The 71,858-nt window shown below is 41.4% G+C and overlaps 1 protein-coding gene and 2 pseudogenes across 3 annotated transcripts; all 3 read right to left on the bottom strand.

Annotated features, from left to right (window-relative positions):
• Positions 1-11,725: 11,725 nt before the first annotated feature.
• LOC147457429 (uncharacterized) lies at positions 11,726-52,868 on the bottom strand. 3 transcript variants are annotated; one of them, XM_086512324.1, is made up of 5 exons: positions 50,207-52,868; positions 50,092-50,136; positions 49,088-49,684; positions 12,800-12,979; positions 11,726-12,691 (listed from the first exon to the last, which is right to left on the bottom strand). In XM_086512324.1, exon 1 carries the CDS (start codon positions 52,811-52,813, stop codon positions 50,396-50,398), a length of 2,418 nt encoding a protein of 805 aa, XP_086368450.1. In that variant the 5' UTR covers positions 52,814-52,868; the 3' UTR covers positions 11,726-12,691; positions 12,800-12,979; positions 49,088-49,684; positions 50,092-50,136; positions 50,207-50,395. The 3 variants fall into 3 exon arrangements, with proteins under 3 accessions (XP_086368450.1, XP_086368451.1, XP_086368448.1); XM_086512325.1 differs by lacking the exon at positions 49,088-49,684 and adding an exon at positions 13,150-13,366 and having other exon boundaries at positions 11,728-12,691; XM_086512322.1 differs by lacking the exon at positions 49,088-49,684 and having other exon boundaries at positions 11,730-12,691.
• Positions 52,869-53,552: 684 nt separating this feature from the next.
• On the bottom strand, positions 53,553-54,451 carry LOC147457428 (uncharacterized; annotated as a pseudogene).
• Positions 54,452-55,353: 902 nt separating this feature from the next.
• Positions 55,354-56,046, bottom strand: LOC147457427 (heat shock 70 kDa protein 15 pseudogene; annotated as a pseudogene).
• Positions 56,047-71,858: the final 15,812 nt, after the last annotated feature.

The following is a 71,858-nucleotide window of genomic DNA, read 5'->3' as shown; positions in this document are numbered from 1 at the left end:
GTATTGTCACCATTCTGTTACCCTTTTCCCACACACCATTGAGTCAAGCGTATACACACTTTTAAATGCAATGGACATTTTCTTGTACTAATCATTTTTATCTCTTCATGGTCAACTATGGATGTCAACTATGGATGTCTTTTGGGGTGGGGGGAGAGAGAGAGAGAGAGAGAGAGAGAGAGAGAGAAAGAGTAGTGCCATCCCTTGTCTAATAGTAGAGCATAAAGTTTTAGTAAAAATTTTCTTCTTTCATTTGTTCAAGGTCTTGAATATACATGGGACATATTTTTGAGAGGAGCGAGTATTGTGGTCATACTTTTCCTTAATATTGCTTAATTTTTCTATGATGGAAAAGAAATAACAAGGCATGAAGACGGTGGTTCCCATTCCAAACCATCAACATTTTTTTTGACCTGTGGGTCAACTTTGGGATGGCCTCTACTTGTGTGTCCAACTCATATGATAGTGGGATGCCCCAAGGATCTACAGCTTGTCAATCCAAAGGTATAGGTTCCTTTCCATGAATGCTCTCCATAATCTGGCTAGTACAATTTGTCATAAATAGATGAAAGTAGATCCTCAATGTGGTCATTATTTGTATATATTGTGAGATTTTGCAATGGCGTACACAAGGCAGTGCAGGGAAGGAGATGCTCATATGCCACTGTGTGAGCATCCACCTAGATGGAGGAGATATGGGTATCTACTGTGCAACCAACAGTATTACTTACATTTTTCACATTGATGTGCACTAGGTCACAAGAAATTTCCTTCTCTAGAACTCGAGGATGGAACTCCCTTGATAGTAAACACAAGGGCATCAACGATCAACATGTCTTGGGCCTCATGATTGGATATCACGTGCGATGTTGGTTTCTCTTGTGTTAATTGGATCTCCTCAATGTTCTCTGTTCTACGCATCTTCATTCACTAGCATATATTTGATGCCATGGAAACTTGATTTTGTGATTTGATTAGCTCGTTTACTTGCTTTCTTTCTCGCATGTGAGTGTACTTGCATTTGTGTGTGTGTGTGTGTGTGTGTGTGTGTGTGTGTGTGTGTGTGTGTGTGTGTGCATGCACGAGCACGTACGTGTGTGTGTGTGTGTGTGCACACGCACGTGCACGCATGTGCACACGTGAGTGCTTGCAAGATCGTATTTGTTGGTGTTTGTGCACTTGAAAGGGTACATTTGTGCGTTGCTCTATTAAAGATATACACAAAAGTAGACTATGTTCAACAAGAAGGTCTTTGTGCATAAGCTTTTTCAAATCACTTATGTGCAGTATGGTGAAAATGAAGAAACATTTCAATTATCCTAAACATATGGACAAACACTAAATCTATAGATGATTTGTCTTCGTCTTCAATGTCCAAAAATAGCAAACCTAGTCCTCTTTAAGCAATTAAATCTATAGATGCAATCTTTCTTCATTTTCAAGGTCAAACAACAAGAGCAAACCTTATCCTATTTAAGCAAAGATAGAACTTTGACATGCATTTATATAAGCAAGACAACAAATTCATTAGCCTTGATACATTTTACTTGTGTCAAAGAACCTATCAATTGTGATCCATGTCATAATTTAAAAAAATAAGATTAACTAATTTCTTAAAATAAAAGAAGTTTAAAAGTAAACGAAGTTTTCTACCAAAAGATTGTTTTGTGCTCCCATGAGAATGTCATCACCCCTCTCAAATAGGAATGATTTAACTTAGGTCACCTACTTTCTATTTTGAACAAAAAAACATTTTTTAAGTCATAAAAATCATGTTTTTTTGACACTTTTTATATGATGTGCCTACCATCAAAACAATATCTTTTTATAAATGGCAGTCCTTGTTTCTAGAGTGAATCTATTTCAGATTTCAAACCTGATCCATGAATTAGAATCCCATGCCATTGATCCAAATTCCCAAAGTAGTATAAGGCAATCAAATGAGGCTTCAATTTACCTTTCATTCACCATAGGATCCAAGAAACTAGAGTAACAAAAGAAGTAATCCATCCAAACATAAAAATGACTTAGCAATATACTGTTACAAAAGTACTCCAAAAATGCAGATTTGTTCATTCATCCAAGAAGTGCCAAACATGAAATGAAGAGTTTCTTTGTAAGCCTTTACGAAAATAGAATTTACCAATACTGATCCCTCTAAGGGCCTAATCTAGTAAACCTACTTCATATATAGCGTTATATACATCTAGTATTCAATTAAAGGCTATCAAACAAGACCAACCCTATGCTACACAGACCCAACCAACAAAACTTATAGCAACTTTATGATATAAGATCTTTTCCCTAGGAACCATCAATTCCATAAGCAACATAAGGTGCTTTCTTAGACAACCAAGCAAATAAAATAAAAAATAGTTAGTGGCCAAAATCAATTAAAAAGTTTAAGGTTGTAGCTTCCTTACGGTGTAAATGAGCCATAGCGATCAACAATATATAAAGACCACATTAAGTACAATCCAAGCCAAACCGAATACTGAAGAAATTTAGACAACACCAATATCAACAGCAATTCCAAGTACAAAATCTTGAAAGAAGCATTAATTTGGAGACTTTTAATGAGATAATCAATAGAAAAAATGAAAAAAAAATAGATATGGTCATGCATCAAAATCAATAGAAGCCTTATGTATCATTTTTTGCTATCCAATTCAAGCATAGGTATCAGCTAGAAGTAACAATAAAAAGAGCCAGTAAATGATAATTTTTCTCTTGCCAACTAATTCCTTCTATCATAAACAGGAGGCAAAGAGGAAGAGAAGGCCCAAATCTCTCATCAATTTGTTTTTTTAAAAATCCTAAAATAGCCTACTCCATTGAGTGATTCGCAATACCTGAAGCATTTAAGGGTTCAAAGCCAATCAAAGCAAAAGAATGCATCACAATTTTGGTAATGTGTATCATTTTAAGTAAGTCCAAAATTTAAATCAAAGTAACTATTTAGAGTTTAAACTGATCCATAAGTTTTCAAGCAATTAAGAACAAGTAAAATTTTAGTAACCTGTGAAGAAGATGCACTCTTCACAATCTCCTTAGAGAAGGGAAGCAAAGGAGTCCACACTTGCAAGATAGTATCAAACACCAATAGAAGCCATACCTTGGTTTTAGTCTCTCATACTTTCTCTCTTTCCCTCTTTCTTATAAGAAAGATGGCACAATGAAAAATTATTACTCGGTTTTTCCCTCTCAAATGTAAGACAAATCTACCAAGGCTAAGTGAGGGATAGGTAACCCTCACCTTTGTAGTAGCAAGGAGCAAAGCAAGCTCACAACCATATTCTCAGCATCATTACTCCAAGTTATCAATAGATAGGGTTGATACCTTCAAGTGAGTGGGAGAGCTTCTTCAATCAACTAGAGACAAGAAGCAGGGCAACAGGAAGTCAAACCATTTTCCAAATGTGTGCAGCATGACAAGGCAGGTAGTCCTATATGTTCATAAAATTAAGTGCAAGGATTTAAAAGGGGAAAACTCCCATACCCCCAATGTGATAGTGTGTCAAAGCAAGCTTTTGTTTGGGATTTCTTGCATAGATGAAATAGTATAAAAGCAGATTGACTTGTAAAAGTAGTACTTACGTTAGGAAAGAGAGCTAGTCAATGGATCCAAGGAGAGAGAGTAGGGTCAAGTACAAAGCGAGTAGCCTTGTAGTACCGACATGGCAGAGAGAAAACCACGCGGTGATTAAGGCCATGCAGTGAAGAGGTTCTACCATCAGCCTTACATCATCTCCTAAAACCCTATCGGGACTCTTAAGAAGAGTAACTATGATTGCTTTAATCCATCTTAAACCTAATGAAGTGTTTTTTAATTCTTGATTTTGAAGAGCCAATTGTGTAAGGCAATCAAACATTGCCCTCGTCTATGAGTGGTAAGACCTTTCCAAATTAGTACACGCACATGCACTTCAAGAAGGGCATGAATATTCAACTTCTATCGAGCACAATTACAAGTAGTTAGAAATTGTGAAGAGGAAGGCACATCAAAGCCATCAATCACACTAACTCCTACAAAGGAACCAAGAATTTATAAAACTGCTAGAAAAACTCTATGCCCTACATGTGAGAGTTGGTATGTCAAACCACAACACCCTAAACAAATTTTTACAAGAAGCATTTGCCAACAAAAATTTTTATAAAAAATTGTATGGTGTTTAGACACTGGTAGAGTAGTACTCGACTAGAGTACTCTACTAAGACCGTTCTGGTCATGGAAACCAATGAAAAATTCAATGGCACAAACTTTTTTACATGGCAAACACGAGCAAATTCTAGGCTTATGAAAAAGGGGCTTTGGGACATTGTACAAAGAGAATGTACGAGAGACGCAACTAGGGAAACTTCTTTGATATTCAACAAAGAAACATAAAGGCATTAGGCATGATAGGGGAAGGGTTGCAAGATGTGTTTATACATCACATTGGATCTTGCAATACTACACAAAAGTATGGAATTTACTCAAAAAAGTGTTTGGTACGACTTCCAAGACATCCAAAATCATGCTCTTTATAGAGTTTTTTTCACTCACTAAAGCTACAGACACTACTATGTTAGCTCATTCGAGAAAATTCAAGAGCTTACAATCATAGCTAGTAGGAAGCAACAGGTATGTGGAAGATGATACCAAAATAATTGTCCTCATCAAAAGCATTTCAACTCTTGATGAGTACTCTAGTCTAGTCACTACCCTGACTAATCTTCCTACACCAATTTTAGCTAAATTTAAAGGATCTCTCTCAGAAGAAGAGAGAATATATTAAAAAATTGAACATTTTGAAATACAAGAAGCTTACCTTACTCAACTTAGGAAAGCAACAAAAAAGCAACAACCAATTTTCAAAGGAAGCAGCTCCAAAGAACCCACATGCACGCATCATTTAAGGATTCTAAGAAATTCACGTATGCACATTTTGTGGCAAAGGCAATCACACGGAGGAATCATGTTTTCTTAAACAATAGATAAGAGTAATGTACATTCAAGACTCAAATTTGAAGGATGCTGATAAAGAGAAGATTGCCTCAAATGAGGAAAACCTAGTGCATATGGATGAAGAATGGGTCTTTTAAGGTCTATACAAGCTAGGCAAAAGTCATTTTTTTGTTTCTCAAACATCTTCTTTTAGTCTACCTAGTATCACTCTAAGTTGGATAAACTCTCATGTTCTATCCACCTAAGTGAGCCACACATTTATAAGAGCGTTATATCCTTGGGGTGAACCTTGAGCATTTGTATCACAAGGCTTTCCTCTTGAAGGAGGGTTTGTTGGAGATCAAGATTATGACCTAGCCTAGGGAAACCTTAGTCCTAGTTAATTAGTTGCATTTCAAGCCTTCAATAATGCTAAAGGGTTTTTTAGTCTTTGTAATCTTTTTAGCTTTAGCACCCTCATTCTCTCCCTAAATGACTCCAAGCTTAGCCGTAGCCTTCAGACCTATTTTATTTCATCGATAGCCACCTTATCTCTCTCTCTTATTGGTTCACCCCTAAGATAGGCCTAGATCAACTCCTAAAATCTAGTCATCTCCTAAACCGTCTCCTTTTCACTTTATAAGAAGAACTCTTGTATATACTTTAGTGCACATAATAATGTTAGTTCTCTTAGATTCTCTGTGTGTTATATTAAGTGATTAATTCTCAAATGAATCTCCTCTACTGTAGATCATTAGTGGCTCATGGTACTAGAAATCAAGAGCATACTCACACTTGGTTAATCTCAAAAATCATTAGAGAGAGTGATTATCACTAATTCTAATTGAGGCTAAGTGGATTAGCAATTAGTACCCTCTTGTGGCTTTGATGCAACTTATTGGTTAGGAAGGATTAATTATAGAGATTATGATAAGTAATGACACAATATATCATCAAACAAACAATTTAGAATTGTACCTTTTGTAGGAGTAGCAAGCACATTTAGAGGTTGGTACAAAGAGGTGGTACAAGCATGTGTGGCCATAAGGAGACTCCCAAATAAGCCTCTAGAAAGGGGGTTCACCCATGAAGCTAGGGAACACCTTTGACAACATTTAGTGTAAATCAATTGGCTCCACACATGACCAATATCACGTGGATGTCCCATGACTAGCTTCCACATTGAATTTGATTGGATAAGAGGCAATACACATGAAGACTCTCACAAGATGCACGGTAGGGCTCTCACAAAGATTAGTTGGTGACATGGGAAAAATCCCACCCACCCAACCCTCATTCAATATCACTAACATTGAGGATTTGTGGGTCTCTCCTAGCAAAACTACAATAAACAAGAACATTGTATAGGAAAGGTCATGTTGATCGATGTTACATCTCAACTCCATTTCTCTCACTCTTCTCCCACCAAAGCCAATAAATCCAACTGCATTTGTTAGCAAATGATCCCCTAATCATAAAGATGGAAGCCTCAAGGCAAGCAATGGAGAAAATGCCTAAGGCAACATGGTTCCATGCAAACCTCTCTATGCTAAAGCTTCCATATCTTGAAGAATAGATTGAACATCAAGGTGTCTGCTAGAGGTGTCACACTCAACACATATGTAAACATAGCACGTGAGTTCAATAGCACGGGTTATTAAGCCCATCTTTATATAAATTTGTAACATAAAAAGGGGTGCCCAAAAAAGGAGGGCATACATAGGTTGAGCTAGGAAAGGGTGCATTATATTCATGAATATAGTGATTGTGGGTTTTAAATTTAGGCCTTATCTACTGAACCCCCCAAGGGTGTCATTCCTCTTCAAAGAGCATGAGCCAAAGCAATAAAAGAAAGCCACATCATGTTCATTACTAACATCAAAGTAGTTTGGGTATGGAGAATGAGCAAAATCAAACTAGGTATTTGAGAAAAGAATTGGAAAATGTATCCAACAAGAGAGATTTACAAGACACTAAAGAGACTCACAGTCTTAGATTTGAGATTGCTCAAATTGCACTACAAAAGAAAGAAGTTTTTTATCCCTCAGCTTTATGGATATACAAGACAAATTTCCCAATTTTATGGATAGACAAGACAGATCTCCCAACTTTATGGATAGATAAGATAGGTCTCCCAAATCTTGAGATGGTTCAAATTCTCTAGAGCAAAGATCAATTCTTTTGGGAGCAAGTGAAAAAGAAAGTAGATCCCAAGAGGATAATCTAGGAGCTGTACACAACCACTTTAGAAGCATCTTCCACACCCCTAGAGCTAAGGCGATAGAGGTGAAGTTAGCACTAGGAAAAATATATAGATGCCAAGGATCCCAAGTCAACCCGTCATTTGCCATGAGCTAGCCACATATATAGATTCCCCCTTCTCTCCTTTAGGAGTTTCAAATGTAATCGGCTCCATTAAGAATAACAAGGGTCCTGGATACATTGGTCTATCACCATAATTCTTTCAACAGTTTATTGGGTCTTTGGCCCCTGAGCTCCTTTGGGTATGGGAAGAATCAATTCACTTCAAATATTTACCCATCTCTCCTAACACGGGGATTAACAAGCTTATTTGTAATCAAGGAGAAAGGGATGAGCTCAACACACCTAGAACCTTATCACCCTTGTCCCTATAGATTTTTGCCAAGTATGGGCTTTACGTCTAAGTACAACCTTCAAAAGTGGGTTTGAGAGGAATAAAAAGGTTTCATAAAGGGCCAAACTATGTATTGGTGGTACCAAAAAGTGTTGCTCGGACAGTCCTTTGATATTACTTTTACAAATTTTATTTTCACATCTTACATATAAGATAAACTAGCATATTATATATTAATGGATAGATTTATTCAAATAGAATCTAGAAGTTTAAGGTCCAACAAGCTTTAAGATTATTTCTAAAAATTATATCATTCCCCACTTTCTCTAAAGGGTACCACCAAAAGTGCAAAGGTACCACCAATTATATACGTTTTTACCTTCAAAGGTGATTCATCATAGATGTAATAGATGATATCGTGGAATGGGATTTCCTCCATCAATCTCTTCAAGATATGGAGATAGGTCCCAACTCCTATATGTATGTGCATACTCTAATTAATAATGCAAGAGCAACGGTGATGTTGAACTTTAACCTTTTCTCCCCTATCTATAAAAATTGATCAATACAATAAGGTTGTCCTCTAGCTCCATTACATTTGTAGTCATTGATTATCTTGGATGGCTTGTTCAAGATAAGGCATGAATTCGTCATAATTCTTGAGTGTAACATACCATGTGCATTCAACACTCTTAAGACAAGACCCTGTGTACATTTTATGGCTTTTATTTGGATGGCCTATTGCATATTTATGTGTCTTTTAAATAGATTTCACATGTATGTACACTTTTTATTGAAAAGATCAAAATTTTTCTAATGGATTTGTACACATTATAGCACAAATGGATCACAATCTAGCCAAAAAGATAGGAATGTCTATACAAACGACTTATGTGTAGGTAGAATATGCCAATGTTGTAATTGATGTAATGAGCATTTTTGAACTTGTAGGTCCTACAATCAGGCTCACAATGGTCAAAAATAGTCTTGGTCTTGAGCTTTAATTATAATTATCGAGATCAAATTATATAATCAGTAGAGGATATGAAAAATCCTACCAAAACTTTAGTTGTTTGTGTATTCTTACAAAGTTCCTTTTATAAAATACCTTAGTATGTAAACATATGTAAGTAAAAATATTTTAAAATACCTTGTAATTAATTCATGTGATAGCATATGTATCGATTTTCCCAACAAGAAACATTATTCATTGATGACACCAAATGACCACTGCAATTATTATCCTCCTTTGTTGTGGATGAGAAGATGATAGAGTAAGGTCCAATAGCAAAGGTTTCTCTAATGTTTCACCATGTGATTAAAGAGCATGTCTCATAGAGGCTCCTCGGTGAATATACCATTTTTGTGAATGTGTTTGATGTAACAAATACTTTTCTTTCAAAAGGATTGATACTTGCACCACATATAAGGATGTACCATTTTGTTATCCATAAAATTTGAGGGATTAATTTTACAGATAAACATGAGCATTAGTACCCATTATTGCAAAGTAGATCATACCACTGGGACTCTGTGTTTCTACAACACAATCTACTTGTCACGTTTTCTATCTAATATGTATCTCTATATTTTATCATAGAGAGAGAGGGTCCATGGAGGTTAGAGTGGTAGATCATGAGAGGTTTAGAGACTTAGAAGTAATAACCTATCTTTGTACTACATTTATTTACTCTCTCTCTCTCTCTCTCTCTCTCTCTCTCTCTCTCTCTCTCTCCCCCCCCCCCCCCCCCCCCCCCCCCCCGCCCCCACCTATATCTACCTCTTTACATTTGTCTCAGTATGTATATAATTTTCTCCATCTAATTATTTGCCTCTATATACTATCTATTCTATTTATTCACTATCTACTCTATGTATTTACTATCTGTTCCCATCTCTATATCTATCCGTTTATATTTCTCTATTTAGTATCCACTCTATCTACTACTATTTATCTATATATTTATGAATACTTAGCTACTCTATATATCTACTATGTATCTCATGTACTTACTATGTACAATGTACTTTAGGTATGTATTATCTATCTCTATCAACTTTCCAGTCTTTCCAGTTTTATCTACTACCTACTATTTTCTCTCTCTCTCTCTCTCTCTCTCTCTCTCTCTCTCTCTCTCTCTCTGTGTGTGTGTGTGTGTGTGTGTGTGTGTGTGTGTGTGTGTGTGTGTGTGTGTGTGTGTGTGTGTGTGTGTGTGTGTGCGTGCGCGCGCGCACATCCCCCAATCCCGCAGCACCCCCTTCACAGTCTCATGGGAATTTAGCACATAGCCCTTGTGGGTTGTTTTTTAAGCATGGGTCTTCAATAGAACATGCTAGTGTTTTTATAGAGTAGGAGCAGTCCCCAACCACACAAGAAGCCCCCCAAGGGGAAAGGGGGGCTTTGTACACAATTGACACGCCTTTGTTTTTTGAGCTATGCCACCTCCATCTTTAAACTAGTTTAGACAAAATCATTGTAATTGGATGTCATGTAATCAAGCATAACCATCCATCAACTAGGGCTAATCAAGACCATTAACTCCATCCGTTGGAGCCAAGCAAGGCCATTGACTCGTTCTTTCATGCAAGCATCATTTTGCATCACATTTGAACTAAGAAGAGAAGTAGCAATGCTACACGTAGAAGCTATACATAAGATCAACATCACCACATCGAGTGGTGATAGTGCTACACACAAAGCTTATACATAGGACACCACAAGGGTGACATGTACACATGTGTAGCTAGTACCATGTGAAGCACAATTGAGGAATGGACTTTAGCAATAAATATGACATGCCTATCACTCATTACTTTTAAGACATCTCATCAACTCCACCTATGATAATTGTTTGGCATTAATTATAGAGTGATTATTGCACTCATTTCTCCAACCAAGAAAATGAACATGTCACAAGACATTGGTTGGAGGTCTTCAAAAATAATTATTGAGAACATATGATTGCGTGCTAGCAAGGATATAGGAGCATATTGGTGGGATTTTTTAGCAAAACTCCTAACTATGCAATGTACAAAATGTATAGTAGATTTTTCCATGTTTGAGCAGACAAGCAATAGGCACCTAGTCTAGCAACATGCAACAACTATATAGTTACTTGTAGTTGTAAAGAGGCCATCATGTATAGCAATTGTTTAGAACTCCAGAAATACAAGGTCTTCATATTTATAAACAAATGAGATCAAAGAGAAGTTGCAAAGTGAAAATTCAAGGAAATAATATCTTTGATTTTATTCATTTAAGAATTAATCCAAATTGGGTGTTTTTGTGTGGAGGCATTCCATGTGGATAACCAAGTGTTATAGAGAACACTCATCATGTTGAAGGCTAGCACGCACCTAAAAAGGAAGAGTTAGATGTGCATGGAATGTTCTTACAAAACCATATTTAGATTTAGCAAAAAACCTAAGATGATTGAATTAGGAAATGTCATGCTAACATGAGATTATGGTGGCTAAACCCTAAATGTTGGACCATGCAAGGGCAAGCACCAGCATATAGCTTCAAAGACTAGTCATATGGAACTACTTAATACACTTACAACCGTCGAGAAACAAAAGACTTGTAGTAGAAACAACCAATATGAAACATGCACTTCACAATCCTTGTAGGAGTTAGATAGTACCTTTTACATGACACCATCATTCTAGCTAGCCTTATCTTCGCATTAGCACTTACTACTACAACTTCTTAGGTTGTGCACCCTTCAACATCTCCTCCTCCACCTTTGTTGGCAAAAACCTATAACCCTATTCCTAGCCATTGGTATTGTAAGATGATTAGGCATCCCTTGCAACGCATCGCCAGCACGCTTCTCTTGGGCACTCCACTATATTAGGGCTCTTAGAAATCACCAACACCTTCCATTTATAACAAGGTTAACCAAATACACACATCACCCCTTCCATCAATATGCGTTGGTAAAACAAGAGATACGGATAAGACATACCTTTCTTTTTTAAAGAAAAACATGTACCCCCCTGTTTGTTTATGTTATATTATTTTGAGCAACAATACCGGTCTTAATTTCCTTCCCCAATACAAAGACATTTCCAAACTTGAACCACAATAATGAGTTCTTGACTGGCTTCATGTGTATGAGCAAGTATGATAAATTTATATGAAAGAAGCAAAAGACAAAATGAGTTCCAAGTTTGTCCAAAGCAAGAGCATGGGCTACTAAATGCGACGAAGTATGAGAACCAAACAATAGGCACCAAATTCCTTACAAAACTTTGATATCTTTACATCAAGGTGAAAACTTGGGATAATGCTTCACATATTGCTGCAAGAGTCGTACTTCCAATTGATCCTAACCAATTGGATCCACCTAAATATAGCAATGCTACAACACCAAAATAAGCACACAACACACACACACACACACACACACACACACACACACAGAGAGTAGATTAAAGAGGAAGAAAAATAAAATGTACCTATAAAAACTTAAGGGCACACGGTACACAAGCTAAAATTCCCTCGGCATACACCCTCCCTTTCTACCAAAAGGCAATGCCACCACACATGCACTGACACCTCCAAAATGTGTAAAACACCACTTGCTTCTATGGATATGGCATTTTAATTGCCTCGGCCCTGCTCAAACCAGTTACTCCAACCTTATGAGCGGCCAGTCAACTTGATGCTAAAAGCCCTTGCCCCTTCTCATAGACAAAGCAGAACACCCCTTTTTGGCTTCTCGGACTAGCAACATTATCCACCGAATGCTTTGCACCCATCCCCACCATCACGCACATACATAGGTTGCTTTTGTATGCCAAGAAATTACATGTCAAACTTTCAATCTACAGTGTGTGTACACTAGTGTATTGGACGCTACACTTGTATTTTGAAGGAACACAAGCTCGGGCTTTCTGAAAGAAGTGGTCATACTAATAGATGTTCTAAAGCTCTTGCCTACCATATAAAACCTGAATGACTCCATCATATGAAAAAAAAAGATCCTTTCAACTTTATTGGTCTTGAGAAGCATCTTCACCACCATGGCTATGAGCACACATCAAGTGGCTAAGATTGACATCACACAATACGGCTCTTGACTTCTGAGGATATGCATTCTTATTTCATTTGAGGTGCGTCATTTGGATAAGCAAACAATGGGTTGACCTTGAGCATTGCAAAACTGCAAAACAAGAAAATTGAAAAACCAAAATCAGACGTCGAAACCTCTGACACGCGTGCAGAGTCTTGATGACAATATGAAACTCTGCACATGATTGAAAAAACTAACCTTCAGCAAATTTTGCTCGTACTATCAAGCACTGAAACACACTTGATTTGAATCTGCTCCAAATGAAGCTGCCATAATGTGCCAAACTTCTTCAGTCAAGAAATAAAAACTCGCTGATGAAGCCTATGCTTAAGAGTTTCCCGCACATCCCCCACCCGGTTCCAGATTTCTCTCCACTGACTGCAATTGTCATAGAGTACCCTTGGTTAAACAACAACGAGCCAACGAACAAAACCAGCTTTTCATAACACGCAAGAACAAAGTACACGAAAACAACGTAGGAAAGAAATCAGAGGTAGAGATTCGAGAAAGCGCAGCAAAAGAGAAGCTAAAAGAAGAAAACATGCTACCTAAGGTCCCACGAGTTTATATATGAATATGCTTGCTTAGCAATAAGAAAGAAACACTGAAGATTGTCTGAAATGTCAGTCCATCGGTCTGCTTTCGAGTAACAATCCAATATATTAAAAGCACATCATAATGGCAGCAATTGATGGGCAGTTCAATGCTATAGAGCAAGAGTTCAAGGTACAAGCTCGACAACATGGTACAAGAAAAGAACCTAGCCTGCAAAAGGAAATTGAGAAATTCTCAAGGGAAATACAGATCAGGGAAGAGTATATCAAATGCCACCAGAATCTTTAATGGTGTAGAACCAAAACAAGTGCTCTAGCTGTCTCTGGGCTGGAGAGAATGTTTATTTCACCCTCTATCACATCTTTGCTAGAATCCTATTGTAAAACAGTAGCCTGACGAGATCGATGCACCAAAGCTCAGTGAATACCACACTCCACGGAATAAAAGAAAGTTCCTTTCCCTGTCTACCACATCATTTATCAGTTTTGCCTCCTTTGGGAAAGGAAATAAGCCTGGACAGGATATTGCAAAATTTCAAAACTCTAAAGTGGACTCAACTTGCAAGGTGATGTGAAACGTTTTGTGGTTTCGGCCATTTCAGGGTTTCAATGTTTTGAAACATTTTGTTTCAGGGCATTAAAAAATTGTAACTTTTTTGTATTTTGATATTTAAAATTATATATATTTGAAATTTCAGCATTTTTAGACAGAAACCAAAAGAAATTCCAGTTTTTTTATATTCTAGCATCAAATCAGTATTCCCAAATAGCCTCAGCTTCTTTCACATATTGAATTACAGAATTTGTTTTTCTGAGCATAACAAACCCTTTGCAGCAAAAAAAACACAAAACCAGAGTCAGTTGTCACGTGACACATCCAACCCTACGTGTCCGTGGACAAGCTACAGCATGACCAGGGTTCAGTTCAGTCAAGTCAATCTAGAATAGGCACTTTTGTGAGTCTGTTCACAGATCGTGCATGCCCAGACACTTCGAGTAGATGCATATCCTCTGGTTGCACACAGCATGATCATCAGATTACAATCAGAACCCATCAGTAGCATTTTTACAGTGCATAAAACCTACTTTTGACATTTTTCACTTATTTATTAAGTGACTTTTGTTGGGAACTAGGTAGGGCAATTTTGCTAAGATAATATATAAGCAAACCAGAGCTAGCACTTTCTGGCAGAAGAAGCAGCAGGAGCATTGCTCAGCAGGCTAATTCTCAAGCAAGACCAACACAAGAACCAGAAAGCCTAACGTTTTTCCAGCAAGAAGCGAGCGTTTTCAGCCCCTAAGACCAGCATTTTTGGAGCCAGCCAGTCGGCGATTTCAGCAGTGGTCCACAAGTGATTTCAGCCATGCATGTGGCACTTCCAGTAGCATGTGATTGCAGTAGCAATTACAGCCTCAGCCAGCATTTTTGGGACAGCAACCTCAGCGTTTTTGACAGCCCTAATCAGAGTTTTTCACCAGCATTTCAGCACCGACAGCATAGAGTTTTGGAGCAGCATTTCAGAGCAGCAAATCCAGCCTATACCAAGTGTTTTTTTCAGCCAACAAGTTGCGGATCTGCCCCCGACTTGGTGCAACAGTTACCGATTTGAAGCACTCAGTTTTCAGCTTTAGACGCGTCCTCGTCGTCCACACCGTCGACCTCGACATAGCAAGCATTTAGACTCATTGCATCAGCCATTGTACCAGATTGTGCAATCAATAGTAGACCACTCTCGCCATCGAGAGTGGGGCCCTTGGAGGAGGGTTTGACAACTTCCCGGTGTCGTATTCTCTTCTCTCTTTATCTCTCAATCTCAACACCTTCACTCACAGTGTCCATTCACTTTGTTTGCGATCACTTGCAATCTCTCATTAAAGGAAAGGAAGGCTCTCCCTTCCGTAAGTAAATTTATAAATTTTTTTTTTTGAAAGTAAGGCTTTGACCCTTGCATTATATAAAAATCGGCTATCGGCCCATATACAAGAAATATGGGAAAAACCCTAATGAATGTACAATGAGAACATGGAAAAAAATCCCATAACAAACTACAAGAACATCTAGGGATAAAGATACTTTAACCAGGTGGTGAAGGGCCAAGAAGAATGTGACATGTTCTTGATAACTGCACGAAAACCATATCGACGCATAGTGGTCCAGTCCTCGAAGAAACATCTGGAGATCTCCATGGCCACCCGTGAAGAACCGAGCTGGCAAGATCTCAAAAAGTGGAACATCTGTTGGAGATGCAAAGCAAGCTCAATAGTCAAAATTCTTAACAAAATGCGAAGAGTCACTACCTTCTTGCTTCCCCTGACTAGGGCCTACTATGAGAGCACCCACGATCAAATTCAAAGTACAGATTTTACTCGATGACTCCTTCTGGTCGAGAGAGGCTGTCTACAATACCTTACAGGAGTAGACAATGGTAAAGGCCAATTACTTCATGGATATTAGACAGTTTGGAAATTTGTTTGAGAGCCAGTTTAGAGAGGCCTTAGGAAAGCTTGTTTGGTCAGAAAGATGGGCATCTTGGTACCTTCCCTTGTCCTTTGAGGTCGATAGTGAGTGGGTCCCCCCTGCCTCTCTTACAATTTGGTTGTGTCGTAGATCCGCATCCTTTTTTGGAGAACATCATTGGGAACGTTAGAATGGATGCAAACGATTTTAGAGGCACGGCCCAAGGGTTTCACAGCCCCTAGGCTTTTGTGAGCTGCTACAAGAGGTTTATACAACAGATGCTTTATATCAGTCAGATAAACAACACCGGACTCAATGGTTTTCGCTAGATCACCCAAGGTGTCTCTCTCTCTCATGTCTGCTACTACAAGTGTCTTGCATCTATGCTTCTGCATTGTGCTATTCTGACATGCTATCATGGTCTTTACGAAGAATTCAGTGCCCATACGGGATCTAGACTCCCGCAAGGAGGTCAGAGGGGGTGTCACGTTTGTGACTTAACTACATTACAATACTTACTCATTGATACAGATACGCGAAGTGCCATGCCAAGGAGGACCCCTGCGCTTGGATGGTCACACCCCTTCGCCCAAGAGACATGCCTCTTGTCACCAGGAGGTGTATTTTTCCTGTTGCCTTCCGTAAATAAGTATTAGATATATTTATTTTATTTTTTCACTTGTTTGTCCCGGAACCCTTGAAAAGGTGCAAGTGGACATTGCATGGCCAGTGTGAAACGGCTGCAGCCAAATGGGTTTCTCACATCGGGGATCTAGGCCGGTCAGACAGGGACTGCACGGGCCAGTTAGCACTGAATTCTGATGAGTATGGAAGCTCGTGTGCGCCAAACTGGAATTTGGGTCACTCGTCAAGTCACTGCAACTTTATAAGTTGAAAGGGGCCAGTAAATTAACCCACATTGTAGGTGTTGGTCGAATGGTAGTCTTCAATGATGGTCAGGAGACCGATAGGGACGCCATGGAAGCATCTCCTAAAATTTAGGGAACTGCTATTTTTGATCGGAAAATGTGTTCGCGTCATTAGCTCTGGAATGACAAGGGGAACATTTTATTGCTCTGCTGCCAAGTCAACTGACGCACCAGTTGAGATATTTTTAGCAGGGAAAGCCCAAAGTCGGAAACTGGGCGACGTGTCAGCCTGTGAGCGATTCTGCCACTCTGGGAGGCAAAAACGAGCTGCATATCAACAAAGGGGGCGCCATTTTCAGCCTGAGGTGGATTGTAGTTGGTACAGAAGCTATGGAATGCTTACCTTGCCCTCTATGCACAGTATGGTGACGGGAGTGATGCCCCGCACGCTACATACTACTCTCTTTCTCCCCTACGTATAGTATGTTATGCCCCACTAGTGGGCTTCTCATTTGACCTATGTACAGCTGTGGGGAAATATGCTTTCATGCCGAGGCAAGAGCCTCTTTGCACAGGAACCCGTGTAGCTAGCTGCTGCACCAAAGCAGGTCCACAAGAGGGTGATAACCTCTCGATTGCCCAGTAAATTCAGCACTGTTTGCTTGCTGTTTTTTACTCTGTTTTGAGACTGTTTTGTGCCCGGGATGCTTCTAGAATCAAGGGGCACCAAGCCCAAGGTGCAGGGAACGGTGTAGGGACCCTCGTGTGCCCAAATCAGGTCAAAAACAGGACTGAACCAGAAATTACAGCGACCTGGAATTTACTGTTTTGTGCTCCCGACTGAGAGATAACACCAGTGGGGTAGAGTCCTGAGCTTGGAAACTGATTCGGGTTAATTTCGGTATCGTTATGCTGCCAAAATTTTGCCGAATCTGGAGCGTACTAGCTGGATGCAGGTGTTATCTTCCAAGGACTCTCTTTTTTGTAATTCCCTCTCTCTAAATTAAAGAAATACCGAAAGGGGCGCCAATCTTTGGGGCCTATAGGGTGTCGGTCTCGTGTGCGCAGTGACATTCTAGTCGCTGGACGCAACTGTGTTCTCTTCCCTTCTCAGTGCTCTGTGTAAAGTTAACAGGTAATTGAAATAGTACCGCCCTCTACGTTGTATAGGCCGGTTATACCTCTTCGCCAAAAGCCACACTCCTTCGATGACTAGTCAGACCCCTTCGCTCTACGGATGCGACTCTTCGCCCAATGGTTGCAGCTCTTCGCCGAAAGGATGTGTCTTTACGTCTAAAGTCACGTGTCTTCACCATGAGCTGTGTCTTTTCATTTATGTCTCTTCGTCTCCTATATAAAGAGCCCTTGTATCACACTTTTAATCAATCAAACACAGAGTCTTCTGAGTCTTTCTTTGAGTTCAGTTCAGTTTCTTAAGTCTTAATCATGAGTTTAAGTACTTAATAGAGGATTAGTACCTAGAATCCTCACAGTGGTATCAAAGCAAAATTTTTCCCAGGACCCTACGGTTGTGAGCCTCTCACCCTTGACGCTACACTCTACCCCTTTCCCGGCGTTGTATGGAATCTGAAGAACGGTGGCCTACCCACACATCTCGACATGAAGTAACATAAATTACTTCTGTTCTCGTATAAAAACATAATACAATCAACCAGAGACAGCAGCATGGCTATGTGCATACGTGATTCTCATGCTGCTGCATGGGTAAGAGAGGAAGTGTGTGCCTTTTCAAATTACAAGGTGTACTTGTGAGCATTGAGTACCCCTTCGTGTGAGCACCCTTTGGCGGACTTCTTGCCTCGACGGTGTGGCTAATTGGACTATTTTCTTATTTTTAATGATTAATCTCTTTTTATGATATTTTATTATGTGCACTAAGAACTGTTAAAAGATTGTAGCTACACGAACTGCCATCAGGAACGAACAACTCTGATGTGTCATTTGATGGGTGACGGTAAACATCGCGAACGAGTTTCCGTAAGTTCGATGGAAAGGGCCGGGTTACGAGTGCCTCTGATGCGTCACACGATGGGTGACGGGTGCATCAGTAAGGGGGCATCCCGTAGGCTAAGGAGGAAATCCGAACTGAGTAAGAAAGTACGCGTAAGAACGCAAGCACAAGAATAAAGATGGGTTCAATGAAGCTTTTTACGAAAAGCAGGAACAGTCGCGGGAGGGCAGATGCTTTCCCGCGAGGAGTCTGTGTCTGCATTGCATCTGTGTCTTGTCCTGCACACGGGGACGCCTGGAATGTATCCGTGTAGCATTGTTTTCACTAACGGAGTGAGTTTTTAAAGTTTGAACAGATTCACACTCTATTTTATAAAGTGACCGGTCACTTTTAAGTGACCGGTCTCTTTATTAATAAAATAAAGCAGCCACTTAGAAGATAAAGCAACAAAACCAGCCAGCGAATTCTCTCTCCCTATTTCGGGTAGAACAACGCCAGAATACGCGAGCAGTTATTTGTGCCGTGGCCAGGGAGCTATAAAAGCACCACATGCCCTCACTCACGGGAGGTACCAACATCAGCAAGAGAAGACTCTGCCGCAAGAGATCGCGAGACTACGAAGCACGGAAGTCGCTTTTCCCGCGCAAGAGTGACAGGTATTTATTGTGGATTCGTCATACGAATTGTTGTCATGTGTTTGTGTGGTTTGTTTTGCAGGAATCTCCCGTCTTACGAGAAGGCCCTTTACGGGAAAGCACGGCTTCGCGCCTAAGTCCCTTACGGGAAGGAACGGCCTTGTGCCCAAGCCCCTTTACGGGAAAGCACGACCTTCGGGTCTAAGATTACAGAACGGAGGGGTTTCCTCGGGTTCTCGTGCTTGTGTAAGAATTCTCCCTGAATAAAAGAATACTCTTTACCGGGGGGAACCAGCCCATCTTCTGGTCCCCAATACTGTGTCGATCTTCTCCCTTCTCTCATGTTCTCAAAGAATTATAATTTTCAGATTTTCTAAGTGCTCGTGTACGCTCCCGTTTTGTGACAGACGGGCTGAATTACATGTGGGCAGCTTTGCACCCCTTCGCCGGTGTCTCTTCGTTGGTGCCCCTTTGCATGGTACAACCAACCCAAGCGGCATCCTTAGCGCTGCAAGCCCACGATGGCAGCCTTTCGGCAATTTTCTGCGCCAGGCAATAAGACAGCGTAGCGTTTTTTCACTGTCCAACCAACGGTTTTTTTATGCCCAGCTCTGAAGTTTATTAAGTGGCCGCCCATTAATAAATTAAAGCCAACTTTGGCCGGCCGCCCAATAAGTGAAAGTGGGCACCCTTTTGGTTCCCTCAACATTTAAAAAATAAATAAACCAAAAGGCCAGCAGCGTAAGAAACAGATGGCGCAAGTAACGAATCCAACCTCTCCTCTCTCTCCCGCGTGGTGGAATTCCTCTTCCAACGCTTGCAATTTGCTCACATCGGCTTCACGCACGCGATGGATGGCGATCAATCTGGATTCCCGTGCCTTATCTCTCATACATAGACGAGATTCCCGACGCAAATTTACCGGTGCACCCGGTCCCAGCACCCGAGATAATTCTTATTTCCGATACTTTAGAGCCCGAACAATTGGCCGCACCCGCACCAGAGGTCTTTATTACTCCGGATTCTCCAGAACCCGTTCCAGAACCCGTCCCTGCACCTGTTCCCGCGCCACAGGCCGTGCTGGTCCAACAGGAATATTTACTTTACGTCACCCACCGCCACGAGACACAGTTCCAGACTTGGGTGGTGTGGCATATTTTTCTCACCTGCGACTCTCAGTACCTTCAACATTACGAGTTTATCCTTGGGCGCTACCCCCATCTTGCCTACTCACTGGCAGAGTGCAGAGTGCAGAGTGGACGTTGTCAACAATATTATATCCCTCCAACCCCTGGTACGTGTTCACAACGAGTTACACATTCCGGAGTTACACCTTTGTCACCCGCTCCAGCAGAGACACCTGCAGTGGAAGAGATCGAGGATCTCGAGGATTCGGACTTCAATTCCGACTTTCTAGCAGAGCTTGGCAAATCGTTAGAACCAGCTTCTCTTGTCTACATGCCTCATACTTCTCCAGCGTCTCCTCGATACTCTCTCTGAGGCAGAACCATGTCCCAAGCAGAAGAAGATGGCCAGCAAGCACAGATGCTTGCTCTCCTCAAGGAACAAATGAAAGCTTTACAACAGACTTTTACAAGTAGTCTTGCTTCCCTCAACACTCATTTCGAGCAGATGCAACAGACACGCACTTCTTCTCGAGCAAACCCTTCTGCTACTACACCCTCTTCTTCAGAAGCTTCAGTGGATGCACACGAAGACGAACCAGATCCTTCAGCAGAGGTAGACAATCATGAATTACACCTTCTTTATAAAAATTTTAATTCCGCACAAAAAAGGAAGCTCGATGTTAAGCTGCCAAAACCATACAATGGTCGCCGCGACAAGCGCGTGCTAGACCAATGGATATTTAAGATGGAGGTCTACCTGTCCAATACAGACTTGGTGGAAAGTTAGAAAGTTGCATTAGCCAGTTCATTATTGAAAGATACAGCATTCCTCTGGTGGCAATGTAGAGTTGCTGACGGTAAACACACTCCTTCATGGAACAAATTCCAGTGCTCCATTCGCAAAAGCATTTGAACCTGCGAATGCGGACTTTCATGCCCGGTCTGCTCTCCGCCACCTGAACCAAACAAGTTCCTTGGCCGCGTATATCACAGAGTTCCAAAGGCTAACTCTGGAGATAGAGACCATCAGTTCCTCAGATAAACTACACACTTTTATCGACGGACTAGAACCCAACCTGAAGGATGATGTGCAAAAGTTTAACCCAACTACACTGGATGCTGCCATTGCTTATGTCGAACGGCTTGGAGACAATCGCCATCCAACACAGACCTCATTTATGGGCAATCAGCCTTCAACCAGTGGCCGCTTTCCTCAACGTGGTCACCCAAGCAACTTTAATCCTAATCGGCGCTCACTACAGCAACCTCAGTCTTCTGGACAACAATTTTCTAGACATCAGTCTTTTCGGCCTCGGTTCTTTGGACAAGCAGCAGCTTCATATAACGGTTCCTCGTCCAGCAACAACAATCGAAATCGAGGACAGTTTCGGTCTGATCGCTGACGTAGCGACCGTCGTAATGGTTCAGTAGAGCACCAAGCCTCTTCATCGGCTCCCTCCACTTCTCAGTCCAGCAACACAAGATTGTGCATAATTTGTGGTGAATCACACAGGTGGTATGCATGCCCGAAGCGTCCAAACCCTTCAAATATATGGCAAAATTCAAATATGGAGTCGTGTATATATACAGAACACTGTCCATCTCCTATAAAGGACAAAGGCAAACAAGCAGTTCGTGCGATTAGAGTATCCAAAGTGGTTAGCGCCTTAATGCTAAATGCTCACAATCGCACCTCAATTCCTATTGATCTTTCTAACCAAGTGCTCAGTCTTCTTGGTTTCATTGGTCAACATCCAATCAATGTGCTCATAGATAGTGGATGTTCCACAAATTTTGTCAGCACTTCTTTAGTCAGCAAGCTTCACCTACCAACCCAACAGAGTGTGGAAGCTTTTCAAGTGGAACTTGCAAATGGTTCATTTTTGAACTGCAACAGGAAACTTCAACAGTTACAATTTCAAATTCAAGATTACCAAGATCAGTTAAACTTTGTGATAATGCCCTTATCGCACTACGACATGATTCTTGGTCAATCTTGGTTGTATCAGTATGATCCTATCATCAATTTCAAAGATCATTCCATTCGGCTTTATCATGATCATTGAGAAGTGGAACTTCGTGGTCTTTTTAATGCAAAGCCTATCACCTTGGTCTCAGCTTTACAAGTTGAGTGTTTGGTTCGCAAGCGTGATAGTGCAACAGCCTTGATTATGTTGCGAGAAAAAGAAGAAGAAACGGAAGAAAACTCAAAATCCTCCACATCACCCACTGCTTACTTGCAACAACCCTTCTTTAAACCATTCGTGGACTTATTTCCTGATGAGCTCCCAACTACATTACCTCCTCATCGTCCTGTGGATCATACAATCGATTTGATTCCCGGACAACCTCCTCCAATTCGAGCTCCTTATCGCGTTTCATATTCAGAATCTCAAGAAATTCAGTGACAATTGGAAGATTTATTGGATAAAGGTCATATCCGTCCCAGCAAAAGTCCTTTTGGCGCTCCAATCTTATTGGTAAAAAAGAAAGATGGCTCCATGCGTCTTTGCATTGATTATCCTGCTCTCAATAAGCTGACGATAAAAAACAAATTTCCTTTATCTCGCATCGATGAACTCTTTGATCAACTATTGGGTTCAAGGGTCTATTCCAAGATCGATCTGAAGTCAGGTTATCACCAGATTCGCATTAGAATTGGCGATGAATACAAAACAACTTTTCGGACAAAGTATGGTCATTATGAATTTCTAGTCATTCCTTTTGGGTTAACCAATGCCCCAGCAACCTTCATGGCCTTGATGAAGGAAATTTTTGGCCCTTATTTGGATAGATTTGTGATCGTGTACCTCGACGACATCCTTGTCTTCAGTAAAACCATGGCAGATCACAAACAACACTTGCAGATTGTCTTTGAGACATTATCTACAAATGTGTTATACATCAACAAAAAGAAAAGCGAGTTTTTCAAGGAAGACGTGGAATACCTTAGACATGTGATTTCTGCTACAGGGATTGTTGTGGATCCAAAGAAGATTAAGGCCATTGTTGACTGGCCTTTACCTCTCACTATTACAGATGTACGATCTTTCTTGGGTCTTGCTAATTTTTATCACACCAAAGTCCATAAGTTCTCAGATATTGCTTCTCCTCTAACCGAATTGACAAAGAAGGATAAGCTCATTGGACTCCTGAATCAGAAAAGTCTTTCAATGAACTCAAGCATGCTTTGACGACAACACCTATCTTAGCAATTGCTGATCCTACTCAACCATTTGACGTGATGACCGATGCTTCTGATCAAGCATCAGGTGGTGTTCTCATGCAAAATGATCGTGTCATTGCTTTTGACAGTCAAAAATTTTTAACAATACAAATGTGATACACAGTATATGATAAGGAATCCTTGGCTATCGTACATGCTTACTGCACCTGGAAACATTACCTTCTTGGCGTAGATTCAGTGGTTAAAACAGATCATCAGTCTTTAACGTATATTTTTACTCAACCAGTTATGAATCCTCATCAAGGAAGATAGGTTGAATTTTTGGCAAATTTTCACATGGTGATTAGGTATATGCCTGGTCTACAGAATGTGGTAGCAGATGCTTTGTGAAGGAGTACGAGCGGAAGTGCGACGCGAGAGAGAGTGCGAGAAGAAGAGCACGACGATATGGTGAACTCGCTCTACTGTAATGTGTAGAGCATAGTGAGTTCTTATTAGGTTTTTACAAAAGAATATGTGTACATACCTGGCGGCCCGCCCACTTACCTGGGCGACCACATTGGGCTTTATACCCCAACAACCTCCCACTTAAAGTCCAATGTGGTACTTTAAGTGTGAGAGAAGCTACTATACAAGCTAATATACAAGAGATGTAGAGAAGTGATGTACTACCCTACACCTAACTGCTTGCGAAAATGCGCAAAGCTCTCTGAGGGAAGTCCTTTTGTAAGTGGATCAGCAGGATTTTCTGTGGTGTGAACTTTGACAAGCTGAAGTTGCTTATCCTCGAGCATTTCCCTGATGAAATGATACTTCACATCCACATGCTTTGTCTTTGAGTGATAAACTGGATTGCGAGCCAATTGTATAGCACTTTGACTATCACAATATAACACAGGCATCTCTTCTTTGATTCCCAAATCTGTTACTAGTCGATTAAGCCAAATTGATTCTTTGCATGCCTCTGATGCTGCAACATATTCAGCCTATGTAGTAGACTGAGTAACACAATCTTGTAATCTAGAACGCCATGATACTGCTCCACCAGCCAATGTAAAGACATACCCTGACGTAGACCTTCGGTTGTCTAAGTCACCTGCATAATCTGAGTCTGTAAAACCCTTTACACTTAGCTCCTGACTCCCATAGCATATACGCATACTCTTTGTAGCTTTCAGGTATCTCAATATTCCTTTCACTGCCTCCCAATGTTTCTTGCCTAGGTTTGACATGTATCGACTTACTACTCCCACTGCAAATGCAATGTCTGGGCGAGTAGCAATCATTGCATACATCAAACTACCCACTGCAGAAGCATATGGAATCTTATCCATTTCAGCCTGTTCTTCCTCAGACACAGGACAATCTTGTTTGCTAAGTTTCACATATGGTGGCAATGGAACACTCAATGCCTTTCCCTTCTCCATATTGAAACGTTGCAAAACCTTGTCAATATACTCTGTTTGAGATAACCAAATCAACTTCTTTGATCTGTCTCTCTCAATGCGCATACCAAGTATATGACTTGCCTCACCCATGTCTTTCATGTCAAACGATTTTCCCATCTTTGACTTCAAAGCTGAAATTTCTTCCAAGTGCTTGCCAGCAATCAACATGTCATCCACATACAAAATAAGGATCAGCCAACTACCATCCTTAGCCTTCTTTGTATATAGACAGTGATCGAACTCACTACGTTTGTAGCCTTGAGAAAGCATAAACTTGTGGAATTTATGGTACCATGCCCTCAGTGATTGTTTTAAGCCATAAAGACTCTTTAACAACTGGCATACCCAATCTTCCTTGCCTTTCTCAACAAACCCTTCTGGCTGCTGCATGTAAATTTCCACATCTAAATCACCATGCAAGAACGCTGTCTTGACATCCATTTGGTGCAACACCAAATCTAATATGGCAACCAATGCAAGAAAGCATCTCAATGTAGACATCTTGACCACCGGAGAGAAGACTTCATCAAAGTCAATGCCTTGTTCTTGCTTAAAGCCCTTGGCAACAAGCCTTGCTTTGTACTTTGGCTGACTATCATGAGCGGTGATCTTATACCTGTAAACCCATTTACAAGGTAGAGCCTTTTTGCCCTGTGGTAATTTAACTAGCTTCCATGTCTTGTTTTTATGCAGAGCTGTCATCTTTGACTGCATGGCCAATTGCCAATTCTCGGAGTCCTTCATTTGCACTGCTTCCTTGTAACAGGAAGGCTCATTGCAATCAGTCAACATGACATACTTCATAGATGGAACAAACCTATCAGGAGGTCGCGTGACACGTCCAGATCTACGCACAATAGGTGGCTCAGGCTCAGCCACAACCTGTGGTTCCACTCTATCTTGTCCTTGCTCCTCTTGAACCCTGACATTTTGTCTTGCACATGCAGGTCCATCTTCTTGGAAGACAACTCTTCTAATCTCCTCAACCCTCTCTGGGTTAGAATGATATTTGGATTCATTAAAGTGAACATCATTGCTGCGGACAACCTTTCTGGATTCGGGATCCCAAAGTCTGTACCCCATCTCACCAGAATTACCATAGCCTAGAAAGATGCACTTTCTACTCTTTGGCTCAAGTTTGTTCCTAAATTCTTTTGGAACGTGAGTATATGCCTCACAGCCAAAGACTCTGAGATGCTTGTATGAGGGCATTTTGCCTGACCATACCATCTCTGGCACTGAATCCTTCTGCAAAACCTTGCTAGGAGATCTATTTACAAGATGAACAGCTGTTGATACAGCTTCAGCCCAAAACCCATTTGGCAGCTGTGCATTAGACAACATACTTCTGACCTTCTCTTGTATGGTCCTATTCATCCTCTCAGCAACACCATTTTGAGGAGGATTGTAAGGAGCAGTAAGTTCATGTTTTATACCTTTTGACTTACAAAAGTCCTGAAAGGCCTTTGAAACATACTCTCCACCATTGTCTGTGCGTAAGCATTTAAGCTTCTTGCCACTCTGATTCTCCACAAGTGTCACAAACGTTTTGAAAACACTAAACGCTTCATCCTTGTGCTTGAGAAAGTAAACCCATACTTTCCTCGAGTAATCATCTATAAATGTCATAAAGTAAGAAACTCCCCCTAGAGATAGGTTAGGCATAGGTCCACACAAATCACTATGAACAAGTGCCAAGTGTGTATCTCTTCTATTGCTTCTATGCTTATGTGGCTGCTGTGTTTGCTTACCATACAGACAATGTTCACAGAATTCAAAATCATTAAATGAAAAGCCAGGCAAATAACCAGAACGAGACAAGATTTCCATTCCCTTCTTGGACATTGTCCTAACCGGCTATGCCACAAAGAAACGTTCGGCTGCTCGGTTACATTGATTACATTTTTAGAGACATTTGATACATAAATCATGTAAAGTCCTCCAGACTTTACTCCATGTGCTACTGTCATAGAACCCTTGGATATCTTCCACATGTTCTGTCCAAAAGTGGTGGCGTAGCCAGCATCATCAAGTAAACCTGTGCTGATCAAGCTCTTTGTAATTGCGGGAACATGTCTCACATTCTTCAGAGTGAAAGAAGAGCCATTCTGAAACTTCAATTGAACATCTCCAACACCTAAGATCTCACATGTCTGCCCATTGCCTAGCCGAACATGATCTTTAGTGGTCACATAAGAGGTAAACCACTCCTTGTTTGGAGACACATGAAGTGATGTCCCTGAGTCTATAATCCAGTCACTCAGTGCATTTCCATCAGATGATGTAAGAAGAGCTGAGTCCATTGTATTCTTCGAGAAGTAGATGTCTCCTGACACTAGACTGTCATCCTCTGCAACAGTGTTTGTCACATTTATTTCTTGAATCTTCACTGAGGACTTGTTCTTCTCACCATGGTCTTCAGCTTTCTCTTTGCCTTTTTCTGCTTTCCATTCTCTGCAGTCTCTTTTCATGTGACCCTTCTTGCCACAATGGTAGCATTCTATGTCACTCTTGCCTTTAGCACTGCGGGACTTGCTACGAGATTGATTCCTCTTTCCACCTTTGTACTTTTCTTTGGTCCTTCCCCTGACAACTAAGGTTGTTCCTTTGCCTTTGTCCATTGTCTTTCTATTGGTTTCTTCAGTAAGCAGACTTCCTTCTACACCTGCTATGTTCAAACCATCTGGAGGTGCAGAATTACTCAAAGCTGTGTGAAAAGTGTCCCAACTTTCCGGCAATGTGATCAACAGGAACATAGCTCTAACAGGTTCATCAAACTTGACACCTTGAGCTGACAACTGACTATAGATTGTGTTGAATTCATTCAGATGATTGGACATAGGTGTCCCTTCTTTCATCTTCAAGTCAACAAGCTTCTTAAGCCAGTATACATGTGAAGCTGCACTCTGCTTCTCATAAAGATCACTCAGCTTTAACCATGCTTGATAAGCCGACATCTCGTCTGCTACATTGAAGTAAACGCTTTCTGCCAAAGTCAGCATAATGGTAGAAAGTGCTAATTCATCCATTTCGCTCCATTCATCTTCGTCCATATCTTTTGGTTTTATCCCCTTGAGCTTTATAGGTTTTATCTGCTTCTTTTGTACCAACACGTGCCAAATCTGCTTCTTCCACAATGGGAAATTGGTTCCATCCAGCTTCTTGATATTGTAAAGAGCAATGTCCTGTGATCCAGCCATAGCTACGCTTCACAGTATTTTACTTTTCTGGGAAAAATTCGGCAGAGTTTCCCCTGTAAACTGACCTCTGAACCAATATCAACCTGATGAACTAGTGGATGTCGCCTAAAGTCTGTGTGTAGATGCGCCTGTGTCATATGTGACACGCCTCCAAGTACTGTGAGCCGTCCTTCGATGTGTAGACAGCCACAAATCAACACTCTGGGAGTGTCGATATCCTCAGCACCTGCAGTCGTAGGTCGAAAACCCCAAATTTGCAGAGTCGGATCTGCACCCGCTGAGACCACGTAGTCAAAAATGGCCTGCGCAGAACTTTGTCGAACCCGAACGGTGACCGATATGACCTCAGAATGAAATTCTGACAACAACGAGTCCTTCGGGCTCGTCCACGAGATTTGGGGCCGTATCTTCGCCTGTCGAATTTCACTCCAATCTGAGCTGGTGACTCTAGCCTCCTGCAGTGCTGCCCCGAGCCTCGATCTGAGCTCTGATACCAGTTGAAGAAGTACGAGCGGAAGTGCGACACGAGAGAGAGTGCGAGAAGAAGAGCACGACGATATGGTGAACTCACTCTACTGTAATGTGTAGAGCATAGTGAGTTCTTATTAGGTTTTTACAAAAGAATATGTGTACATACCTGGCGGCCCGTCCACTTACCTGGGCGACCACATTGGGCTTTATACCCCAACACTTTGAGTTGCATACCTCAAGCAATCAATTTTGCCATAACAAATGTGCAGATGGAAATTCCTACGTATTTCAAGAATGAATATTTGACAGATAAAGACTTTGGAGATGTTTTTCGGGCCCTCAAATCTCTAAGTCTCACTCCGTCAGAGATGAATATATTTGCGGCATATACAATAGTGGATGAGCTAATCTACTACATGGATCATATTTGTGTTCCACACAAAGGCTCTTTGAGGAAGATTTTGATACAGGAACATCACGAAGTACCTTTTGGTGCACATCCTGGAATTAACAAAACATATCGGCTTTTGTCAACAACATATTTTTGGCCGCAGATGCAAGCAAATGTTATTAAGTTTGTGAAAGCTTGTCACTTATGTCAAATCATGAAAGCTTCTCGACAGTTACCTCAAGGTTTACTTCAACCTTTACCCGTGCCTGACGGAAGATGGAAAAGTATCAGCATGGATTTTATTACCACTTTGCCTCGATCCCCTAAAGGCAATGCTCAAATTCTTGTGGTAGTTGATCGATTTTCCAAAATGGCGCATTTTATACCTTGCAAGAAAACAATTTCTGCTACGGATGTTGCAACACTGTTCGTACAATATATTTTCAGATTGCATGGATTACCAAAATTCGTCATATCCGATAGAGATCCAAAGTTTACAGGACATTTCTGGACATCACTATTCAAGTCTCTTGGAACCAATCTATTGTTCACTCCAGCCTACCATTCTCAAACAGATGGTCAAACAGAAAGAGTGAACTAAATTTTAGAAGAGATGCTTCGACATTACATTCAGACTCGAATAGCATCTTGGGAGGATTATTTGCCACTTGTGGAGTTTGCTTATAATAACTCTCCTCATTCGGTAACTCGAATGACACCATTTCAAGCAGCATATGGACATACTACTCTTGTGCCTACGAACTTTGTTCTTCAACACAAAGTAGCGTTAGCAGATGTCACGTGACACATCCAACCCTATGTGTCCGTGGACAAGCTACAGCATGATCAGGATTCAGTCAGTCCAGTCAAGTCTAGATTAGCAATGATCTGGCACTTTTGTGAGTCTATTCGTACACCGTGCATGCCCAATCACTTAGCATAGATGCATATCCTCTGGTTGCACACAGCATGATCATCAGAATTTCCATCAAAATACATTAGAATCAGTTAGGGGAATTTTCCAGTGCATGTAGCCTATTTTCCCTATTTTTGGTGTTTTTCACTTATTATTTTTAAGTGACTTCCCAACAAAAGTAGGTAGGGCAATTTTGCTAACTTAATATATAAGCAAACCCAAGTTAGCACTTTCTGGCAGAAGAGGCAACAGGAGCACATGCTCAACAGGCAGCTTCTCAGCACAACCCCAGCAGAACCCCCTTGGCGTTTTTGGTTCCTCCATCCTCGCCATAGACACATCAGATTGCATAGCGTTTTCACTAACTCTAGGAAGGCATCAGCGTTTTTGGTTTTCAGCCATTCCGAAGCAAATGCAACAGCGTTTTCAGCAGTCTCCACAGTAGCAGATTCAACCCTCGAAGCATTGTAGAAGACTCCCATTTTCAACCCTCGAAAACACAGCCAAAACAGTCATTTTCAGCCACCGAAACAGTCCCGAAATTCAGCAGATAGAAGACCACAAATTTCAGCCCTAAACTCCTCCTCCTCCTCCTCGTCATCGGCATAGTCCCAAGTTGCATCAGTCCATTGCATACGCATTGTACCACTTTGTGCAATCAAAAGTCGACAACTCTCGCCGACGAGAGTGGGGCCTTCAGAGGAGGGTTTTACAACGTCTCTGGGGTCGTATCTCTCTTCTCTCTCTATCTCTCAGTCTCATACACTTGCACGCACAATGTCCATCCACTTTGTTGTGATCATAGCACTTTCCATTAAGAACGGAAGGCTCTCCCTTCCATAAGACTAAAGGGAACCTTGAGGACAGTTCGGAGCACTCACCTTGAGCAAAGCGCAACAATCATTCCGCTGCACCTAACATTGGTATCAGAGCTTTGGCAGTGTTTTGTATCACTCAAGGAAAGAACCACAAGATTTTATTTTTTTTTGCTTGTTGCAGTAGCACGAACCCAAGTTCGGTTGGGCGTGTCGATTCCTAATCGTGTTTTGTTGAAGAGTGATAGGAATCCCAAGAAAGAAGGGCTTGTCTAGCCTCCCCTTGTGTCTTTTTTCACTCATTGAGAGCGGACCGTGCACTTAGCGGCCAACCAATCAACGTGAGGTGGGAAAATGTCACAAATGCGGGCACCACGTGCCAATAGAAAAGAACAGACTGAACAGACTTTTAGCACTTCAATAACAACTGTTCAATAACAACTGAACTGAGAGAGAGAGAGAGAGAGAGACGACACGCGACACGGAGTGGCGAAATTCCACCCCAGAGAGTATTGGCCCCAAACCTTGGCGCCCCTTTCGGTATTTCTTTATATTACTGCTGATTCGCAAAGTACAACAGCCGGGGAGCACCTGCTCTGCAATCTGCGCCCTGAAGAGTGCCAGAGAGGGTCCCCAAGGCTCATATTTAAAGGCCCAAAGCCTAAAAGCATCAAATATGAAAAGCTGACTCCAAAAAATCACTTTCCTAAAATTTCGGGATTTCCCTAAAAATCCGCCGCGAATTCCGGGACGTCCGTACAGGTGCCACATCATCATATTTTGATGTGCAAAGTCTTTTGAGTGTGTTCTGCTTTATTTTTAATGCCTTTATGTCACTTGGGGCCCCATCGGACAGGGTCCCCATAAGTTGGTAGGACTTCTTTTGTTGCTTGTTCTTCTTAGGGTTTCTAGAATTAGGGTTTGCATGTTTTAGGGTTAGGGTTTCCACAATTAGGGTTCAGCAGTTAGGGTTTTTGGCAGAAATTAGGGTTTGCAGGTTTTAGGGTTAGGGTTTCCAAAATTAGGGTTTCAGCAATTAGGGTTACCACGTCCTCACTCTGTGACACTTCTTCTACTGCTTCTTAGGGTTTAGGCCCCTCGGCCGGCATCTGTAAGTTGGCTCCATTCTTTAGGCTTTGACACGTCAGCAATTTGTTACATCTCCCCTTCTTGAAAGAGAGTAATCGTCCGCGATTACAGCATATCTGCAAAACAACTCAAGTTAGCTCAAAAATTTCCGAGGGACATTCCGAGGGACAATCAATTTGCTCTTTTTATTAAGAAGTTAGCTTCTCCTTTCTCCTCTTTTGATCAAGGAGTTAGCTGCTCCTATCGGCTGTTTTGATCAAGGAGTTAGCTTCTCCTTTCGTCCAGATCGGAACTCTTGATATTCCGGCGTAGTAAAATTAGCCATCACACCCAGACCGTACTGATCTTCCTCGAGTGTCTTGATGCACTAAAATTACATACCCAGGCAATCTTATCCAATTAGGAATATTCAGTGGTTGGCACATCATAATGCAACACAAATGCTCACATATGCATGTTACAAGACACAACAAACAACGCCGCTGAGCACTCCTCCGAGACAAACGGTCTGCGGTATGAAGCTACTCAACGACTACCTCGTCACTCCCCCCGCAAATAACCTAAGAAGGTCCGGGCCATGAGCTCAGAGGACTGTACAACCAAACACTCCCCAGACCGCAATCTGCGTCGCTCGGAGGTTCAAGCATACAACGGAACGCTCCCCAGGCATCGGCCTGCGTCGTTCCGAGGTTCAAACAATATCAAGACAGTATTTCTCACTTCTCCACCCAGGAGTAAAATCACCAATCATTGAAACCAGTATCAAACCAGAGTCAAACAATTCAAATCGGCACCAAAACAGGTTCAAAACAGATACCATCCATTTCAAACAAATTCCAAACAGGATCACCAAACAAGCTCAAACAGAACTCAAACTTAAAAAGCAATCTCGACATCAGTCGAGCTCGAAAAGTCGACTGACTTTCCATCCTGAAACCTGCACCAAAAATTAGGGTTAGGTTTCTTCCATAAGGTCGTAGCTGAGCACAGCATGGTCCATCAGCTCTTGGACAAACAGTGTTTCTTTGGCGGCGATAGTAGTCCCAAGATAGCAATCGCACTCGGTCTCCAAGTTCATCTGCTCGTGAAGAGACATCTACTGAGAGATGTCGAGAAATTTCAATTTATAATCTGCTAGGGTTTCCATGGCAAGCATTTCAGGATACCCCACTCTGCCAAAAGTTGCACTCCGAAGGAAGATGTCAGAAACCATATAACTTCGGGCAAAAAATTTCTTGAAAGCTTGCCAAGTACTTGGAGTATGCTGCTTGGTAGCTGTAGACATCAACATCTGCATGACACTGCTTCTCAAATATAATTCAATTCCAATAGCTCTGTCTGCTCTTTTGTAGGACCGGTATGCTTTCAGAAAAGCACACGCCTGATGCTCTGATACCACTGTCACAAATGCGGGCACCACGTGCCAATAGAAAAGAACAGACTGAACAGACTTTTAGCACTTCAATAACAACTGTTCAATAACAACTTAACTGAGAGAGAGAGAGAGAGACGACACGCGACACGGAGTGGCGAAATTCCACCCCAGAGAGTATTGGCCCCAAACCTTGGCGCCCCTTTCGGTATTTCTTTATATTACTGCTGATTTGCAAAGTACAACAGCCGGGGAGCACTGCTCTGCAATCTGCGCGCTGAAGAGTGCCAGAGAGTGTCCCCAAGGCTCATATTTAAAGGCCCAAAGCCTAAAAGCATCAAATATGAAAAGATGACTCCAAAAAATCACTTTCCTAAAATTTCGGGATTTTCCTAAAAATCCGCCGCGAATTCCGGGACGTCCGTACAGGTGCCACATCATCATATTTTGATGTGCAAAGTCTTTTGAGTGTGTTCTGCTTTATTTTTAATGCCTTTATGTCACTTGGGGCCCCATCGGACGGGGTCCCCATAAATTGGTAGGACTTCTTTTGTTGCTTGTTCTTCTTAGGGTTTCTAGAATTAGGGTTTGCAGGTTTTAGGGTTAGGGTTTCCAGAATTAGGGTTTGCAGGTTTTAGGGTTAGGGTTTCCAGAATTAGGGTTCAACAGTTAGGGTTTTTGGCAGAAATTAGGGTTTGCAGGTTTTAGGGTTAGGGTTTCCAGAATTAGGGTTTCAGCAATTAGGATTACCACGTCCTCACTCTGTGACACTTCTTCTACTGCTTCTTAGGGTTTAGGCCCCTCGGCCGGCATCTGTAAGTTGGCTCCATTCTTTAGGCTTTGACACGTCAGCAATTTGTTACAGAAAAAGCAACCTTGGTGTGAGCGCAAGGCCGCCAAGGGGTGCGCCCGCGGAAAAGAGTAGAACTCGGGTGAAGAGAAGATCCTTCTCAAACGCGATTTGCAAGCGAAAGAAAACCTCAAGAACCTCAAGAACCTAAAGACCCTCAAGAACTCGAGAACCCAAGACCCGCAAGAACCCAAGTTCCTCGTGAACTTAAGAACCCAAGACCCCCAAGAACCAAAGTTCCTCGTGAACTTAAGAACCTCAAGACCACAAGAACCCACGACTTCAGAATGGTCATCACTCGAAGCGGAATGGATACTTCGCTTGGAGGTGATGAGCATGAGAGAGGCGAAGAAGAATTTTCCCCACCAGGAGGTTTTTCCGACCCTTCCCCATCTACGACACCGATTGCACTAACTCCAATGGAGGAGTTGGAGCTGTTGTTTATGGAACAGAATTTACAACGCAAAGCAAGAAATACCGCAAGAATGGCAGTCATATTGCGTGAGCGTGAGCAAGCACGCTTGGCATCCAAACAACGACAAGCCTAATTGGATCGTGAATTCAAAGAAAGAAAAGCAAAAATGGAACGCAGACAAGCAGAGAACAAAGAAATACAAGCAAAATTTTATCGCGAGACCAAAGCACGAATGCAAGAGATGTTGCAACTCTTTTCTCAAGTGCCGACACCGATGCAAGGGATTCGGGAAAAGGAGACTCTCTCAGTCTCTTCTTCTCCAAAGCATGACATACAGGATTTGCATGATTGTGAGAAGCATGATGATGATTTGATTGACAATGATTTGCATGATGATAAGCATGATGATTTGTATGACAAGCATGATGATTTGGATGACAAAGATAAGCATGATGATTTGAATGATATTGCTAAGCATGATGATTTGGATGATAAAGACAAGCATGATGATTTGCATGATCAAGATGTGATTTCTCACGAGCATGATGATTTGCATGAAGATGATGTGATTGTTCACAAGGATGATGAGTTAGTGGATGCTTTTTCTAGCGAAGCTAACCTCGTTGTAGATTCGATCAATCACGAAGAACCGATCTTGGCTTTCGAGTCGAGGTCCAAAGAACCCCCACAGGACGACTCGACCATTCAGGAAGAACCGATCTTGGCTCTCGAGCCTAGGTCCAAAGAACCCTTACAGGAAGTATTATGTGTTCGCATGATTGATACGCACGCATTGTTTGAATGTTTCATTCGTGATCGTTTCCTGTATTTTAGTCAGCATCCTTATGTGATCCCTTTTCCTAAGCATGACATATTGTATGTTGAACACGTTTCTCTCATGGATGAGCACGAATGTATGCGGATTTTTCATGAAAAGCTGAAAAGTATGTATGTCAGGAAGTCACATTCCATGTCTCTTCCTTGGTATGACACAGTTTCCGAACGAGCACATGAAAGTATGAGCACCAAGCATGCGCATTTCCATTGTGGATTGCCACAGTTGATTGCTCTAGATCATAAGAGAAAGATTCAATCTCATTGTTTGCGTGTGTGCGGTGAACGGGTTGGCACTCAATCTATTTGTTCATCTACATTGCATGCACAGTCTTTGAGGAAGACAAATTTTTTTCCACTCACTTTACATGGAAGGTATGTTCATGCTTTTGTGTTGGAGATGGTTTCAGGAATTTTCAGCCATGGAGATTCTTGAAGACGAAAGAAGCACGACTCTCGACAAAGTTGAAGCATTGAAGGAGCCACAAAAGACTTTGTGTCGCTTTCGGCGCGGCCCAAAGAAACAAGCGTTGCAGACCTTTATGAAGTTCAAGTACCGCACGACCCACACCTCAGAGTGGGCCGGCGAAGAGTCCCTTCCAGGATTCCGGATGCTATTGGCGATCTCCCTCGAAGCCATATAGCTCGGTACCAATACCTCACTTTGAAAAGGAGGGGATGTCACGTGACACATCCAACCCTATGTGTCCGTGGACAAGCTACAGCATGATCAGGGTTCAATCAGTCCAGTCAAGTCTAGATTAGCAATGATCTGGCACTTTTGTGAGTCTATTCGTAGACCGTGCATGCCCAGTCACTTAGCATAGATGCATATCCTCTGGTTGCACACAGCATGATCATCAGAATTCCCACCCCTGCGCTTGGATGATCACACCCCTTCGCCCAAGAGACGTGCCTCTTCGCCAAAAGCCACACTCCTTTCACAACTGGTCACACCCCTTCACTGTACGGGTGCGACTCTTTGCCCAATGGTTGCAACTCTTCGCCAAAAGGATGTGTCTTTACGTCTAAAGTCGCGTCTCTTCACCATGAGACGTGTCTTTTCATTTATGTCTCTTCGTCTCCTATATAAGGAGCCCTTGTATCACACTTTCATTCAATCAATCAAACACAGAGTCTTCTGAGTCTTTCTTTGAGTTCAGTTCAGTTTCTTAAGTCTTAATCATGAGTTTAAGTACTTAATAAAGGATTAGTACCTAGAATCCTCACAAGGGGCACACTGGAGTAAGGTCTTCACAAGCTCCAAGCTCTTTCATTAGTTACAGCTTCCATTTTCGATTTGGCCATTTGAACGTTGATGCTCTTCATCGTGATTTTCGTGAACAGATGATTGAAGCCTTACCAAATGTTGGGAGTAAGCATGGGAAATGCATTGCATCCAATCGTGGGAAGCAACATAGAGAGGCTATTCAAAAGCACTCTACACCGAGCCATTACAGTTTTTGAGTTGGTTCACCCCGACCTTTGTATACCTATGAAGAACCCTTCCTTAGACAGAGCTCTTGTTGTGGAGAAGGGAAGCGCGAAGTGTTGAAGACAATTTGATCGGACAAGGGTGGGGAGTTTTATCTCCAATCCTTTTATACAGTTTTGTGTGGACCATGGCATCAAGCGAGAGCTTGAGAATACTAGATCGTTGTCACAAACTAATGACGTGGTTGGCTGCCAACAGTTTGACGTGGCTGCCCACTAGACACACGCGCTAAAATGGTGACGTGGCGGCTAACCTGCTAGCTGCAACGTAAATCGCTCAAAAGGCTGCCACGTGGCATTGTGTACGTACGCCAGCGCGTTTTGCGGAAGCTGGGAATAAAAGCAGTGGCAGTTTTGGACAGCTTTTGACAGCCTTTTGGCTTTTGCTATTATTCAACGCAAGAGATGAGAGAGAGAGAGAGAGAGAGAGAGAGAGAGAGAGAGAGAGAGAGAGAAGCTCTTGCTTTTATTATAAAAAAGCATAGGAGAAAAAGAGAGAAAGAGCTTCTGCTTTATTTCTCAAAAAGCTTTTGGATTTTCAACTTTTGAGTTTTAACAGCTTTTGAGGCTCTGCTTTTAGCATCCCTTGTACTCTTTAAATAAGTGGGTAGGCCACTCATAACTCAGAGCATCTCGACGCAAAGTCCGAGTGTGAGCGCCTGCCCGCACTCTTGTACTTTGAACTCAAATTAATACAAAAAGAAATACCAAAAGGGGTGCCACTCTCTGGGGCCAATAACTCTAGGCACAGAACTCCGTCGGGCCAGTGTCGAATCAATTGTGAACTGTGAACTCTTTTGGGCTTATTTGTGCTGTCGCGGTAGATTCTCGACTTGGAGTGTCGAAGTCTGTTACGATGGTATCAGAGCACGGCCTATTTCTCCTCTACGGAAATCCGATCCCTAAATTTTTTTCCCGACTTCAGGCAAAGACCAGTCGACTCCCTCTACATCCGGAGATGCGGGAAGGGATCACAACGAAGATTCACGCGAGCAGTATGGCCCACCCTGGCCTACTCAGGCGAAGCTCGAAGAGATGAAGCGCAACGATTGATCAGCGACGCAACGAAGATGAAGGACCCAAAATTTGCAAAATATATGAGCGAGACCTCTTTCGAGGAGGTGCATGCGCAGTGGCGGCAAACCACAAAACCACCCAAGAAACATCCTACTCCAAGGATGTACACAGAGCAAGAATTAGAAGAGGTGGTTGATGCGCGAAGTGCTCAGATTTTTGACGCGCAGAACAAAGCTAAAAAGCACGACAAAAAGCAGAAGAAAGGCGCTGACTTCCCGGGTTATTTGGGTCGTCGGTCTACTTTTGAATTGGCAAGAAAGCAGAAGAAGCGTGTTCGATTTGAAGGAGTGCCCAGTTCTTCTTCTTCTTCTTCTTCTGACAGTTCTTCTAGCTCATCTGACTCGAGCAAAGAAGACAGAAAAGGAAAAAAACGAAGCAAAAAGCAAAGCTTCAGAAAGGGCAAGAAAAAGGCAGCGAAGTCTAAATCCTGCCCTGTGGTTGACAGTTCTACACAGGACTCGTCTTTAGATAGTTCGGACTCGGATGACAGCATCTTTTATGCAAAGAAGAAGAATTTTTATAAAGCCAACCAATATGACTTTCTGAAGACAAAAGCAAGAAAGTCCGAGAGTTTAAGGAAGGTGGACAGTCAGTAAAATTCGACACTTTTTCTGGCTATAGAGATGCTTCGAAGGCTTTGTCTTTTATACAGCAGTTTGACATCGCTTTCTCTGGAGGGCATTACTCGAAGCACTCTTAAGATTCGGAGAGCTGGCTCTTACTTTAAGGGGAATGCTCGAACTTGGTGGTCCACGCTTCTATTAAACAAGACTACGCAAGTTAAATGGATGAAATTCAAGAGGCTTTTTATTTCTTCATGGGTGACTCGAGAATCTACCGCGACAGCACAAATAACCACTTCAAAACGGTTCACAGTTCACAATTGATTTGACATTGGCCCGGCAGAGTTCCGTGCCTATAGATATTGGCCCCAAAGAATGGCGCCCCTTTCGATATTTCTTTTTGTATTAATCTGAGTTCAAAGTACAAGAGTGCGGGCAGGCGCTCACACTCAGACTCTGCGTCCAGATGCTCTGAGTTATGAGTGGCCTACCCACTTATTTAAAGAGTACAAGGGATGCTAAAAGCAGAGCCCCAAAAGCTGTTAAAACTCAAAAGCTGAAAATCCAAAAGCTTTTTGAAAAATAAAGCAGAAGCTCTTTCTCTCTTTTCCTCCTATGCTTTTATAAAATAAAAGCAAGAGCTTCTCTCTCTCTCTCATCTCTTGAGTTGAATAAAAGCTAAAGCCAAAAGGCTGTCAAAAGCTGTCCAAAACTACCACTGCTTTTATTCCCAGCTTCCGCAAAACGCACTGGCGTTTGTACACAATGCCACGTGGCAGCCTTTTCCGCGATTTACGCTGCAGCCAACAAGTCAGCCGCCACGTCACCATTTCAAAGTGTGTATCTAGAAGGCAGTCACGTCTTACTATGGGCAGCCAGCCACGTCACCAATTTGTGACATACCAGCAGTGGCAGTTTTGGACAGCTTTTGACAGCCTTTTGGCTTTTGCTTTTATTCAACGCAAGAGATGAGAGAGAGAGAGAGAGAGAGAGAGAGAGAGAGAGAGAGAGAGAGAAGCTCTTGCTTTTATTTTATAAAAGCATAGGAGAAAAAGAAAGAAAGAGCTTTTGCTTTATTTTTCAAAAAGCTTTTGGATTTTCCGCTTTTGAGTTTTAACAACTTTTGGGGCTCTGCTTTTAGCATCCCTTGTACTCTTTAAATAAGTGGGTAGGCCACTCGTAACTCAGAGTATCTGGACGCAGAGTCTGAGTGTGAGCGCCTGCCCGCACGGAACTCCGTCGGGCCAGTGTCGAATCAATTGTGAATCGTGAACTATTTTGAAGTGGTTATTTGTGCTATCGCGGTAGATTCTCGACTTTGGAGTGTCCAAGTCCTGTTACAATCGTCCTCAGAGAATGGAGTTATGAAGTAAAAGAATGGGACCTCTTTTGCGAGCAAACCCAACAAGTTACCGAAGTGGCTATTGGAGACTTCGAGAGATGCACCTACTTTAGATTTTCCACTAGATTGGTGTGAGGCATTGTTGGGGTAAGTCTTTACCTTACACTCTATATGTGACATATCCCTAAAGCCAAGCATACTATGTGAAGAACACGCTTATTATGTGTGTTTATTCATACTTAAAACTTAAATGAAAACAGAACTTGAGAACAAGAGACTCAGAGACTGAATGTTTGATTGATTGAAATGTGTTACAATGGCGTTCTTATATAGAATCTGAAGAGACATAATGAAGAGATGTGACCCTTGATCAAAAGACATGACCCTAGGCCAATAGTCGTGTCCTTCTGCTGTAGAGTCGTGACCATTCGGCGTAGAGGTGCAACCATTCGCCAAAGAGACATGGCTATTCGCCGAATAGATGCGACTCCTGGACGAAGATGTACATCCTTTCGAGAACAGGGGTCTCTGATCTAGTACGTCTTTGTATCTGCAAGAGAACCAGGCAAGAAAGGTAATACAATCATGAAGAACACGTCACAATCGTGACATTCCTCTTATCTCTTTCTGACGAACATCAAGAATAAGTTCTAGAACTAGAATCAAGTGTTCTTTCTCTATTTCTGGAACATAGGATGAGACATCTGGAATAACTGAATCTCCTAGAATATATTTCTTAAGCCAAGAAATATGAAATGTTGGATGAATCTTTCCCCATGCTAGTGAAAGTTCAAGTCTGTAACTAACTGTAGAATACTTCTTCAAAATCTTGAAAGGACCATAATATTTGGGCCGTAACTTTGGAAAAACAGACTTTACTATCTTATATCGATGCGAAGCAACATATAATAACACCAAGTCACCTTCCTGAAACTCTGTATGGCGACGATGTTTATTTGCTTGCTTTTGATAAGTCTGTCGAACATGTGTCAGCTTGTCCTTGATTTGAATAAGAATATCTTGCATTTCATTTACCAATTGATATGCCAAAGCAACCTTATGTTGTATCACAAAATTTGTAGGAATCAACGGAGTATGTCCAAAGGCTGCTTGGAAGGGAGTCATGCTAATTGCGAAATGAAAGGAGTTATTGTAAGCAAACTCCACCAATGGCAAATATTCTTCCCAAGAATTCAATCGAGTCTGTATATAATGTCGTAACATTTCTTCCAATATTTGATTTACTCATTCATTTTGTCCATCAGTCTGTGATGATAAGCTGAACTGAATAAAAGATTTGTTCACAATGATTTTGAATAAAGAGATCCAAAAATGTCCTGTAAACTTTAGATCTCGATCTGAAATGATTGATTTTGGTAATCCATGGACTCGAAATATATGTTGCACGAATAATGAAGCAACATCTGGCGCCGAAGCTGTCATTCTGCAAGGTATGAAATGTGCCAATTTAGAAAATCGATCCACTATCACCAATAGCTGATTATTTCCTTTGGAAGATTTGGGCAACGTTGTGATGAAGTCCATGCTGATGCTTCCCAGCGCTCATTTGGAATTGGTAACGGCTGTAACAATCCTTGCGGTAAGTGTCGTGACGCCTTCATAGTTTGACAAGAGTGACAAGCTTTGATAAAGTTCACCAAATCTTGCTTCATTTGAGGCCAATAATAATAAGCTGTCAATAATTTGTACGTTTTGTTGATTCTGAGATGAGCAGCATAAGGTACTTCATGATGCTCTTAAATAATCATTTTTCGCAAACGCGAATTATGTGGTACACAAATTCTGTCCTCATAATACAACAAATTATCCTACATTGTATAAGCTGCAACCAGGTTCATGTCTATCTGTGTAGGAGTGGTTGTTCGAAGCACTCGAAAAAATTCAGCAAAATCTTGATCAGTCAAGTATTCATTTTTAAAACAATCAGGAATATCAAATGTAACTGTAGAAATTGCTATATTCGTAGCTTGAGGCATTCGACTAAGTGCATCTGCTACCGAATTCTGAAGTCCTGGTACATATTCAATGACCATGTGGAAATTTGCCAAAACCCAACGTCCTTGTCGAGGGTTCATGATTGGTTGTGTAAAAATATACTGCAATGATTGATGATCTGTCTTGACAACAGAGTCAGCTCCCAAAAGGTAATGTTTCCATGTACGATATGCATGGACAATGGTTATAAACTCTTTGTCATAGATTGGATAGCGGATCTGTATAGCAGTAAACTTCTTGCTATCAAATGCAATAACCCTGTCATTTTGCATTAATACACCACCAGAAGCACGATCTGAAGCATCTGTCAGCACAAGAAATGGTTTTGTAGGATTCGCAATGGCCATGACTGGAGTAGTTGTTAAGGCTTGTTTGAGATCATTAAAAGACTTTTCTGCTTCTGAAGACCACGTAAGTTTGTCAAACTTCATCAACTCTGATAGAGGAGCAGCAATATCTGAAAATCTATATACCTTGGTATGATAGAAATTTACTAATCCCAAGAATGAACGAACATTAGATAATGTTGTTGGAAGAGGCCATTCCATAATGACTTTGATTTTCTGAGGGTCAACTGCTATTCCATCAGCTGAGATAACATGACCAAGATACTCGATCCGATCCTTGAAAAATTCGCTTTTTTTCTTGTTGACATAAAGCACATTAGTCCGTAATACCAAAAACACCAAACGAAGATACTCTTTGTGTTCTGCAATATCCTTGCTAAAAACCAGAATGTCATCCAAGTAGATGATGACAAATTTATCCAGATATGGACCAAAAATTTCATTCATTAAGGTCATAAATGATGCAGGAGCATTGGTTAATCCGAAAGGTATTACCAGAAATTCATAATGTCCATATTTTGTTCTGAATGCCATTTTATACTCATCACCTGCTTTGATTCTGATTTGATGATAACCAAACTTTAAGTCAATCTTCGAAAATACTTTAGCACCCAAAAGTACAGTTCATCAATCCGTGGAAGAGGAAATTTGTTTTTAATTGTTAATTTGTTTAATGCGCGGTCAATACACAAGCGCATCGAACCATCTTTTTTTTTTAACAACAATACTAGAGCACCAAAAGGACTTTTACTTGGACGAATATGACCTTTATCTAATAATTCTGCTAGTTGTCCTGAGATTCAGAATATGAGACTCGATACGGAGCTCGTGTAGGCGAAGCACTACCAGGAATGAGATCAATCGGATGATCCACTGGTCGACGAGGAGGTAAGGTGCTCGGCAAGTCATCAGGAAAAAGATCCAAGTATGGTTTATAGAATGGTTGCTCAAGGTAAGCTGCTGGCTTTGGTGCTGGTTTGGATTGAACTGTATTAGCTGTATCATCGTCGTTTCTACGTATCATTAACAGTGCTGTAGAATTGTCGGGTTTGCGTACCATCCGTTTAACTTGCAATGCAGAAACGACAGTCACCGGTTGTACACGAAATAAGCCATTCACAGTACGAAGCTGGCCACCCTTGCAAAGAGTTATAGTATGTCCTCGGAAACTGATCAGAGGGTCATATTGGTATAACCAACATTGACCAAGAATCTTATCATAAGTGGATAATGGCATTACTTCGAAAGTGAGACTGTCCTCATAGTCTTGAACGTCAAAGGGTAACTGCTGAACAATTGTGTTGCACGTTAAGAATGACCCATCTGCTAACTCAACATCGTACGGTTGAGTACTCTGGACAATAGGTAATTGTAGTCGATGCACAATGTTGGTGCTCACAAAATTATTGAAACATCCGCTATCAACCAAAATGTTAATTGGTTTGCCATGAATGAAGCCAAGGAGACTTAAGACTTGATTAGACAAGTTGCTCAGTATGGGCATAGTATTCTGGGCATTTTTCATTGAAAATGTAGCCACCTTGGAAACGCGAATTGTGTTAACAACACGTTTGCCTCTGTCTTGTTGTGAAGTAGAATCGGTAGACTGGTCAGAATTAAAAGGTAACATTGTAGGTGTCTCTGCATAAGCGTTTCGTCTCAGGTTAGACGGTTGAGGCCGCTTATCACATTGGAACCAACGATGAGGTCCACCGCAAAGGGTACATAATCCATCTTTGGAGGGTTGTGAACTGGACTGTTGTGGAGGAGCAGCAGAAGTTGACGCTTGATTTCCATATGAACGTCTATCAGGGTAAGAATTTTGCCGAAATGATTGTCGACCACGACGACGTTGATTAAATTTTGAAAATTTGACCTACTATTTTGCGCTCTCGGACTCCAAACACTAGATCGGGACAAGGAACTAGAAGTTGATTGGGACTGTGAAACATTAGAACCATTATGTGATCTATTGCCCGAATAAGAGACATCACACCGGTTTCAAAAGGGGGCACGGGATCCACGACCAAATGGGCGATCACCGGCTCGACCAAGCGGAAAGTGATCTCTACGAAAGTCCTAACCGTTCCACATATGAAATGGCGTCCTCAACTGTAGGGGGGTTTGCCTTATGTACATCATCGCAAAGGGTGGGCTCGAGTCCATCGATGAAAAAATGTAATTCATCGTCAAGAGTAATGGTCATTATCTCCAGGTTCAGTTGTTGGAACTGAGATATGTAAGCAGCCACAGAGCCTGTTTGCTTTAAGTGGCACAACGTAGAACGCGCATGAAAATCAGCACTTATTGGCACAAAGGCTTCGCATATTGCCCGCTTGAATTTGGCCCACGTCGGTGTTTGTTTTCCTAAGGCAACCAGATTTTGCCACCAAAGAAAGGCAGTGTCTTTCAGGAGGCTAGCAGCCAAAGCTACTTTTTTTTGTTCCATTATGTCCAGGTTATTAAAATAATTGTCCATTTTGAAAATCCATTGATCGATCACCCGCTTATTGCGTCGACCATCATAAGGTTCAGGGGGTTTGATGTCCACTTTTTTTTTATTAGATTCTGTAATTAATCGAAATAAATATTTAAGTTCAAAATTGTTAACCTCATCAAGTGGATCCGGCATGGCTTGATCTTCGCCGCGTACGGAAGATGTAGAACTGCCGTCCTGCTGAGGTGTCGGCTGTGTCAGGGCTTTAACTTCATTTGACAAGGACAGGAGCATAGACTCGAACTGGGCCTGTCGTGAAGCTTGGGCCTCAAATTGTTGTTGAATGGCGGCTAAGAGTGCGGCTCCGTCCACCTGTCCCTGCTGTGTCCCTGAGTCCGACATGACGAGCTCACAGCTCGTAGCGAGGCGAGGCTAGAAAAGACCAACCTGTAGATAAAGTACGCAATGTGTGCAGTGGCTCTGCGAACTCAGCGAATGCTGGGTCGTCCTCCGTAAAATCCTCGATGTCGTCGCGCTCTTGGGTCAGTGGAGTGTAATCAGGCACGACTTCCTTTGCGTGGAAAGGAATTAATGTGTGGGAAGTCTGGATCTCGAAGAGGTTATCCACGTAACAAGCCGGAATATGATGTGCGACGAATGGGAAACGAGTCAAAAGAAACTCGTAATGTGGAAACTCTATCAGCTTGCACCGAATGGTAATCCACCACACTGACCACCTTTGGAACGCGAAACGGCGTTGCGAGATGTGCACCAGATACTCTCTTTAGAGAGGGTTTGGAGGTTCGGGAGAGAACGTGGGAGAAGGAATCCCCTCTGGTACTTCCGGAACAACCTGCTCTCGAACGGGTGCAGGAATAGGTATAGGTGTAGGGATCTCCGCAATTTCCGGCTCTAGAGAATCTGGAATTAGTATGATGTCGGGTTCCTGCGAATCGGAGATGATTATAATCTCGCGGGGAGAAGGATTTTCAAAAAGAATTTCTTCCGGCACGTCGTCTACGTATGACAGATACGGAACAAGCACATCGTACGCGTCATCATCCATGAGAAAGTAAAGTCCGCGATGCGTAGTATGTGGCCAAAAGAAGAAATCGCAAGAAGGCAAGCGTTGCACAATTCCGCTGTGATGCTGGTTCGTTGCGTAGAATAATTTGTAGCCATCGTGTATAACTAGGTTAAGTTAATGAAACACCTCTTATGGCCAGTCACCCAAATTTGGGACGGCCGGGCACTTCAATAAATTATAAGCTTATGAAGGGTCAGGCAACCAGCATAAAATAATCGCCTCAACTTTAAAAAAACTCAGCAACGCTTCGTAAGGCAGCCAACGTGGAAGAATTTTCAGCCAGCGCACGAAATCTGTTGTCGCTTGGTGATGGGCTCTGCTGCACAACACTACCTGTACCGGTTGTACATACGAGCCTTCGGGTACACGCCACACATATATTCTGGGTACGCCACACGCTCGCACACACTGCTATCTGCCCTCTTTATATTCTTTTTTTTTTTCTCTAAATTAAAGAGAACAGTTAAGAGTTACTGCATACACGTAGGCAATTGGCCACCATCTTTCCTCTGCTACCATACAACTCACGAGGTGAGGGTTGCGGGAAGGGTAGGCAACGACGAAGATAGGTAGACACCAAGTCCAAAGGCCCGGGAAAAAATTTTGCTATGATACCACTGTGAAGAACACACTTATTATGTGTGTTTATTCATACTTAAACTTAAATGAAAACTGAACTCTGAACAGAACTTGAGAACAAGAGACTCAGAGACTAAATGTTTGATTGATTGAAATGTGTTACAATGGCGTTCTTATATAGAATCTGAAGAGACATAATGAAGAGACGTGACCCTTGGTCAAAAGACGTGATTATAGGCCAATAGTCGTGTCTCTCTGCTGTAGAGTCGTGACCATTCGGTGTAGAGGTGCAACCATTCGCAGAAGAGACGTGGCTATTCGCCGAATAGATACGACTCTTCGACAAAGAGGTACATCCTTTCGAGAACAGGAATCTCTGATCTGATACGTCTTTGTATCTACAAGAGAACAAGGCAAGAAAGGTAATACAATCATGAAGAACAAGTTACAATCATGACATACTAGCATAAATCCCTATGTGCATGGATACAACCTCCTACAAAGAGTTCCCTAACCCATGGTTCTTATGGTATGCCCACGTGCCATTAATTATAGCCACATGCTACATATTAGCACACATGCTACTTGCCCTTTACCATTCGTGGTGCATATGCATTTCACATTCATTTCAACCTTCCATCTTGAGCCTATATAAAGCCACTATGCTAAACTTGTAATCCTAGCTCATTCTAATCAATCAAGCAAGATTCATTTCATTGTATCGAGTACACTCTCTCTAATCTACTCACTCTCTATTGCTATGGTATTCACACAATGATGAATGCCACATTGGTCTATCCACCATAGCACTTACATGTGGTATCAAAACCAACACATAATTAATATCTCATAAATACAATGGTTAGATTCCTATGCTACATTTAGTGCTCTGTGTCATGGATGCTTGAGAGTCGATCGTTGCCTGCATCATCGCCTATGTCATCGCTTACATCATCGCTAGAAGGCTCTAGAAGAATCTAGAAGTTTCTAGAAACATGGAGAAGATTCCGAAAGAATCTAGAAGTTTCTGGAATAGAAAGTTGAAGAAGGATCTAGCAGGTTCTAGAAGAACTAGAAGGATCAAGAAGTTTCTAGAAGCTTGGAGAAGATTCCGGAAGAATCTAGAAGTTTCTGGAAAGCTCTAGAAAGTTGAAGAAGGATCCAGAAGGTTCTAGAAGAACTAGAAGGATCAAGAAGGTTCTAGAAGATTCTAACCTCCTCAAGAAGAACCTAGAAAGTCCTAACCTCCTCAAGTAACCCTCCTCAAGCACTAGTATAAATAGGAGTCTTGGGCCACAAGCCCCTCAGTCTTGCCAACACCAGTTGTGAGCCTCCTATGAGGAAATCCCTCTCCTAGTTCTTATGTTCAAGTCTTGTCCTTGCAATCAAGCCTTGTCTTGTACTCAAGTCATGTAATCCAAGTCTTGTATCTAGCTCTCTTAATAAAGTATTACGTCTTGTAATCAATATTAAGCTTATCATCAAATCCAAGTTCTTGTACATTGTGAGCGTCTCCTCTTGCTCTCTTCTAGATCTATACGCGCTCATAACACTCTCTCTCTCTCTCTAAGCACTAAGTTGAATCATAACTTCAATTATCTCTAACATTGGCTTTTTTGGGCGTGTCTATACAACCACTACCCTTGCCAATGAAATTGGATTGAGCATTAGGTTGTGCCATTTTTCCTTCTTCATTAAACTTGCTTGATTATTTGCGATGTTTTTTGCTTTTTCCACTTTCTTCAAGCCAATTTCCCTTGTTAGAGAGCATGAATTGAACTTTGGAATGTATGTGTGCATAGAGATTTTTGCAACCTTTTCGATTGCACTAATTTATGCTTTATTTGGTCCAAGCATTGGGAAATGACATCTTAATTAAATTTCCATGCATTGTGCTTGACAAATTCCCTTAATCTTATGCTCATTCTACTCATTACGCCATTGATTAAGTATATGTGTGTGCACTTTTGAGTGTGTGTGTGTGCGCGCGCGCGCCCTTTGAATACAATGTTTGAATGGCCTTGAAGACGAAGGGAAGCTCTTCACTACATTAAAAGTAGTGGTGGGACCCCTTGCTTCACCTGCAGTTCTTGGAGGAACATGGCTTAAGGACCAAAGCTACCCGCAACTACCCCTACCTACCTGAGAGCTGCCCACAGCTGCCCCCGCCTACCCGAACGTTGCCCACTTGCCCTAACGCTACCTGCCCCAAAGCGGAACCGTTGCTTGTTCCAACGCACATCACCCCTTATCCCGATACCCACGGACACCACGCCTTGCCCCATTAAACCTTTTTGAAGCTCATTACGAGTCCGTCCCAAGCCAACCCTCATTCTCATGATAAAGTTTCTCATCCCTTGAGCCTCACAACAACACACCCTCTCTTCTTTTGCCCCCAAACACACCCGAGTCCCCACAATTTGTCGGTGCTTCAATTAAGTCTTTGTTCCCACAGCAACAAACAACAGTAAATCTATATACTTTCATAAGTTCAAAAGAGTCTGAACTCACAAATTATAAGAGGGAATAAAGGACTCATAAAACTCTAAAAGCAAGGGACTCAAGAAAAGAAAAGAGGAAAAAAAAAAAAAAACCAAATCACTTTATTTGCTATGAAACAAAACTAGATAAAACAGAACATTATTAGTGTAAAAATGTGTTAAGAAGAGACGCGTAAAATAAGTTGACATAGCTTACTTGGCTAAAACTTAAAACAAGTACTCAACTATAAACAAAAAAGGAAAAGACATCTTAAAACCTTAATCCTAGAAATCAAACTTCACACTACAACTTCTAAAGGAACACCTAACGTAAAGCTAAATATGAAATCCAAAAATGAAGAAGAGGCTGCAAATAACCAAAGAAGTACAAAGATCCAAACTTGACAAAATGTGACCTCAAACTTCGCTCCTTGTCCAAACAGAAAGAATAAGATTATCACCTTTATCATGCATAGCTTGGACAATAGCAAATCGCCTGTCAGGTGCATTGAGCTCAAATATAGTACTTCGCACAAACACAAGGTTACTTCACTTCAATGGAGAAAATTGAACTAAACACAATGAGAGAGAGGCAAAGAGAGAGAGAGAGAGAGAGAGAGAGAGAGGACACCGCATGTCACTCTCGAGGGTCCCCTGCTCTGGCAACAGAGCAAGTACTTGCTTTAATTACTTTCACAAATGTCGATACAATGGCTAAATGTTGAATGTTGATGCTGAATGCTTCATGTTGATGCTTCATGCAAAAACGCTAGCTGATCTGCTGCATAAACGCTGGGCTGAATCTGATGCAAAACGCTAACATCGGTGTTGACTGCTGTGCTAAGGATATTGATGATGATGGAGGTGTTGGCGATGGAAACGTTGGTGGGTGCTTGTGCTGCAAGTACTTACGTTGCGGGTACTTGTTCTGTGGATACTTGTTTGGTTGTCTTTAAATTGAAGGCCAAGTGACTCTTTTATAGCTCTTTTAGCCATCTGCCCTACCTACTTTTAATAAATCTCACAAGAGTGAGCCATCCACAAATCTCTCCGAGTCCCTGATGAAGATGAAGATAGGTGAACCAAGAGTGTAAAAGTCAGAATAGGTGCAACAATAGCCACCTCACTAGACTCCAAATCCAAATCTAACTTCTTCAAGCAATTCATTTAAATATGCCCCTCTTCTCCACACTTATGACATGTCACTTCCTTCTTGGGCCTCTCACCAGATCCAGAAGTATTATCATCCTTCTGTGCCTTTTGCTTATGCTTTCCTTTCTTGGACGCTTGCCCAGCCAGGGCCTCTTAGTCCCCCTCTAAATCCAGACGTCTTCAATTGGTCTTTCAACATTTCAGACTTAACCTCAGCATGATTTACAATCCTTAGACAATGACAAATGCAAAAAGAGGACACATTCTTGCAAGAGTAGTTCATTTCCTCCATAGGAAAAAGGTAGCAATTTACCTGACCATTGGAAATTTCTGCATGTTTGGCGACAACTCCTCAGTCCTGTACAAAATCAATATCGAATTAGGCCAGAATTAGAAAAGGATAAATTATACACAATAGCAGAAATTACCTGCTACAAGAATAAAGCATCCTTTTACCCCTGCAGTTACCACCTTGACTTGCAGACATGTTCTGCTGATGGCTCAACTTTGGAACCAGGGACATAATGCAATAAGTCTTTCTTCCTTACGCAAAAAGGTTAACAAGGCAGATCACTGCGTCCCTCGCTACCTCTGTTTCAAACTGCAGTTCAGACTTCTCACTGTCTTAAAAGCTCTATTTCTGGAATATTGCCTAATTTCAAATTCCTCTGTAACTTCAGTGCCACATCAGTTCTGCCAATTTTACATAAGCTTTTGAGATGAGATTTTGCCAGTAACACCACTGAGCTTTTCCTTCTCCTTGAGCCATCTACTAGCTGAGAATCCCCTAGTCTTTTATCTGCATCAAGAATGCCGGTAACAAATGTCCTGTAAAGACCTCGATCAGGAGGACAGCCTGCTTCTAGACACCTCAAAAAAACTTCACATGCCTGCCAAAGCATGTCTGCTTTGAATAGGTGCATTATCATCATGTTGTACGTGCAAATATCAGGACTGCATCCTTGGTTTATCATCGAATCAAAAACTTTCCCAGCATCATTATATCTCCCTGCTTGGAAGAGTCCCATAATTAATGCATTGTACGTGAAAACATTAAAATCACAACCCTTTATTTGCATCTCATGTGCCACGTTTTGACCTTCATCAAGCTTTCCAGATTTGCAGAAACTGTGCATTAACGTACTGTATGTAACAACATCCAGGCCATACCCTCCTTCTTTCAAAAAATCTATAAGGTGGGAAGCCCTGGCAAACCTTTGGGCCTTGCAGAATCCAGCCAGTAAAGCATTATAGTCTCTCAAGCGGATTTCGAATTCCCTAGACAACATGACATCAAAAACCTCTAATGCTGATTGAAAATCTCCTACCCTAGAGAAGCTCATGACCAAAGCTCTGTAAGTGAAAGCATCAGGTAAAAGGCCAGCCTTTTCCATTCTTTTGAGTGTCTTGAAAGCCTTCTTCAAACTTGTCATCCTCCCATATCCTCCTATGAGCACATTATAAGTTACTCTGTCTGGGCTGCAACCTTCTTTCAGCATTTGGCGCAGAACTTTGCGGGCTCCCTTTAGATTTCCAGCTTTAGTTAATGCACTGAGTAAAGCATTATATGTAAAAGCATTTGGTTTGCAACCACTCTGTGCCATTTCTCTAAGTATTACTAAGGCCCTGTCAATCTTGCCAATCCTGCAAAATCCAGAAACTAATATGGTGTATGAAGTAACATCTGGATGACATTGCCTGTTCATTGTCTCCTTCAAGACACAAAATGCTTCCTCTGGTTTCTTCAAATTACAATGGGCCTGGAGCAAGGGGTTGAATGTCGTTGCAGTTGGAGGGAAACCATCTTCTTCCATCTTTTGAAGTAATATATTAGCCTCTTTAAGCTTTCCCTTTGAACAAAAGCCATGTATCAATGTGCCGTAAGAAAACACATCCCCCCTTATACCTTTCTGTCTCAGTGTGTTCCAAAGCTTGTGTGCCTCCTCTACTTTGCCCTCTTTAACAAAACCATCCATTAATGCATTGCAGGTCGCAGTGCTCAGTGGAAGCTTGCAGTCTACCATGTGACGAAAAGTGGTATATGCTTCCACTTGCTTACCGGATTTACACAATCTGCTGATCAATGCAGCCCAGAAGACTGCATCAGTATCAACATCGCGCCCAACAAACTGGACCCATAGCTTTTCAGCCTTTACAACCTCACCCTTACCACAAAGAATGTAGAAAATAGTGGTGCAAGCAATTGGGTTTAACTTAAACCGTTCCTCTGACATCCTATCAACAAGCCTGCCAACTTCTTCAAGATCCCCCAACTTGCAGGTGCTGAAGAGGAGGATGTTGTAAGTGGTCTCATTTGGAAGGCACTTCATTTCCTTGAACAAGGAAAGAATACCATCATAGTCTCCCAATGAATGAAGACAAATCAAAATAGGGTTGTATGAATGAACATCAGGAGAGCAACAGAAAAAGCTCATTGATTCCAGTGCAGCAATTGCATGGTCGGGCATGCCAGACTTGGCATAGCTGTATATAAGAATGTTGAAAAGAGTACCTAGAAACTTGCAGTCGCTAAAGCGCAGGCTTTCAAGCAGACGCCAAATTTCATCAAAGTGGCGGGAGGTGCCCAGAATGCGTACAATAGCTTGATGGACGCCAGAATGATGTTCAAAGAGGGGCCGCTGACGAACCCAGTAAAAGAATCGCCAAGCCTCAAGTGGGTCTTGCTGCGCGTGCAAAATACTTATCAGCTGATGAGGTTTGAGGGCTACGGTACAACGGCCTAAGGACGCTCCAGGATCCTGCTCGCTCGACTTCTGTTTCAAAACACTTGACACCTCGTCGACTTTAGCGTCCACTCTGTACTTCAGGCTCTTGCTGGTAGACGTAATGCGAGAACTGGAGGAGAAAATGCGAAGAAGCCCCTCTGTGAACTCTCCTTCGAAGCGCGATAGTGACTTGTTCTGAGCTACCGACGATGTCAATGATGAGCTGCATAACCAGCGACACAGCCTTTCCCAGGGAACAACTAGGCAGGATGGCAATGGTGGGCTGAGCAAAGAGCGGGCATGAAGCATCGCATAGTGACCATCAGAACGAGAGGGTTTAAGGTTTTAGCAAAAGGTTACTTGCACAAGGGACTTGTGGAGATATCACTTACCTCTTATGGCAAACTTTGTTTGATTGGAGGAACTGATATAAGCGTGCTGCCTATGAAATTGGGTACACATTTTTTAGGCAGGCTTTTTGAGGCTATTTTTAGATTCCCCTTCGACCCGTGGTAATAGCGGTGCTTATTAAAATTAGCGTTGGCTTGTGCGCTTGTTGAAGAAAACCTTTGCCACCGCGAGGACGAGAGCATCACGAGGTTGAGAGCAGGAGCAAGTAGCAAACCATTTACGCGCAAGGTAGGAGGAGCACAAGGTATGCGGACCAGTAGTGTTGTGTGTGTGTGTGTGTGTGAGTGAGAGAGAGAGAGGATTCAGTAAAGGACAATTCCACAGCTTGTCATGCCTCCCTTGGAATGATTGGGGCTTCCTACTACACACCCGACAAATGGTATATGAGCCAGTAAGAGGGTTGATCACCAAGTAAGAGGGTTGATCACCAAGAAGTAGTAAGCATGCCAATTGAACACATCAAGGGTGAAGATGGTATCATCTGCAAAGAAGGCCGAATCATCAACACCGCCACCCCAAGCAAGCGAGGTTGGCCTGCGGGACGCGCGGGACGCACAGACAAAGCAAGCTAAACTGCTCTGGCGTCCTGCTATCGTGAACTCCAGGAACGAAGGAACATTGGCCCCGATAGAAGAGTTCAGCACCAGCGAACGGGATGCCCCCCCCCCCCCAAGGACGCAAGGGCTGCCTCTGAGCAGTGGGTGGGGAGTAGGGTCTTCAAGGGAGATCCAGGTGCCCGAGGTGGAGTCGTGGGAGCCCCGGGTGGGCTTTCTTGCCATAGCCAACCATGGAGGGCAGCAGCTGCAGTTCTCATGCCTGGCAGACCAGGTTTTCCAAAACATGGGGGAGCCCACAACAGAATCCCAAGACTTGCATATGGTACGCACCTCCAAGAGCTTGCCAAGTGGCAGACAGAGCAGGCCGCTGCGTAATAGGCTCTCCTCCATCTCCGGCAGATTTGGTTTTTGAACACGGCCCATCTTCTTCATCTGCAGCGACGTCTCTATAGCCACAACACTATAGGAATTATATAAAACGCATCAGGCAGAGTCGCAAAATCCAACAAGTGGCAATTTTGCAGCTTTTATGCTTTTGAACAAGGACGTCAAGACTGGAGAAGTTTTTGATCAGGGATTGAAGGAGAGAGAGAGAGAGAGAGAGAGAGAGAGAACAACGACTATACACTTTGATATTTGCAAAGCTCGCCAATTTGCATCCTTGAGCGAATTGTGGGCCATGAGCAACAAAGATAGCCCGCATGACAATGTCGTACTGTCATACCCATGTGCTCCTGCATACTCGTTGTTCGAAGTCCCGTAGAGCGAGAATCGGAGCAAGGGTGTCCACACACTCTGCTAATATGTTTATCCATGGCCAAAAATCTTCCATATAAATCACCTTTGTGTCGCAAGTCCCAACCATGCCATGATCAATGAGCAAAACGATATTGACACCCTCAAATATGCCCCTCTCATCAAGACCATCAAGAAGCCTTCTTTTTTAGACCAAACCATATGCTGATGTGAAGCAAACCATACGCTGATCTGAGGCAAACCATATGCTAATCTGAGGCAAACTAGATATCTTTTGTAGAGCACATGCTAGTCTGAAGCGAACCAGATCTGATTACTGATTTTCTTCTGACTTAAGCTCCGTAGAGGTTGATTTTGAGCATCTACCGGCCAGATGCTTCTGAGCATGTGTCCGATCTGATGCCGACCCAATTTTTTTGACCAGGGTGCTGATTTGATATTAACCCGATCTTTCTTCTTCGATTGTGCTTATTATACCTAGTATCATTGTAGCCATCTAGAGCCATTGGATTAGGACAACCACCTTTGAAAAGTTCCTCATTGCTCGAGTTTCTGCCCTTGAGATTTTTGGAACTCGTACCAAACTAATTGTCCAAGATCTTCCCACCAATATCCATGACATGCTATAATGTATAGCGATGTCGACCAAATGAGTTTCAAAGAAATATGCTACTGATGCCCGATCATCCCTTGAGTTCTCCAGTCCAGTAGTCATGAAGATGATTGTAATGTATCTGACCATGGTTAATTGCAAATTGCTGGTATGCTGAGTGAAGATCTTTCTAGTAGAAAACTAATGTACTTGCAGCTGGTTGCCTTCAACAAAGGACAACGATGAAATGCTTGGATCCCATTGGATCCAATTGGATACATTCACACTCTGGCATCAAAACTGAGACCACATGTTGGCTCAATAACATCACAATTTTGATTTACTAACCTGCTGATTGTTGTGGAGTTCCTTTGGTTCATGTCCAACCGACCACTTGCTTGACAAAACCAGGTATTACTCTTACCCAAAGGATTGTCCTCAAATCCAATCGCGGAGATGTTACTTTCACCATGCTGCCAATGCAAAAGGTTGCCAGGTTGTCTTGAAGTCCTATCTGTGGTCCCCATTCTTTGTCATGGAATGGTTTTGAAAGTACTCGTTCTACTACCACAGCCCACTACACTCGAAAACCTTTTGACACTGCTACATTCCGTCTTGTATATCCCATATGCCAAGGTAGTGGATGCGTGACCAATGTCCACAAACACAACATTGATGGGGTCATTCTCTGGTAAATCAGTCTTGTATATCCCATATGCTAAGGCAGTGGTTGTGGGCTCATGCATCAAGCGAAGAGGACAGAGTCAAGCAATGGCAATAGCATCCAAGACAGCACGACGTTGGATCTCCTTAAAGAAGACAAGGATTCCAATGACACAATCTGTAACATGTGTTTGAAGGTTCTTTTCAGCAATCCCTTTGAGGCTAGACAAGACCATACCAAGAACCTCTGCTGGAGAAAAAGACCTAGCCTCGCCCAGGTATTGGACATGAGGAAGGGGGGAGGCATTTGGACCTTCTATAATAGAAAAGGGAAGGTTTTTGATGTCTTGGTGAACTTCTGGATCACGATAGAGATGACCAATCGAGCGCTTAATCTGCGCTATGGTGTTCTTGGGGTTCATTGTAAAAGATGCAAAAGCTGCGATACCAATAAAACACTGTTTCTCGTTGAAGGCGACAAGAGCTGGAGTCTCCCTCTTGGACTCATCAGTCCGGAGCACATCGAATCCATGTTGCCTAAGGTCGATTCCAACCACACTCATGGTTGGGGAGCTACTAAGTATCCATGCACCTGTGCTAGTTGCAACCCTTAGGCTAGCTAAGGACTATGCATTCAACAAGAGGCATTCCAAGAGAACCCTGCATCCACTTCCAGCGACTGCTACTTTCCTTCTTCGCAGGCTGCTCTCGATGGTAGTTTTCCTGCTTTCCACTATAAGTCTTTTGGATAGGTTTCCACATGTTTTAAATGTGGTGCATCACCCAGAACTGTGTTATGCATTTGTGGCAGAGTATGGAGCCTATTGACATAGGGGATTTCCAAATTTCCACAAAATGAGAGACCTTTGTTCTATTTTGAGATACTACAACACCGTCGAGGAGGAGAAGGGTGTTGCTGTGGGGCAAAATGCGGAGCTTGCAATGCTTGCAACTCACTCTAACATCATTGTACGTGACGTCACAACTCTTCTTACATCACCCCATGGTGAGTGTGGTCCCCTGTGTTCAGTAAAGTCTGCAATAGACCTCCCCTATAGCAGAGAGATGCATTGGGGTGGAAAGAGATATGGTGCAATAAGAGATGCAATAAGAATCTTGATGATTAGCCGGAATTTCCCTCCTCTCCCTTGCGGCAATGGAGCCCTCCATTGCCCTGCTGATGATCGAGTAGCCCTTCAAGATGCAATTGTAGGTGATTGCATTTGGAGAGATGCCCTTGCTTCCCGTCTACTAGAAACATCCCTGCCCCACTTACACGTATCATGCAATCAATTCATTCGAAGAGACGATATTCCGCCCTGAAAGTTTCTCAAGCACTTTTGTGCTTCCTGGCCCTACCTCTATTGGGCATATCCCATAATCAGTGGGCTCGAAGAGAGCACGACGTTTTTTTTCTCCAGCAGCTCCATTTCAACATTTCACATAGTGCGTAGTGCCTTCAAGATGCAATTGTAGGTGATTGCATCCGAAGAGATGCCCTTGCTTCCCGTATGCTGAAAATAGCCCAACCCCTTTTAGACATATCCCGCAATTAATGCGTTCGAGGAGACGACATTCCGGACTGGAAGCTTCTTGAGCACTTTTTGGGCTTTCTAGCCGGACCTCTATTGGGCATATCTCACAATCAGTGGGTTCAAAGAGAACACGAAAATTTTTCTTTTCACCAACCCCATTCTAGCGTTTCACGTAGTGCCACACACCTTCAAGATGCAATTGTAGGTGACTGCATCTAGAGAGATGCCCTTACTTCCCATCTGCTCAAAACAACCCTACCCCTTTTAGACATATACCGCAACCAGTTCGTTCGAAGAGACGACATTTCGGACTGGAAGCTTCTTAAGCACTTTTTGTGCTTCCTAGCCCTACCTCTATTGGGCATATCCCAAAATCAGTGGGTTCGAAGAGATGATATTCAAGCCAGGATGCTCCGTAAGCACTGCTTGTTCTTTCTAAAGTACACCTCATTTGGCACGCACCAAAGCAATACCAAGCACAATGTTTTTTTAAACCAGTCCCCCTCTCTCTATCTCAATCTCTCAATGCAAGTGTAGGTGATTGCATCTAGAGAAACGCCACGTGAAACCAGTGCAGAGATTTCTGGCCTTACCCTGCTGAGCATATCCTGGAATCAGTGCGTTCAAAGAGACGACATTCCGAACAGGAAAGTTTGTCCTTTGGCTATTTTGCAAGGGTAATTGAGGGCGATTACTACTCTTTCAGGAGGGGGGGATGTCACAAATGCTTATTGTCAACACATGAAAATATGCGACCACATAGCTGACACTGAATTCCATTTCTTAAGCATGATGCCCATATATCTGACATTTATTGTCAACACATGAAAATATGCGACCACATAGCTGACACTGAATTCCATTTCTTAAGCATGATGCCCATATTTCTTAAGCATGATGCCCATATATCTGACATTTGAAATGGTTGAGGTCGCTTCGCTCCCCCCAAATGACAAATTCACCAGGACCTCACTGGTCGGTCAGTCGGTCGGGCAGGTCTCCTAAAAAGCTAAGAGACGATTGAGTAGCGGCTAGGCTTCCCAAATGACAAATTCTCAGCTTTTGTGCTTGTGACATGGCAATTGTTGCAACCCAATTTCTGACCAATGCCGACCAGACCGCGCCCACCAGGTTTACTTTGCCGATGTCTGGCTATTCCCATTGTTAACACGATCAGATGTTGATGTCGAGAGCGAATGTTTGCTACGGACCAGCTTCTGATGTGAGCCACTGTAATGGTATAGAGAATCCAGATATGATGCCAGTTCTTTTGTAGAGAGAACCATATGCTGATCTGAGGCGAACCAAATATCTTCTATAGAGCAAATGGTGGTCTATAGCGAACCGGATCTAATTACTGATTTGCTTCTACCTTAACCTCCGTAGAGGTTGATTTTGAACATGTACCGGCCAGATGCTTTTGAGCATGTGCCTGTAACCAACCTGTACAACGTAGAGGGTGGTACTATTTTAATTACCTGTTAACTTCACACAGAGCACTATGAAGAAAAGAGAACACAACTGCATCCAACAATTAGAATGTCATTGCGCACACGAGACCGACACCCTGTAGGCCCCAAAATTTGTCGCCCCTTTTGGTATTTCTTTATTCGATTGAAAGTAGACGATCCGAACACTTAGTCCAAACTCTCTCAAAGTTGTCCAAACCCGGTGAGGGCTGAAAACGCAGGTTCCTGGCCTAATTTCAGCATCACAACGGCACAAAAACCCTTGTAGGTCAAAAACACCCATCCAAGACGGATTCCCTTGCAATTTAGGAGATTTCTGGTGAGGTGTCACAGAAATTCAGCGTGCTCTAACTCTCTGTTTTCCTGTTGTTGGGTGATCAAAACCCTGTACATGCATCCCAAGGCTCTCATGGAGCTCCCCCAGTGTTCCCTTGCAGTGAAACCCTAAACCTGCAGAAAAAAATAGCAGGCTGTAATTTCCTGTTTCGGATCGGATGTTAGCGGATCGAAAATGCCTACGCGTGTCCCAAGGGCTTCCACTGGCAATGGGACAGTTCCCTTGTGAATTGGATTAGTTTGCACGTGAGAAAACTCTCCAAACTCGCAATCTTCCACGATGGAACTGTGCGTACTTGTGGGGGATTAGGAGTTAGCTAGTCCGATTCTTGTTCAGAAGGCTCTTGCATTGGCAAACGTGCATAAACTCCCATAAATGTACATATCAGCCCAACTAGTGGGGCATTACCATATGTGCCAAAGGGGAGAGAGAGATATGCACGAGAGCAAATCATCACGGTACATGAGATAGAGGAGAAGGCAAGCTTTCCATTAAAGCTGTCAACCTGCAGCCACACTCACACACACTCCGTAATTGCACACATACAAAAATCAGTCCTCTCTCTCTCTCTTGGGCGTCCCCTCTTCATGCTGAAACTGGCAAAGTCATCTGGAGCCGTATGCAGGCGGAATTGTGCCGGTGAAGTAGCTGCCACCAAGATGAAGATGCTAAAGAGTTGAGACGATGGAAGCAGAGAAGAGAGACAGGGGCAGAGAGTTGATCATATCCTACCACCTCACATAGAGAAAAAGAGAGATAGAGACAGCTCACAAAACAAATTACAAAGCAAGAAGCATGAAGGTTAATTCACAAAAACATAGTGAACGAGAGACAAGCAAAGGGGTCAAATCAACAACAACAACACACACACACACACACACACACACACACACACACACTATATATATATATAGAGAGAGAGAGAGAGTCTGAGCTGCTATGACTCTTTGCGTCTCTTTTTTTTTGCCTTCCATGAATATATATGTTATTTTTATTAATTGACATCTTCGAGATTTCTAGAGCCACTTTACAAAAACAAACATTTTATTGCGGACTTATTTCATTGTTTTGTCTGTCATAGTGGAAACGTACTCACAGAGGCAGCATGCGAAGAAAATGGGTAACAAGTATGCCCAATTATAATTTTTCTATGTGTGTGTGTGTGTGTCTCCCTCTCCCTCCCTCTTCATATATGCATATTATATGTGTGTGTAGTTGTTTAAGTCTCTTTCTGTTGCATTTACAAATAGGCTAAAGAATAGGTGCATAGATACCTTGTGTAAAATAAATGCATTCATATAGATATGTGTGTCTTCCATGAGTGTCTTTCTCGAAGTTTGAAATGGAATTCATTATGAACCTGTCGGACAACAAGTTATGTGTTTACGGTAAATGATTTATGTCACTTGGGGATTACATCTATTGTATATATTCTTGGTGGTAAACATCTTGTGTTATTATTATAGATTCTAGATGTGTTTAGTGTGGAATATTCAGTACTTTATTGAATATTTTCATTCTAGCATTAGAGTTTGATATTCAAACATTTACCTAATTTTTATCTGAATAGTGTAGTGTTCTCTCTCTCTCTCTCTCTCTCTCTCTCTCTCTCTCTCTCTCTCTCTCTCTCTCTCTGCACAATACATAATTAATGCATAACATATATATTGTATAACCACCAAATAAACAAAGTGTGTTTGAAAACAAAGTTTTGCAAGTCTCTCTCTTTCTATTGCATTTACAAATGGGCTAAAGAATAGGTGCATAGATATCTTGTGTAAAATAATTGCATCCATATATATATATATATATATATATATATATATATGCGTGTCTTTCATGATTGTATTTCTCGAAGTTTGAATTAGAATTCATTATGAATGTGTCGGACATCAAGTTTTGTGTTTACGTTAAATGACTTATGGCGCTTGGGGATTACATCTATTCTATATATTCTTAGTGGTAAACATAAACACCAAGTGTATATATGATAGATTCTAAATGTGTTTAGTGTGGAATATTCAGTACTTCATTGAATATTTTCATTTTAGCATTAGAGTTTGATATTCAAACATTTACTTAATTTTTGTAGGAATAGTGTACTGCTCTCTCTCTCTCTCTCTCTCTCTCTCTCTCTCTCTCTCTCTCTCTCTCTCTCTCTCTCTCTCTCTCTGCACAGTACAAAATTAATGCATAACATATATATTGTATAACCACCAAAAAATACAAAATGTGGTTGAAAACAAAGTTTTGCAAGTCTCTCTCTTTCTATTGCACTTACAAATGGGCTAAAGAATAGGTGCATAGATACCTTGTGTAAAATAAATGCATCCATATAGATGTGTGTCTTTTATGATTGTCTTTCTTGAAGTTTGAAATGGAATTCATTATGAACGTGTTGGACAACAAGTTATGTGTTTACATTAAATTACTTATGGCGCTTGGGATTACATCTATTGTATATATTCTTGGTGGTAAACACCAAGTGTGTATATTATAGATTTTAGATTTGTTTAGTGTGGAATATTCATTACTTTATTGAATATTTCCATTATAGCATTAGAGTTTGATATTGTTAGCTCTCAACAATACTTCTCTCTCTCTCTCTCTATATATATATATATATACATATATATATATATATATATATATATATATATATATATATATATATATATATATATATATATGCATATATACATATATATATGTATATATGCACAGTACATAATTAATGCATAACATATATATTGTATAACCACCAGAAATACAAAATGGGGGTTGAAAACAAAGTTTTGAAACTCTCTCTCTCTCTCCTCTCTCTCTCTCTCTCTCTCTCTCTCTCTCTCTCTCTCTCTCTCTCTCTCTCTCTGCGCAACGCACAAAGTAAAGAATTGATACATGAAATTTATATTGTACTACATGCATTAAAAATACAAAATGTAATTGAAAACATAATTTTTTATGGTATCCATTCCAACCTTTGCCTCCGTAATTCACTCGCTTTCCTTCTTTGTACACACAAATATAAAACAATGTAGAGAATGACCTACGTTTAAATAATTTAGAAACACTAAATATAATTTATTACTCTCCCCTCTCTCTCTTTCTCTCTCTCTCTCTCTCTCTCTCTCTCTCTCTCTCTCTCTCTCACACACACACACACACACACACACACACACACACAATTGTGTTCATAAATATATGTACCTATCATAATCTTTGCATGAGCAATGTCATACTATCCCTCCATCTCTCTGTGTATACGCAGAGATTGTGTACATACTAAATATCACAAATGGTGCAATCCCATTCTCCCCCTCGGTTCTTTATATACATATCTCTCTCTCTCTCTCTCTCTCTCTCTCTCTCTCTCTCTCCACATATGTGCCTATATTTCTCTAAGATTCAATGTATCTCATATGTCTTTCATAGAGAGCAGTAACGGATCTAACATCGAGGCAAAGCAGATGTCGGGCTCAAACTTAATGGAGGTAACAAATTACTCTTTCACTTGCAGCTTTATATTTTTTTAAACATCAGTGTGCACAATAAACCCATGTAATGAACTTAAATAGGAAAAAAAGACAATACTTCAATGCATATGAATTTGATTGTGCTTATTGTTACAGAGTAGTACAAGTAAAGTCCAAACAACAAAAATGGAAAGACAATTCTACACCAAAATTGTCATTGAGGACCTTCTCTATATGGATAGAGAGGAGCTTTTGAAATTATACTCACGACAAAAACAAGAGAACATGAGTGTGGTCCTTCGGAGGATATAAAAAAAGGTCTTTATGAAGCTTTCAGTTCGTTGGTCAAAATTCCAAGGACACAATGAACTGGTTAAAGTAAACGAGGGTTCCCTTTATAACGAATGTAAGAGGATACTAGGTCAAATTCGACAGAGTGTAAAATCTATACACTTCGACAAATTCTCGCCTAGTTTCCTTTCAGAAAGAATAACCTTATTGGAGTCATTATATTCTAGCTACAAAGGGAAATCACCAGCGAAAGTAAAGCACAATGCAGCATTTGAACCAAGAGATACTCCAACGATCAAACTTTTGAACCCCTCACAAATAAAATTCCTCTCGACAACATGTATCGGTTTAGGGGAAGCATACCCGTGTCTATAAAGTAACCATCAAAGATAGGGATTTCAAAGACCCACACTACAGCTTCAAGATTTTCAATCGAGACTACCAAGATAGGATTGCAAATGTGGCCATACAAGTCTCTATGTTTATACGAAGCGTCACGCTGGTGTCGTACACCCCTTAGCAATTTCAACAAGCCCTGATTCACCAGGGATTGTGTATAGATTTTGGAATGGTGGATGCTTAGAGAGATGGCCATACAAGTCTCTATGTTTACGAAGCGTCACGCTGCTTAGAGAGATGGCTATACTTGGCGATGGCAAATGGGAATAGGCCAATGCCAAGAAACTTTGTTGATATCCCAACAGATATAGGCACATTAGAAATGGTGAAACGCCATGGCATTGAACTTGTTTACTCTCTGCTTGAATCAATACACTTCTTGCATTGTACTGGGACTTTACATAATAACAATTACAGCGAGAATGTTGTTCTCCACTTCAACCAAACATCTGATAATGTTTACTTGGGCATTGTCGGTCTCAGTCGTAGTGCACACATATCAACTTTAAAGACATTTAAATTGATGCCAGATACTGCATTACATAAATACAAACTTACAAGCATAAGTATCGCCATATAGATTCGGAGTGTTTCTCTACTTCACCTCCAGCTTACACCTAAAGTATTGATATGTACTCTACATCTTTCCTTATCTATAAGATGCTTAGAGTATGTACTCCAAGAAACGTTGCGGAGGAATACATTGTTGATAAAATAGGAGAAATTTGTGAAAGAACTTTGGCCAAGGACTCAACATACCCCCGGCCGGCGCTATCTGACTTCTTTGTTGTATTCAGCCCTTTCAACAGGGACTACGCAGAAGAACATAAGCTCCTTCGACTTCGTCCTCTTGCTGATCGAGTTCCACACATGAACACATTTTTTTCATGCCTCCATTTTCCTGTATCGATCTAGTTATTGATATATTCGTTGTTTTTTGGAGTTCTCCTCAATACAGAGAAGAATTTACTACTCGTATATTTCTTTTTTATTGTCTTACAATTGACATGAATTTTTCCAGTGCTCTACAAATCAGCAGAGCTTTATAAGAAATACAAGCTAACTTGAATAATTTCATGTTTTCTTTAATACTGTTCACTAGAATTATCTATGCATAATTGTGCAGCCCCACCAAAGGCGCCTTCTTCGACCATTTTGAAAATTGGCGACATATATGAGGAGATGTCACATGGAGAAACTTTTGACGGCTATATTTCATGTAGATATGGAACATATGATCATTTCCCAAGTGCAAAAAACCTCAATCTACGTGCAGATCTAGTCAATGACGAGGGCTTTACGACAATCACACTATTGGTGGATAGAGACTTTATACTTGTTTTCGCACCTTTCATAAGAAAAGGACCTAGCTTAGATTGGAGAATTTTGCAATACAAAAAAGCAAGACAATGTTTGACAAGGGCGATGCGTCCATGGTGCTTGTCATGAATGGAAATTCAAAAGTAGCCAACATATCTCCAAAGGAATTGAATATTCTATTCATCTCAAACACTAGCTTGTCTAGTATAGTTCAATATGAGGAGAGCTGCTCCAAGAGAGGATATTGTATCTGTTGCACCCCTGGAGGACGAAGGGAAGGAAACAACCTCAAATGATAAAGTGATCCACACTGTTCGTGCGCTGATGGTATTGAGGAAGCAGACAAACATACCGTAAGTACTTTTTGCTTCCTTTACGAACATATATTTAAGTGCTCGGATAAATAAGCCGTGAGCTAACTTCCTCTCTACTATGCTAGATCACTTTCACAAGTTTCTCTGAAGACGCCTGCGAGTATGTACTTGGCGAATTTTGCAAAAGACCATATGTGACATTGTATTTAAAAACCTTTACTCATGCATTTATAATGCAACTCGCTCATTCCAATTCCGAACGACAACAATAGTTGTGCATGTAGAAGATGAAGAAACCAATACACATTTACAACATGTAGCAGATTACCGGAGAATACAACTCACAAAGCTCACAGAGGTAAAGCCTTCCTTTGTCAATGACAGATTCTTCGTAAATTTTTCCTTCCAAGTAACATTTTCCAATTCACAAATAAATGGCCACTTGAGCTTCATACCATGCGCACACCCTTACTATCTTGGATGCAAATACTACAATACACAAATTCAAAGCCAACTGAACACAGAGACAAGAGAGAAGAAACCCATGTCCTACTGTAAGCGATGCGGTACTGAAGTTGGGTTGACATTCATACCATGTTTGAAAGGATCTATTCAAACCAACATGGCTTCTACAAAGGTCAATGTTATAAGTGATCCAGTACTACAACTTCTACATATTGAGCAACCAATAGAAGAATATTTCAAAGCATCCAAAAGAGACTTTTATCAAAAGTTGAATAAGGCAAATATCTACGATCTTTTCAAAATTAACAGTGCGAACACCATTATCTCTTACAGTGGCACACACGTGAAAAGACAAAGAATTACTAATTTGTGTTAGGTACGTTACACATTTTAGTAGAAATAAAAAACGCAATGTCATTTCTTGCTTCTAATACCTTTAGTACTTGCTTTCTTTATTGTTTCAGGTTTTCTGCCATGCGCCCATATGACTAGGAGAGATACCATACATATACAAGCATCTTAGAAAAGAGCTCAACAGCTTATATTGTCTTACCTTCAACACATTTTTTCATACATACACTGCTCTTGCGTTCCCATTGATATAGTCCTCATTCAGTTCATTGAGCTTTTTAAGAAATGGCATTCAGAGTAGGCAACGAAGAAGAAGATCACAGGAGGTGTACATATGTTGAAAACGAACTTCACCCTACAGAAGAATTTTTTTCACTGCAGGAGACTGTTTTTTTGATTGCTTGAACTATTTACTAAATTACCATCACACAACATTGGACCTAATAATACACATAATAAACAACTTCGTCACCTCATTCAATACAAATGACGGGGATGCATTACAATGCTTGCTAACATTCCTGAACTTGGACTTGCTTTCAGCTTTGCACGGTGTTCAAACAGTAAATGAATATCTTTTCCGCATGAAATTACCAGCTTCCAAGAAAGGGCTCTGGGGAGACCATTTTTGTATATATTGGTCAGCAAAAACATTCAAACGAAGCATCTCACTATGGTCAAAACAAAGGGCATTCTCTTGGATGACCACCCAAACCATGTTGGCCACTTTGAACCTTTAATTCCATCTGAGAAACATATAACCATAGACAAAAAACTCATTGCACACCAGACACTGTAACAAAACATGAGATGATTTTTGCCGATCTCGAAACAACGCATATTTTTCATTACAATATTGGAGACGGCCTATTTGATAGCATTGCACACTCCTTGACACATACCGTTTCTAGTCAAGAACTACGACAAATTGGAGTCACGAAACTCCTGCAAAAACTTCAAACTTGTGACTCACAGGCATTGGAATGTGTACAGCTACACCTAACAACAACATTCCTTGAAGACACTCACAATATTAAAACATTTGCCCAATATATCGAACTCATGTCAACATCCTCAAGACATGGTGGGCTATGGGGCGATGCAGTGATTTTGTACTGGATAGAATGAGCATTGAAATTGAATATCAATGTATGGAGCTTCTCTCTACATAGAGTTACCTACGACACAAAGTTCCCTCAAGAACATAAAACGATTCATTTACTATTTCATGATGAAAATGGGAACGATGGCCATTATGAGCCTTTGCAACCAAGACAAAGCTGAGAAGATATTGTGAAACATGTCAAACCCACTAAACATTTCCTTAAAAACCTACTTTGTAGAAAAGGAAACATCAGGAAGAGGATACCCTGCCAAGCACATAAACCAACCCAAACAAACCATTTATGAAAAAAAGAACATATTATAGATGGAACAAACAAGTTGAGAATCAAATAATACAACTCTTGAAAACTTCTAAAGACTTGGCAATCTCAACTATTTGTGATATTTTTTTGCAAGAGCATAAGGACATACCCAAGAAAAGTGTGAAATACAAACTATCATCTCCCATAAGAAAGGATATCACAAAAAAAAACAAAAAAAAACCATTCCCATAAATAGCTCCAGAAAATAAAACTATTATATGAACACAAGAGTTAGAGAGTACCTTGTACTCACTACAAATAACACATCCTAGTATTTCGTGGGTTGCACTTTGTAAACATTTCTTGGAAAACAACAACTTTCCATCAACACTTCTGGAGAGAACACACACCCATCCATACCGTCTCATTAAAAAAAAAGAGGAACAAAATCTTCACCATAACAAAACACACACAACACATGACGATCACACAGAGAGGTGCCTACAAAAAATCCTCTCGAGCATACAAGAGAAACCAATTTGTCCGTGTAGTTGTTGTAAACAATTGTACTTTCCATCCTAGTTTTCAAGATATTGCAAACATGCAATAGAACTAATCGAAAACTATACCAAAATACCATTGCAAATAGATTCTAATGGTAAAAAACCAATATGTAGTAGTTGCATTTACTATTGTAATAAAGGTAAGGTTCCAAAATACTGCTCTCCCAGTTTCGTAAAAATTAACTCAACAATTGAGGAAGTGCAATCGCTGACAGACCTTGATGAGCGCTTAACCGCCCCAAGGAACACATTCGCTCAAATACACCAATACTTGCACTACTGACAATACCTTTTAAAAGTGTGAGGTCCCCAACCCCGAGAAGATTGGGGCAACTTGATAGATGGCCTTCCTTTATTCTCATTTTCCATTGACGACACCCTACTCTATTTCCACAAAGTAGAGATACGAGCAACAGAAGAGAGGAAGTCCTCTATCCATAGTTTACGTGGTTATAAGGGTCATACGCCACAAGCTAGGTCGATAAATCTAGGATTCTAATAAAGTTGTTTCCTAACATAAAGATGAAATCCCATTGACATATTTAGAATCCATAAACAACGCCTTTTTCCCCACATTTAAGAGGCACGGCCGCCATCCATAAACCATACATATGATATGAGACTTAGTTTAAACTAAATAGTAATCTTGTGTCACGTAGATTTGGGCCATCTCGACTCTTGGCACAATAAGTCTCTAATTTCACTTCTCTCAATGAGAGGGAGTGGAGAGCTTCTTGACTGATCGAGGCCACCCATCCTTGATTGGCAACCTGAGCCAACCCCCACTTTCCATCCCACACTCACACTTTTTACCACACTGTTTAACATATACAAACAATGTTCCTTAATTAATTCCAAACATAGGTTCTTTTATACAGCCCTTCAAACAATGCCAAAATAATTCAAACAAGACCTAATGAAGATAGCCCTATTATTCAACAAAAATAACTTTTTCCAATTTCTCATGAGTTGCCGCTACCCGTGAACTTTCTCTGTCTAACCAACAAAGCCTTTACAAAGGATTTATTCGCTAAGTGCGAATTGTGCAACCTTCCCATCTCGCTAACTGCGGTCCCACTAACCACGAGGCATCTTGCTAACTGCCAGGCATCCCGCTACCTGCGAGGCATCTTGATAACCGCTGGCATCCTGCTACCCACGAGGCATCACGCTAACCGCGAGGCATCCTGCTACTCGCGAGGCATCTCGCTAACCGCGAGGAACAAAAGAGACCCGATAACCTCAGCTTAATCTCCACTAACTGCGGAATTATCTCACTACACGTGAGGAACAAAAGATATTCTTTCAACAATTCTTCTCTTTAAATGATTCTTCAAACATGGACAACCAATTCTTCATATCAATCAGAATCCACTTATCAAACAATAAAAATTTGTTAAGTGATAACAATTCAACAAACAGTGACAATTTATCAAACAGTTCTTTCACTAATCTATGAAAACATATGCTTGTTTCTTGTGATAGAATCACGTTTCTTGGACGGTGTAAGGGGTTCCCTACACAGCTTCCCAGGTCAACATGAATAGCAACGCAGAATTATAAATTTGTCTTACCGGATTAGCGACATGTATGATTACCTCCCGTGTTTAAGGCTGGACGACTTCGACTTCTTCCGCAACCAATACCTCCGCTTGAGCAACGTTTGGAATAGTTGATGTCTTCCTCTACACCTTCCTTGGAGGTGGAGCGACATGAGCGTCCTTCGAGCTTCAAGTCACTCGCTTCGGGGCCATCGTATCGATGTAGAGAAAAGAAAAAGAGAGAAGAGAACTCCAGAGTCTTAGGGCAACACAATGATGGTAGAGAAAGACTTGGAGATGGAGATGGCTTGAAGGTAAGAGCTCGAGAGAGAGAGGTTGAGGGAGAGAAGGTAACTCCAACGTCAAAGCAAAAGAGCTTTCGCTTCTGAGAGTGTGTGTCTGTCTCTTTGAAACTGAAGGGAGAGGGGTCTTTATATAGGCTCTCAAGGCCATCAAAAAATAGAGGGATAAGTTAGCGTACGTTCACGGATCCCAAAAAAATAAAAATTATTATTATTATTATTATTTGTGTAGACACAAATTCCGATGCACGATTTCGATTCTCCAATTTTAGAAGAAGCTTGGGCTTCAAGACAAGAACTCTGAACTTAACTCCCTCTCTTTTCTTTCCATATTCCTCCTTTCTTAAAGGGTCAACTCTTATCATTGGATACAATCTTGAGCCTTAAGTTTCCCATCAACCTATAGTTTCAAGTGAATAAGGATCATAATTCATAGTTCAAGAGTCCGAATTTCGATCCGATCGTTCCTTTGGAACGCTTTTTAACAAAATATGAACCTTAAATATTTGCAACGTAAATGAAATAATTTTATTTAAAAATGTTGGGTACATTACAATCTCCCCAACTTAGGGATTCGAGATGTCTTCATCTCTAGAAAAAGTGAGATAACTCCTACCCTAATTATGAGCTACCATCATTATGTCTAAAAGGGTGATGTTCTTAGTCTGCTTCACTTGCTACTACTGCTACTCCATTAGTCAGTCGTGGACAAGTGTTTCGATAATGTCCCAACTCTCTACATTCAAAGCATCAAACATTCAAGCACCGAGAATCTTGCGCAGTAGCGGCATAAACACTTTGTGGTTGTCTATCGTTGAGTCTTTGATTCTGTTCGATTCTTCTTGTAATCCCTTGTTCCTTCATCAAAGGTTTAGCTCGTAGTAAAGCATCTTGTACAGTGGTAGGCTTCATGGCTTCCAATCGTGAGCTAATTGGTTCTCTTAAACCTTAGCAAAAGCGAACTACCTGCTGCTCTATGGTCATTGATGGTGCATAACGTCTAAGCCTTACAAACTTTGAGTAGTACTCTTCCAAGGATAAACTGTACTGTTTCAAGCTAAAGAACTCATTCATCTTTATCCCTTCATGGGCAGGGGGTAAGTATCTTTCCTTCGCTGCTTGTTTGATTTCCCACCAACTCTGAGAGTTCTCCAACACTCCCATGTCACGACAATGTTTTTTCCACCATAATTTTGCTTCGCTAGAGAGGCAAAACATCCCTAACATCGCTTGGTTTACAAGTGTGGTCCTTGCAGCAGAGAAGTAATTATCCATAGCTTCGATCATACTTCTGCATCTTTCTCAATATCATCACCATCTCCTTTAAAAGAATGTGGTTGCATTTTTTGGAGCAACAACTTCTTCTCTTGAATCTCCGTATAGATAGCATCATTCTGAGGGTTTTCCAACGTAGAAGTGATTTGCCTGAGTGTACATCAATGTTTATAATAACTTGAATCAATAGGGCACTTTCCAAACTTAGACTTATCCAGTCCATTAAAAGCTCCATCGTAAGACTTAATCAATCCTTACTTATTCGATTTATTAAAACTCAATCACATGACCTAACCAATCTTGACTTAACCAGTCCATCAAAACTTAATCACATGACTTAACCAATCATGACTATCTCAATCACATGACTTAACCAGTCATGGGTTATCCAATCACACGACTTAACCAGTCATGGCTCATTCAATCCACCAAAAAACTAACTTCATGACTTAACCAGTCAAACAATTTCTTTGTAGAAAAATAACTCAATCTTCTATCCATAAAATCATCAAAATGTCATATAGGGTCTACAAAAGATATTTCCATGAAAAAACATAATAGAGGTTTCAACCATAACTATGGTACACATCAATCGACATAGCATAATATCTCTACAAGTTGGATAATGGGTATAGTAATCATACACATGAGGAAGCTTGAAGTAGCCAACTACATCTTTTTAACCTAGGCTCTGATACCAATTGTGAAGTCCTCAACCCCGAGAAGATTGGGGCGACTTGATAGATGGCCTTTCTTTATTCTCATTTTTCATTGACGACACCCTACTCTGTTTCCACAAAGTGGAGATACAAGCAACAGAAGAGAGAAAGTCCTTTATCCATCGTTTATGTGGTTATAAGGGTCATACGCCACAAGCCAGGTTGATAAATCTAGGATTCTAATATAAAGTTGTTTCCTAACATAAAGATGAAATCCCATTGACATATTTAGAATCCATAAACAACGCCTTCTTCCCATGTTTAAGAGGCATGGCCGCCATCCATAAACCATAAATATGATATGAGACTTAGTCTAAACTAAATAGTAATTTTGTGTCACGTAGATTTGGGCCATCTCGACTCTTGGCACAATAAGTCTCTAATTTCACTTCTCTTAATAAGAGGAAGTGGAGAGTTTCTCGACTAATCAAGACCACCCATCCTTGACTGGCAACTTGAGCCAGCCCCCACTTTCACCCCACACTCACACTTTTTACCACACTGTTTAACATATACAAGTAGTGTTCCTTAATTAATTCCAAACACAGGTTCGTTTATACAACCCTTCAAACAATACCAAAACAATTCAAACAAGGCCTAATGAAGATAGCCCTATTATTCAACAAAAATAACTTTTTCAATTTCTCATGA

Source organism: Adiantum capillus-veneris, chromosome 5 (genome assembly GCF_014529385.1).
Source record: "Adiantum capillus-veneris isolate H3 chromosome 5, ASM1452938v2, whole genome shotgun sequence".
Lineage (NCBI taxonomy): Eukaryota > Viridiplantae > Streptophyta > Polypodiopsida > Polypodiales > Pteridaceae > Adiantum > Adiantum capillus-veneris.
Note: the sequence above shows the minus strand (reverse complement) of the source record. Positions and strands in the feature narration are given on the sequence as shown.

Bases quoted from the DNA above. Each gene is read 5' to 3' on its own strand.
- LOC147457429 (XM_086512324.1), bottom strand. From the start codon at position 52,813: ATGCTTCATGCCCGCTCTTTGCTCAGCCCACCATTGCCATCCTGCCTA.